Source organism: Podarcis gaigeae (genome assembly GCF_964106915.1).
Source record: "Podarcis gaigeae genome assembly, chromosome: W".
Classification (NCBI taxonomy): domain Eukaryota; kingdom Metazoa; phylum Chordata; class Lepidosauria; order Squamata; family Lacertidae; genus Podarcis; species Podarcis gaigeae.
In genome coordinates, this window is record NC_139695.1 from 27,107,472 (window position 1) to 27,179,393 (window position 71,922).

Sequence of the window (71,922 nt, forward strand, 5' to 3'; positions counted from 1 at the left end):
TTCTTCGGATGCGAAGAGACGCTTGAGCTTCTGAAAGGACTGCTCCGCCTGCTCCGTCCAGATGAACCTCTTCTTCTTGGAGCTGAGGGTGTCGGTGATGGCCGCCGTCTGCATAGCAAAACCCTTGATAAACTTGCGATAAAAGTTGGCAAAGCCGACAAACTTCTGGACCTCCTTCCGATTGCGCGGGCTTTTCCAGTCCAGCACCGAGCGGACCTTGGCGCTGTCCATGGCGAGCCCCTTGTCGGACAGCTTGTAGCCCAGGAAATCCACCTCCGTCATGTCGAACTGGCACTTCTCCAGCTTGGCATAAAGCCTGTGCTCCCTCAGCCTTTGCAGGACTTCCTTGACATCTCTCTCGTGGGCCTCCAGCGACTCCGAGAAGATCAGGATGTCGTCCAGGAAGCAGACGCACTTCTTGTAGAGGAGACCCGCTAAGACGTGGTGCATGAAGGCTTGAAAACAGTGGGAACCATTTTGTAATCCAAAAGGCATAACTCTATATTCATAGGTGCCTAGCGGCGTAAACATGGCTGTCTTCCACTCGTCGCCCTCCCGCACGCGTATGAGATTGTACGCTCCGCGTAGATCCAACTTGGTAAAGATGCGACCCTTCCTCACCGTCGCCAGCAGGTCATCGATTTTGGGCATGGGGAAGGCTGTGGGCTTGGTTTTCGAATTCAAAATTCTGTAATCAACTACAAGCCTCTTTTTGGGCGTGTCCCGCTTCCTCACAAAAAACACGGGACTGCCCCCCACTGCCTTGGATTCTCGGATGAATCCCCGCTTCAAGTTGTGATCTATGAACTCCCTGAGTTCCTGCATTTCATCCTCAGACATGGAATACAGTTTCCCCGTCGGCAGCGTCGCCCCCGGCAGGAGGTCAATCTTGCAGTCGTAGGGCCTGTGGGGAGGCAGCTTGTCCGCTTCCTTCTCGCAGAAGACCTCCAAAAACGCCTTGTACTTGTCGGGTACTGCTTGCAGCATGCCTAGTCGCAGTTGTGGAGCATCCTCTTGCCCCTCATCCTCCTGGTTAGTCAGGATGCAGCGTTCTGCGCAGTAGGAGGAGCCGAAAGTCAATTGGCGCTGGTACCATGCTAATGCCGGACTGTGCCGGTCCAGCCAGCTCATGCCCAACACTATGGGAGTGTCTGACAGTTGGGTGACGTTGAAGCTGATGATTTCGCGGTGATTCCCAATTTGCATCACCATTGGCGGCGTTTGCTGTACCACTTGTCCCCCTAGCAGCTCCCTGCCGTCGACTGTTACCACTTTCAGAGGCATCGTGGCAGGCAGGAGCACTATGCCATGTTGAGTGACGAAATCCACTCCTATAAAGTCTGCATTGCTGCCAGAGTCAATGGTAATAGGGACTTCCATGGTGAGTCCAGTGGGCAGCTGAAGCGATGCCGTGAGTTGCACCACTGGTTTGGGTGGGAGGGGGTCTGTGGGCTGTAAGATCCCTGGGGACTGCTTCACTGACTCGTTTGGCTGGGCCCCAGTTCCTCTGATTCCAGCCAGACTCCGTCGTTTCCCTGCTGTGGTGCACTCTGCTGAACTACTTCTGTTACTGTCGCTGAGGCTGCAGTGTGCTTGTGAATCCTCTGGGGACACTCTTTCACCATGTGCTGAGCACTGTCGCAGATGTAACACTTCCTGTTCCCTCTAGGAGGCTTCGGTTTGACTGCTCCCGGCGTTAGGGCTCTGGCTGCTGACTGAGCCTTGGCACCACCTAACTCCATCGGCTCCTCTCCCCCTCCCAATGGTGGCGTGGATTGAGCGTGCGCTGTCTCCCTGGGAAAGAAAGGAGGTGCTCTTGCTGGTGTGCGTCCCCAACGCCCTTCGTCCTTGCTCCAGAAACGTTCCTCCAGCCTCACCCCAATCGTCAGCGCTCTCTGGATCACGTCTTTAGTGGTCTGGGGTCGCTCCCCCCTCGCAATTTCGTCTTTCACAGCCCCGTTCAACCCCTCCCAGAACAGGTCCCTGACGGCAGCTGACTCTTTTTCCCATCCCAGCGCGTTGACCAAAGCAAAAAAGCGGGAGTGATATTGCCTTACAGTGGCTCTGCCTTGCTTCAATCCATGTATCTCTTTCCTGGCGATATCTACATCTATCTCCGATAAAAAGCACACATCCATCGCCTTAAGGAAGGCTTTCGCATTTTGGAGGGCTGGGTCTTTATCTCGGTACAGATTCCGCAGCCACGCTTTAGCGTCTCCGTGGAGATGCGTTAGTATGAAGCCTACTTTCTCCTGCTCATCTCTAAAGTCCTTCTCCAGCAACTCTAGGGCGAAAACCACGTCTGCTCTGAAGTTAGGATACTGCTGCAGATTCCCATCGAAATGCGACACAAGGCTGCCTCCTCTCTTTCCCAGCCCAATCCCCTCTGGTCTGGTTCCCGGCGCCCCCTGTTTAGCCAATATTTCCAACCTGATTTGCAGATCCTTGCAGACAGCAGCGGATTCTTCTTCCCTTTTCCTGAATGCCAGTACTTCCGAGTTAAGTTGTGCCACCGCGTTTTGCAGGGCTGTTATTTGTTGTTCGGTATTCATCTTGTCCTGCCTTCGTGAGCTCGCGAAGCACCAATCTTCGCCCCTCGCTGCGTCCACTCATGTTGCGAGGTTTTATTTTTTTTGGCAGATGGAGCTTACTGTCAGAGTTGCCTCTAGGTCCCAGCTCACAGAGGACCAACGCTAGTCAGTAATAACGTATAAAAGTCTTTATTGAAGATTAGTTTCCATTTCCAAACCGCAGCGTGCAACTCTACGTCTTAGAACCTAGACCGGCGAAGCTCCATCTGAGTCTCCGCCTCCTAGACACCAGTTTAAGACTCTAGCCTTACTCCACCTCTTCCGTTGTTCTTTCCTCCTCTGGGTCCTTCTGCCCCCTGGGGTTTCCTCCTTTCTGGACTCTTCTGACGCTGACCCCCCTGAGTCTTGCCCCTCCTTCCGGCGGGCTTTAGGACCTGGCTCCCTATCCGGGCTACCTGCTGTGCCGCTCGCCTGTACATTTGAACTTGGCGCGCGCGCCCAGCCGGTAACTTTCCTCTTGACCGTTTCCCCGCTCTCCGATGGAGGCGTGGTCAATCCTGACTCATCTCCTCTCGCTGGTAGTGAGAACACTGGTCCCGATTCCTGGGACTCCTCCCCCCCACTGCGCTCTGGTGGGGAAGCTGGTCCTGATTTCCAACTGCTGCTCTGGGAGTCCCCGCTGGCCCCTTCCTTCTGGGGTTTCCCCCTTGGCACCCCCCTTGCCCTGGCCATCGACGCTCCCTTCTGTGAATCTTCCGATTCGCTGGAGAGGCTCATGGAATCCCTCTGACCACTGTCACCGCCTACGCTCCCCTCGGATTCCTCCCCCTCGCTCTCCATTTCCTCCCTCTCCTGTGCCTCTGCTCCTGAGCCCCTGACAGCGACATATTTTTAACTAATAGTTTTGTCTTGTTTAAATTCATTTTGAACCCCACAACTTTACCGTAGCCATATATTATTTCCAACGCCTTTCTTAAACTCTGTTTTGGTTGCTCCGTAGTTATAATTAAATCGTCAGCAAATGCCCTCATTTTGTAACTTCTATTTCCTAGCATAATCCCTTTTATTTCTTTTTCTTCCCTAATTTGTTTACATAAAACTTCCAATGTTAATATGAAAATTAAGGGGGATAGTGGGCAAACGGAGACGGAATGCCACATTGGAGACCTGGTCCACGATAGGAAACGGGCCGGTGAAACGGGCGTCCAGCTTCCGCGAAGGTCGAGAGGGGTGGAGGTGGCGAGTGGAGAGCCATACCAGGTCACTGACATGGAGTTCCGGCCCCACCTGGCGGTGGCGGTCGGCCTGGGCCTTGTACGCCTCCTTGGCCTGGTGCAGTTGCTCCATCAATAGCTGTTGCTGGGACTGGAGCTCCTGAAGTCACTCCGTCACAGCAGGGACCGCGGATGCCGGCAGCACATCCGGAAACGGCTGTGGATGATAACCGTAACTGGCCTGGAACGGGGTCTGCTGGGTGGACGCATTCACCGCGTTGTTGTAGGCGAACTCCGCCAATGCTAGGTGGTCGACCCAGTCATCCTGCTGGTAGCTGCAGTAACACCGGAGGTACTGCTCCAGCACCGCGTTCACCCGTTCCGTCTGGCCATCGGTCTGTGGGTTGGAACACAGCGGGCGCGTTGCACAATCCGAAGGGCATAACCAGGTATTCGAACTGCCCGTACCGGGTCCCGAATGCTGTCTTCCACTCATCCCCGGCTCGGATCCGAATTAAATTGTAGGCCCCCCGGGGGTTTAGCTTGGTGAACACCTGCGCCCCTTGCACCCGCTCCAGCAACTCCGAAATAAGGGGCAAGGGGTACCGGTCTGGGATGGTAATATTGTTCAGGGCCCGGTAATCATGGCAAAGGCGAAGCTCCCCACATTTCTTCTTAACGAAGAGCACTGGTGCAGCGGTGGGCGAGGTAGAAGGCCTAATGAAACCACGCTCCAGGTTCTTGCGCAGGAAGTCCTGCAAAGCTTCGCGCTCTGGCTCTGTTAGAGAGTATAAGCGACTCACCGGCAGGGGCGCTCCGGGCTGGAGGTCTATGCTGCAGTCAAAAGACCGATGCGGCGGCAGCTGGTCTGCCCCCCGTTCCTCGAACACGTCGTGATAGTCCCGGTACTCGGCGGGGAGCGTTGATGCAGCCCCCTCAGTGGGCGCAGCTGCTAGCATCTCGGACTGAGCATGGGAACATGGGTCTGGGAAGTGCACAGTCCGTTTGACCCAGTCAATCGAACATTGTGAGCCTCCAGCCAGTCCATCCCGAGCACCAGGGGAAACCGGGGCATGGAGGCAATGTCCAAAGTTCGCATCTCCCGGTGCTGCTGGAGACACAGGACCAAGGGCTGGGTCTCCTGAGTAATGGCACCTGAACGCAGGAGCCGTCCGTCAATTGCCTCCACCTGTACCGGTTCTTAAGGCGAGCACTCCTCCTGGGAGAAACCAGTTCCCTCCGCCTCTCTGCCCTAAGCCTCTGCAGTTCAGGAGAGGCTGGGGAGTTACTGGACCCAGGGGGAGACTCTCCTTCCTCTGGCAGGGCCGGGAGAGGCGCACCTGTAGGCACTGTGTCCTTAATCACCTCTGGAGCTAGAGTGGAATCACCTGGTGCCTGCTCCTGATGATCCGGCACAGGTGCAGGCTCTTCAGATCCAAGGCCCTGCCCCAGTTCAGCCGGCCCTGGAGGCAGGGACTCCGGTGCTGGCTGGAATTCCTCCGGTTCAGCCTCTAAATCGGATTCCCAGGCCATCACAGCTATAAATGTGCCTCCCGGCAAAAAGCCAGCTTGGTCATTGTGTATCATCACCTGGAAGACTTTTTTTGATCTTTCGGCTAAAATATTTGCATATAATTTATAATCGTTATTTAGAAGTGCGATAGGCCTATAGTTGTTAATAAGTAGATTGTCCATTCCCTGTTTTGGAATTAATGCAATAAGGCTGTCTTTCCAAGAATCCGGCATGGTTCCGTCTTTTAAGATACTTCTTAATGGGTCAGACAGTAAGTCCTCAATTTTTTATAATATATTGCCGGTAGGCCGTCTGGCCCTGGTGGCATTCCTATCTTTGTTTCCTTAATTGCTCTTTGAATTTCGTACGATGTGATAGGGTCATTCAACAGTTCTTTTTGTTCTTTAGTAAGTTTCGGAAGACAGTTCTGTTCTAAATGTTCTTTAACTTCTGTTTCCAACTTCGATTTTTCCACCTGGAAGCCAATTTTCCTGTCCGAATTATAGGCCTCTCTTACTTGGAAATAGTGTAACCAATCCTGCACCTTATCTTTAAGTTTCTCATAACTCTGCAATTTCAGTTTGTCCCCATCCTGTTCCAAAATTTCCCAATATTTTGGCCAGTTCGATCTCATGTTAAGTTTTTTCAAGGCCTTAGCTTCCATTGGTGAAAGCCACCTTGGGGTTTTATTCTCCAAAAAATCTTAATATCTGACCCAGACATTGAACAATGCTTTTCTGACAATATGGTTTTTAAACGCCATATGAGCTTTGTCCTTACCATACCATAAGTATGCATGCCATCCAAAAACATTATCATGTCCTTCCAAATCAAGAATTTCTGTATTCTCAAGAAGTAGCCATTCCTTTAACCAGCAAAAGGCTGCCGCCTCGTAGTATAGTTTAAAGTCCGGCAGGGCAAACCCCCCTCTATCCTTTGCATCAGTAAGAATTTTATATTTAATTCTGGGCTTTTTGCCCTGCCAGACAAATCTAGAAATTTCTTTTTGCCACTTCTTGAAACAGTCCATCTTGTCAATTATTTGTAAGGTTTGAAACAGAAACAACAGTTTTGGCAATACATTCATTTTAATAACTGCAATTCTACCCAGTAAGGAAAGCTTTAGGTTTGTCCATATTTCAAGATCTTTTTTCACTTCAGACCAACACTTTTCATAATTGTCTTTAAATAAGTTAGCATTCTTCGAAGTCATGTTCACCCCTAGGTATTTTACTTTTTTCGTTACTATTAAACCTGTTTCTCCCTGAAACCTTTCCTTCTCTATTGGTGTCAAGTTTTTTTCCAAAACCGTAGTTTTTAATTTATTAAGTTTAAACCCTGCCACCTGACCAAATTCTTGTATTATTTCCAAAGCTCTTCTAGTACTAGGGATTGGCTCCTGTAATGTCAAAACTAGGTCATCTGCATAGGCTTTCAATTTATAATGTTTGGCTCCGACCTGTATACCTTGAATCTGTTGGTCCCTTCTAATCATGTTCAGCAAGACCTCCAGGACTGAAATAAAAAGCAGAGGGGAAATTGGGCAGCCTTGTCGTGTCCCTTTCTCTACCTTAAATTCTTCTGTAACTGCGTTATTCACTATCAATTTTGCCTTTTGTTCTGAATAAATCGCCCCTATACCGTTTCCAAACCTTTCTCCCACCCCCATCCCTTGCAGGTTTTTCTTCATAAAACTCCAAGAAATGTTGTCAAAGGCTTTCTCTGCGTCGATGAATATCAATACTGCTTTTGTATTAATATCAACTTGTAATTTTTCCAAGATGTCAATTAAGTTCCTTGTGTTGTTTGTCATATGTCTGCCTGGGAGAAAGCCTGCTTGGTCTTTATGTATGATTCCCGCTAGGACTTTTTTTAATCTTTTAGCTAAAATGTCAGCAAAAATTTTATAATCCACATTAAGTAGGGATATGGGGCGGTAGTTCTTAAGTTGTGTCTTTTCTGACTCATTTTTCGGTATAAGCGTGATATAGGCATCTTTCCACGACTCTGGCGCTCTTTTCCCCTCCATAATTTCATTGCAGACCTCCATTAATGGCTGAATTAAATAGTTCTTCATTACTTTGTAATATTTGGAGGAAAGCCCATCTGGGCCTGGAGACTTGCCAAGCTGTAAATTCTTAATGGCACCTTCAACCTCCTGTTCAGAAATTCTGTCATTCAATATTAATTTGCTCTCCTGAGATATATTTTGTAATCCATTTGTTTTTAAGAATTTCTCAATTTTGGTCTCATTCTGTGGTCCTTGTGCATACAATTGTTTGAAGTATCTCTGGAAACAGTCTTTGATCTCCTGTGGGTTTTGTATAATCCTTCCATTTACTTCAAGATTGGTCACTGTATTTAATTTTTGTCTTTTCTTCAGCTGCCAAGCTAGCAGCTTTCCACACTTATTATCTGATTCAAAAGTTTTTTGTCTCATTTGTTTAATCTTCCATTCTATGTCCTGATTAACCAATTTCAAATACTGTGCCTGATATGACTTAATTTCTCGCAGGATCTCCTGTGATTTTGGTTTAGACCTTAATCTCTTTTCTCCTTCTCTGATTTTCTCCAAAATCTTTCCTTTTCTTTCCTCTTGAAGTCTCCTCTTTATAGCATTTTGTTGAATCAGAAAACCTCTAATAACGGCTTTACTTGCGTCCCAGATTACTCTTTTTTCCACAGTTGTCTTTAAATTTATTTCAAAATAGTCTTTCATAATTTTTTGGGCCTTCTTAATAATTTCAGGATCTCTAAACAAGGTGTCATTCATTCTCCACCTAAAGGAACCAATCGGTGTTAATTTCATGTCCATTCTCACAGGGTTATGGTCGGAGCAGATTTTTGGGCAGATTTCCACCTTCTGAGTCTTGGGTGCCATCCCTCTTGTAATCCAAATTTGGTCAATTCTTGTCCAAGTCATGTTAGCTTCAGAGAAGAAAGTTCCCTCCCTTCCTAGGGGGTTTTTAGTTCTCCAAATGTCAATCAAGTCCATATTGTCTGTCATTTCAAAAAAAGTCTTTGGTAGTCTTCCATCTTTTGTAACTACCTGTCTTTCAGATTTGTCCATATGTGTTGACACAACTCCATTCATATCTCCCATCAAAATAATGTTCTGGTCCATATGATCCAACAACGTCTCATGCAGTTTCTTGTAAAACTCTGATTTCCCCTCATTAGGTGCGTAGACTCCAATTATTAATACTTTCTCTCCTTGTATTTGTATTTCAATTGCTACAAATCGTCCATGTTCATCCTTGAAAAGAAATTTTGGTGACAACTTCTCTTTTGCATATATCACAACTCCTCTTTTTTTAACTTTGTCCGATGAGATAAATTCTTGACCTAGTCTCTTGTTTACCAATAATTTCCTGTGGAGTCTTGTTATATGTGTTTTTTGTAAGCAAATCAAATCCAATTGTTCCTTTTTTAACATATGAAAAATTCTCTTCCTCTTGCTAGGGGAATTAAGACCCCGGATGTTCCAAGTTAACATCTGCAGAGACATGTTGTAGTTATTGTAAAGTTCCTCCAACTGCTCCCAAAAGTTGTTCTTCTTCTGATGGTTGTGTCTCTTTCTCTAGTCGGTTCGACCCCAAGGGGTGTCTGTCTAGATCAGGTGGTCCCAATCCTAGTATCTCCAAATCTCTTGTCCTTGCCTCCCTTCTTAGTTCTTCCCAAAGTCCTCCAGGAAACTCACTTTATCTTCCTTTGATCTTATCTTTATTTTCTTTCCTTTAAATGTAAACGAGAGGCCTTGCGGAAATTCCCACCTGAACAAGATATTGTTCTTCCTTAGTAGGTCAACCAAGTCACTGTAGTTAGTTCTGAGGTCTAGTAGGTATTTTGGGATATCTTTGAAAATCTCGATTCTCTCACTTCCAATCTCCAGTGCTTTCTTGTAATGCAGGCCCAGTATTTTGTCTCTTTCTTCTTTCGATCTTAGTGAAATCAGGCAGTCCCTCGCTCTGTTCTTCCTTTTGACTCTTCCCAGCCGAAAGGCACTCACTATCTCAAATTCTTCTGAATCTAGACCCCAAAAGGTCTCAAATTCCAATGCGAGAAACTCTACTAGTTCTCCTTCCTCTGTTTCTGGAACTGATCTTAATCTCAAATTGGCCTGTTTTTCCTTAAGTTCAATCAGAGAGAATTGTGCCTTGTAATCATCCAGTTTTCTGTTTATTGGCGGTATTTTTTCCTCTACCGCCAAAACCCTCTCCCTGGCTTCCTCTGCTGTCTGTCTGGTCTCCTTGGATTCCTGCAGTAACCTGTCAATTGCCTGGGTATTGGAATTCACTTTCTGTCCTACGTCATTCACTTTTTGTCCAAGGTCTTGGATAGTTGAGGTGTTTAAATCTATCTTAGCTGTCAGATTCTGTAAAGCTGAAAGGATCTTGTCCAGTGTTGTAGATTCTGGTCCTGCTGGTCTTGCTCCCTTAAATTCTTCTCTTTCTGTAGCTTGTGAAGCAGAAAGACCTGTTACAGATGCTCTTCTAGAGTGTTGTTGTTGCTGTGTCTGCAGTTGCGACTGTTGTCTGGTTTTATATTTTATTACTTTCTCTTTCTCTTGTGCCTTCTCCTGTGGCTTATCTTGTGGAATGTCTTGATCCATTCCTGTGTCTCAGAAAAGTCAAGGTCACTTACACAGTTCTCACAGCTCCCAGGTTTATTTCTCAGCAGTGAACAAAAATAACAGCTGCAGCGGAAAATCCCCAGCTATAACAAAGAGTTCCTCTAGGAGAGCAGAGTAGCAAAATGTATCCTGGATGAATAGTTTTAAAACAGTTTTAAAACAGTTTTAAAACTGGCATGTCAATGTTACTCAAAAAGCAACAGTTACAGGCTCAAAATTTCTCTTAAAAGAGTAGGTATTTGTCAGAGCCACCCGAGGTCCCAGCTCACAAGAGACCAAAGTCCAGTCCAAGTTATATACAAAAGGTTTTATTGAAGAACATTGTTGTCGTTACATCCAAGCTCCGTGGCTCCGCATCTGTTACCCTTAGATGTTAGAAGTCCCCTCTGAGTCAGTCCCGCCCCTGCACCAGCTTAAGAGGCTTGTACTGCTCCACCTTTTCCTCTCCTTCCTTTTCCGCAGGGTCTTCCTGCCCCCCTGTGCTCCCTCCCTCCGGGACTCCCCCGAGGCTGAGTCTTCTGCCGCCTGCTCCCCCCTCCTTCGTGCTTTGGGACCAGGCTCCTCCTCAGGGCTCTCCTCATTTCCGCGCGCCTCCACATTTGAACTTGGCGCGCGTACGTTGCCTCTGACCTTCCTTTCGACCGTTACGCTACTCTCGGTACTACACTCCTCCCCTTCCGGCAGGACGTTCTGCTCCGAACTCCTTCCCCTCTCTGCTTCCTGTTCTGCTCTTTCTGACACACTGGCAACTCCACCCCCTTCACTCCGTTCCGACGGAGAGACCGGTCCCGATCTCCAACCCCCACTGGGGATTCCCCCTTCGTTCCCCTGCTTCTGACTGCCTCCCTCTCTACTGCCCCTTGGCCTGACCAGGGGGGCTCCCTTTTGGGAATCCTCCGATTCACTTGACGGACTCACTGACAACCTCGGGTCGTCGTCGTCCTCTTCCTCGTCGCCCTGGAACCCCTCCCCCTCGCTCTCTGTCCCTGAAACCCTGACATCCATCCCCCCTCGAAGCCCCCCCTCCCCCCCTCCCGCCCATCGGGTGTAGGTTGTAGGAGCTGCAGCTCTTCGGAGGTGGATGCAGGATAAAGGTTGTGTACCTCCATATCCTCTGCTTGCAGTTCGGTGTATGAGTGTTCGAATTCGGGTTCTCGACCCAAAGTGTTCTCTTCTCCCTCCTCCATTGGTACCTCGTCTGGTGCTGCCGGCCAAGGTCCCGTCAGCCATTTCCTGCGCCAGTCCTCCTCTGGTTGCTCGTCCCACCAATAAGAGGGTTCTGTGTCCACCCCTGAGCACGATCCCCTGGGCGGGCTAGATTCTGGCGTTCTCTCCTCGGCTGAAGAAAAACCCCGGAAAGTACTGTCTGAGAGTGTGGGCGTAAAGAGCCAGTCATCAAAGTACTCGGCTGGCATGGGACTATGCGGGAAGAGGGCATGGAACTCCTCTTTTAGAAGAGGTTCGTCTAAAGCGTAGTCCGGCACCCAACCGTTGGCACTGGCTGGAGTGCCCTCTGTGGCTAGAAAGTATTCTACCCCCTCTTCCCCCCATCTCGAGTCCAGGATTTCTGTGACCTCGTTGAGTGGTTCGGCCCTAGGCGCCCTCTCCCTCTCCTGTGACTTAGTGTGTGGGTGCGGGACTGTTTCAGACTCCTGAAACCTGTGCGGTGCCTTGTAGGGAGTGAGCACCGACCTATGAAAGACCGGGTGCACTCTGGAACCTTCGGGGAGGGCTAGTCGAAAGGCTACAGGGTTGATTTTAGCCTCCACCTGGTACGGCCCTAACTGCCTGTGCCCTAGTTTCTTCTTGGCCAACGACTTGGCCGGCATCGCTTGGGCCGCTAACCACACCCAGTCCCCCACCTGGATGTCCTCCCCCACTCTCCTGTTTTTGTCTGCCTGCACCTTATATGCTTGTTTGGCGAGCTCCAAATGTCTCCGCAGCTCTTCGTGCACCTCCTGCAGCTCCGCTGCAAACTGGTCGGCCTCTTGCGGCACCCCCTCTCCCGGTGCTACGAACCCCGGGAAGGTTCTGGGATGACGACCGTTGTTGGCGAAGAACGGCGTCACCCCTGTGGACGCGTGCTTCATGTTGTTATAGGCAAATTCTGCCATCGGCAGGTAGTCCACCCAGGCTGCGGGTCGCTGATTGGCGTAGCATCTCAGGTACTGCTGCATGATCGCGTTGACCCTCTCAGCTTGGCCGTTGGTCTGTGGGTGTCTCGCCGACGTTAGGTTGATCTTGACGTTCAGGATACCTAAAAGCTTCTGCCAAAAATTGGAAACAAACTGGCGCCCCCTGTCGGACAGGACGGACTGCGGCAGCCCATGCACCTTGAACACGTGATCGATGAAGAGTTTGGCAGTCTGTTCCGCCGTCGCCACCTTTGCGCATGGAATGAAGTGCGCCATCTTGGTGAACAGGTCCACAACCACCAGTACCGCCGTCTTCCCTCTGGAGCTGGGCAGGTCAGTAACGAAGTCCAGGGCTACCCTCTCCCACGGTTGCTGTGGCGTTTCCAGCGGTTCCAGCAGCCCCGCTGGCTTCTGGTGTACTGGCTTGGACCTTTGACAAGTGTCACACCTGGCGACGTAATCCGCTACCTCTCCACGCATCCGAGGCCACCAAAAGTCCCTTGCCACCAGTTCTATTGTCTTCTCCTTGCCGAAGTGGCCCGCACTGGGGGCGTCGTGCAACTGCTGCAGAACCTTTGCACGAAGCTCGTCGCTTGGCACGTAGAGGGCACCTTTGCGAGTTAGCAGCCCGTCGCGTAGTTGGAAATCTTCGCCACTCTGCACACCTCTGCGCAACTCCTCCATCTTGGACTGTGCGAACTGATCCACTTGCAACGCGCGTCGCACCGCGTCCAGATCTACTGTGATGGCAGCGCACGACCACGCCTGCGGTGCGAAAATGTGCCTGGCTGTTACTGGTGTCGCTTCATCGAGATATTGCGGTTTCCTGGATAGCGCATCGGCTATAACGTTGGAATGTCCGGGGATGTACTCTATCCGAAAGTCGAAATCCGCGAAGAATTCCGCCCAGCGCATGTGTCTCTGGCTTTGGAGCTTCGCCGTGCGCCAATACTCTAGGTTCTTGTGATCCGTGCGGACCTGTACTGTGTGCTTGGCTCCTATGAGGAAGTGTCGCCACGCTTTGAACGCTGCGTGAATGGCCAACAGCTCTCTGTCCCATATGGTGTAGTTTTGCTCCGCCTTGCTGAGCTTTCGGGAGTAAAAGGCACCGGGTCTCCAGTTCCCATGTGGATCTTCTTGCAGGAGCACGGCTCCAACCGCCCTGTCTGACGCGTCGGTCTCTACTCGCATGGGCCTGCCTGGATTCACGTGCAGCAGCTGCTCCTCGGAGGCGAAAAGGCTTTTAAGCTTCCGAAAAGAGCGCTCCGCCTGTTCCGTCCACACGAACCTCTTCTTCTTGGAACTCAGAGTGTCCGTGATCGCTGCCGTTTCCTTTGCAAAACCTCTGATGAATTTGCGGTAGAAGTTGGCGAAGCCGACGAATCTCTGGACTTCCTTCCGATTGCGTGGGCTCTTCCAGTCCAACACCGCGCGGACCTTGACGCTGTCCATGGCCAGCCCCTTGACGGACAGCTTGTAGCCCAGGAAATCCACCTCCGTCACATCAAACTGGCACTTCTCTAACTTGGCGTAGAGCCTGTTCTCCCGTAGTCTTTGCAGGACTTCCTTTACGTCCCTCTCGTGGGCCTCTTCCGTCTCCGAAAAGATCAGGATGTCGTCGAGGAAACACACACATTTCTTGTAGAGGAGTCCCGCTAGCACGTGATGCATAAAGGCTTGGAAGATGTGAGATCCATTTTGGAGACCAAACGGCATAACTCTGTATTCATACGTGCCCAGAGGCGTGAACATGGCCGTTTTCCACTCATCGCCCTCCCGGATGCGTATGAGGTTATACGCTCCACGCAGATCCAATTTGGTGAAGATCTTCCCCTTCCTCACGGTTGCTAGGAGATCATCAATCTTAGGCATGGGGAAGGCCTTGGGTTTGGTCATACTGTTTATGGTTCTATAGTCCACAATGAGTCTCTTTTGGGGCGTGTCCTTCTTCTTCACAAAGAACACAGGACTGCCCCCCACTGCTTTCGATTCCCGGATGAATCCACGCTTCAAATTGTGCTCTATGAACTCCCTGAGCTCTTGCATTTCGTCCTCAGACATGGAATACAGCTTTGCAGTCGGCAACTGTGCCCCCGGCACCAGATCGATGGCACAATCATAAGGTCTGTGGGGCGGCAACTGGTCAGCTTCCTTCTCGCAGAAAACCTCCAGGAACCCTTCGTACTTGCTAGGTACTGCCTGCACCATGCCAAGTCGCAGCTGCTGCTCAGCCCCCTCCTCCTGGCAGGACTGGATGCAATTTTGAGCACAGTACGATGAACAAAAGGTGATCTGGCGTTGGTACCACGCTACAGCAGGACTGTGTCTCTCCAGCCAACTCATGCCTAATACTATAGGCGTGTCAGACAGGTGGGTGACATTGAAGCTAATGACTTCTCGGTGATCTCCAATCCGCATCACCATGGGAGGTGTCTGTTGCACAACTTGCCCTCCTAGCAATTTCCTGCCATCCACCGTGACTACGTTCAGAGGCGTTGTGGCGGGCAGAAGCGCTATGCGATGCTGCTTGACGAATTGCATCCCCACGAAATCGGCGTTGCTCCCCGAATCGATCGTGAGGGGCACTTCTAGGGTGGTCCCATTTGGCAACTGAAGTGTTGCAGTGAGCTGCACCGCTGGCTTGGGTGGTAAAGGGTCTGTGGGTTGCAAAGACGCTGGGGACTGTTCTACAGATTCGCCTGGCTGAGCCCCAGCAATTCTGCTTCCAGCCAGGCATTGTCGTTTCCCTGAGGTTCCTCTTCCTGGATCACTTCTGCAGCTACCGTCGCTAAAGCTGCAGTGTGTTTCTGGAGCCTCTGGGGGCACTCTTTCGCCATGTGCAGTGCACTGTCGCAGATGTAACACTTCCTGGTCCCTCTAGGAGGCTTCGCCTTTACTGCACCGGAAGCTGGGGCTCTGGCTGTTGCTTGAGCCTTAGCACCACCAAGTTCCATCGGCTCCTCCCCCTGCCTCCCCAGCGGCGAGGGATGTGACTGACTGAACTCCCTGGGGATGAAAGAAGACGTCCTCGCTGGTGGACGCACCTGACGTTCTTCCTCATTGTGCCAAGGACGTCCCTCGTGACGTATCCCAATCGCCAGAGCCCTCTGCACCACCTCCTCCAGGGTCTGAGGTCTGTCTCCCCTGGCAAGTTCGTCCTTTATGGGACCGCTGAGACCCTCCCAGAACAAATCCCTCACAGGTGTGCAGTCTTTCTCCCAGCGTAACGCAGTCAGTAAAGCAAAAAATCTGGAATGGTACTGACGCACAGTGGCTTTGCCTTGCCGCAGTCCAAATATCTCCCTGCGTGCAAGATCCAAATCTACGGTTGACTGGAAGCAGGCATCCATCGCTTTAATGAATTCATCAGAATCGCGGCGGGCAGGGCCATCTTCACGCCACAAATTGCGCAACCAGTCTCTGGCCGGCCCATGCAAGTGAGAAACAATAAACCCCACTTTCTCCTCCTCATCTTTAAAGTCATGACGAAGCAAGTGCAATGCATACAAAACGTCTGCTCTGAAACTGGGGTAGTGCTTCAGGTTCCCATCGAAGTGGGTGACTAGGCTGCCCCCCCGCCTTCCAAGTCCAATGCCCTCTGATCTGGACCCTGGGAACCCTTCCCTGTTTGCACGCTTCCACCTTGTTTGCAGGTCCTGGCAGCGCTTCTCCATTTCATCATGCTTCTTCTGAGATGCAAGGACTGCAGCGGTGAGTTCGGAAACTGTAGTTCGCAGTGCTGTCAGCTGATCCTCCGCACTCATGGCTGTCACCGTTTGTGAGCTTTGCAAAAAAAAATTTTTGCGTTCTTTGGGAGGGGACTTACTGTCAGAGCCACCCGAGGTCCCAGCTCACAAGAGACCAAAGTCCAGTCCAAGTTATATACAAAAGGTTTTATTGAAGAACATTGTTGTCGTTACATCCAAGCTCCGTGGCTCCGCATCTGTTACCCTTAGATGTTAGAAGTCCCCTCTGAGTCAGTCCCGCCCCTGCACCAGCTTAAGAGGCTTGTACTGCTCCACCTTTTCCTCTCCTTCCTTTTCCGCAGGGTCTTCCTGCCCCCCTGTGCTCCCTCCCTCCGGGACTCCCCCGAGGCTGAGTCTTCTGCCGCCTGCTCCCCCCTCCTTCGTGCTTTGGGACCAGGCTCCTCCTCAGGGCTCTCCTCATTTCCGCGCGCCTCCACATTTGAACTTGGCGCGCGTACGTTGCCTCTGACCTTCCTTTCGACCGTTACGCTACTCTCGGTACTACACTCCTCCCCTTCCGGCAGGACGTTCTGCTCCGAACTCCTTCCCCTCTCTGCTTCCTGTTCTGCTCTTTCTGACACACTGGCAACTCCACCCCCTTCACTCCGTTCCGACGGAGAGACCGGTCCCGATCTCCAACCCCCACTGGGGATTCCCCCTTCGTTCCCCTGCTTCTGACTGCCTCCCTCTCTACTGCCCCTTGGCCTGACCAGGGGGGCTCCCTTTTGGGAATCCTCCGATTCACTTGACGGACTCACTGACAACCTCGGGTCGTCGTCGTCCTCTTCCTCGTCGCCCTGAAACCCTGACAGTATTCTTTTGCAGAAGTCTGCAGTAATGCTTACAATGTAATGCTTACAATGTCTCTTAAGCGGTGCAATCAGGGTGGCCGTTCAATTACTTGAGGCAGTCCGGGATCAAAGATTGAGTGGTGGGTTCTATCTGTTAGGGTGTGAAACCTAAGACGCTGGCAAGTTAGCAATGTCATGTGACTTTAAGTAGTCAAGCTCGTTAAGTTGTTAAGTTGCTCAGTATATAAAGAGTGTTTGTTTTCTCTGCCTGCGGGGCGTGAAGCAAAAATGTCTGAAAGCTCCGGAGGCGTTTCTGTTATCTGTCTGCAATAAACCTGTCTTTGGAAAGACAGGCTTCCCTGTGTTGTTATTTCTTTGCTGCTGAGACTCTGAAGCTTGTACTGCAACAAGAATCTCTGCACTGGATTTAATTAATGCTCTGCAAAGAGAACTGTTGCTGGTTGCGCAGCGGAAGCATTTACTGGACCAGTACACAGACTCTCTTAGGTTATGGCTCCTTCTATGTTTCTACAGCTGTATTGTGTGCAGAGAAAGTGAAAGCAGCTTTCGGATGAGAGAAGACCGGCTTGGTCGTAAATCCAGCTCTTAAAGGAACTGAGAGGCTGCAGAAAGTTGAGAGAGCTGCGTAAGTGAAGATTTACAGCTTCATTAGCTGCAAAAGGCTAGCTTGACCTCCCGTTGTGTTTTTGTTTTGTTAATAAAAACAGAGGACGGTGGTAGGTTGCTAGTGAAGAGACGGAGGGAAAAAAGGTTTAAAAGGCTTCAGAGGAGGCTGGAGGCGTCTGAAAAGTGAGTAAAACAAATCCCAAGGGGAAAGAGAAGCAAGGGCACACAGAGGGAGTAGCAGCCGACCCCAAGAATGGCAGTGGAAAATTTCCAGGTTCCCTTTACAAAGTTGAACTCTGCTAATTACGTGCAGTGGTCTAAGAGGGCTCAAGTCTGGTTGGAAGCCAAAGAAGTGTGGGCTGACTATGTCCAGAAGCGAAAGCCGTTTGTGGCTGTTGCAGCAGATGCCACAGCAGAGCAAGAGGCTGCTGCACATGCTCAGAACAGGGAACATGAAAAAATGGACACTAAAGCTAGATGCATGTTGATGGTATCGATAGACCATTCCCAATTACCTCATGTGGAAAATTTAAGGTCTGCATTTGAAATTTGGGAAGCTCTTAGGCGAATTCACCATAGAGCCACGCCTGGAGAGAAGGTGAACATTATACGTGCTTTGTATGAGTTGAAACTGAAGCCAGGGGATAGTGTGGTTGAACACACGTCACAGATGACTGAGTATTTCAACCGACTGTCATCTCTAGGTGTGAATTTTCCTGAAAATATTAAAGTTTATACTCTGCTTAGCAGCCTGCATGCAGGGTTTGAAAACTTAGTACTAACTTTACAAGTTTTGCCAGAGGAGCAACTGAATATGAATTATGTGACTGGTAGATTGTGTGAGCAAGAATATCAACATCATCGAAAACGTATTGATAATTCAAATACCCCAAGGGTTGGATGTTCAGATAATTCCCAGCGTGGGGGAACTAGCAGGCAGAGCTGTAAGGAAGCCTCACAAGTGTCTGCTATGGCCAGCAAGTCATGTTTTCGATGTGGCAGCAGGTTTCATTTGATAGCAAAGTGTCCTGAAAAGCAACAGGAATTTCAACAGTCCAAGGTCAGTTTCCGGAGCTACAGGGGAAGACGACGTGAGAGCTACAAGAATCAACGATCCAGAGGGGGAGCAGGTGCTGATAAGGGACTATCTGCAATGGCAGCACAACAGAGTCCTAAAAGGAGCCAACAAACCTTGAAGTGGATAATTGACAGTGGAGCCAGTCACAGTTTAGTTCCAGCGACATCTAGTGGCAGCTTGAAGAACTGCAAGACATTGCCAGTTGCAAAAACTGTGACTATAGCAGACAATAGTAAACGAGAAATGAGCCTTAAAGGCACAATTTATGTTAATTGTTTGCAAACTAACCTTCCTGTTTTTGTTCTTCCAGGAATGAAGAATGGACTTTTGAGTGTGTCATGCCTGGTAAAAAGTGGTTTTAAGGTTGAGTTTGAAAATGATGTGTGCACCATTTCGAAACAGGGGAAGGAGCTAGTTAAAATTCCCTGTGAGGATGGGCTTTTTGTTTTGGATGAAGAGCAGTTAGCAGCAGGTAGATGTTCAACAGGTGAAGCGCAAGCTAAGGGTGTAAATAAGGCTCCTCATACAGGTTGTGCACATCTACTACACAGAAGATTAGCTCATATATGCTTTAAGTATGTAAGCAAGATGCCAGATTTAGCTGAGGAGTGTAACATTAAACCCTGTCCAAATTTTCTGGATTGTTGTGCTTGTAAACATGCTAAGGTTAAGACATGTAACTATCCTAGATCTGATAGAGTAAGCAAGAAACCCTTTGAACTTGTGCACACAGACGTGTGTGGCCCTATGCCAGTCAAATCGCTTGGAGGTGCGAGATTTATGCAAATTTTGGTGGATGATTTTTCAAGGGCTAGTTGGGTTTTCTTTCTGAAAGAAAAATCGCAAGCAGCTTCCATCCTGATGGATTGGATTGAAGAAGTCGAATGTAAATTTGACACCAGGGTGCGTAAAATACAATCAGATCGTGGTGGGGAATATGTGAACCACACGCTGGAGATGTGGTTAAAAAGGAAAGGTATAGTTCATAGACTTACCAATCCCTATTCACCACAGGAGAATGCAGTTGCTGAAAGAAAATTTCGAACATTACAGGAAGCCATTACTGCTTTGCTGTTTGATTCTGGACTTCCACAGCAGTTTTGGGCTGAGGCTGCACTGTATGCGAATTATACTTTTAACGGAGTGTACAATAGCACAGTAGGCAACACTCCTTACTTCATGCTATTTGGGGAAAAACCAAAAATTGATCATCTAAGAGTTTTTGGATGTCGTGCTTATGTGCTGGTGCCTAGGGCACAACGTAGGAAAGGCGATCCTAGATCTAAAGAAATGTTTTTCTGTGGTTATCAAGCAAACACAAAAGGTTGGAGATTTGTGAATGTAGAAGGCAATCAAACGAAAATCACAATCAGCAGAAGTGCAGAATTTTGTGAACAGGATGGTTGGAATAAAATTCATGGAAATCCTGACATACTATTTGACGTGGTGAACAGTAACAACGAAACTCAGGCCCCAGGGCAGGTATTAGTTCCAGAACAGGCTGAGGAATTTGAGTTTGAGGACAAGGGTGAGAAATCATTTAGTTCACCCAAGTCTGTAAAGTCAGAATCTTCTAGCTCTAAAAGTTCACCTGTACAGCAAGAGAGTGTAAAGTCAGAATCAGAAAGTTCTTCAACTACTAGTGACAAACAGGTGACGACTAGTGATTCTGGGTCAGAGGGGGAAACTGAAGGAACACCACAGGAACTGTTAAGGCGTTCCAAGCGTGCCAACAAAGGTATACCTCCTGAAAGGTACCAAGCTATTAGTGTTTGGGCTGGTTTGGCAAATTGCGAACCTGAAAGTTTTGAGGAGATTGAGCAATTACCCCAGGAGGAGGCCAGTAGGTGGCGTGAGGCCATGCAAAAAGAGTTGAATTCTATGAAAGAACTGGGTGTGTTTTCCATCACCAAACTGCCAGAAGGTACCAAGGCAGTAAGTTGTAGGTGGGTGTACAGGATAAAGACAACAGCGATGGGGAAACCAGAGTACAAAGCAAGGCTTGTAGCTCGAGGTTTTACGCAAAGAAAGGGGTTACATTATTCTGAAGTCTATGCGCCCACTTCAAGGAGTGAAACCCTACGGGCACTATTAGCAGTTGCTGCTCAGAAAGGGTTCAAAGTGAATCAATTTGATGTCTCTACAGCTTATCTTCATTCAGACTTGGCTGAAGAGCTCTATATGGAGCTACCGCCAGGGTTGAAAGTTGGTAAATCAAATCAGGTATGGAAACTACATAAATCTATTTATGGACTCAAGCAATCTGCTCATAATTGGAATGAGTGTTTGAATGATGTTTTGGTAGGCATTGGTTTTAGCAGGAGCAAGGCTGACAATTGCTTATATTTCAGAGGTTCAGGAGATGCTCAAGAATCTTTGCTTGTCTATGTAGATGACCTGATTTATACTTCAAAGACACAAGAACAAGTAAAAAAACTAGCCAAAGAGTTAAATAAACACTTCAAAGTTAAGAATCTTGGTGATGTAAAGGTCTATCTTGGTGTTCAGATAGATAGGACCAAAAATGGCAGTTTTCTACTGAATCAAAAAGGCAAGATATTGCAAATGTTGAAAAAGTTTGGCATGACAGAGTGTGCAGGTGTTAGAACACCAATGGAAATGGGTTTTGTAAAAGACAATGAGTTCAAGGATAGTGCTGAATTCAAGAGTGCTGAAATCTTTCAGTCAGCACTGGGAAGCTTACTTCATCTTTCGCAATGGAGTAGACCAGATATTGCTTACGCTATTAACTTACTCAGCAGAGAAGCTTCAAGACCTAGTGTAAATGCATGGAAAGGAATTCAAAGAGTGTTAAGATATTTACAATACACCAAAGATTTTTGCCTTGAATTATCTGCTGAAGGACAAGCACAGATTACTTGTTGGGCAGATAGTGATTGGGGAAATTTAAAGGATAGAAAATCAGTGTCTGGCTGTGTAATAAAATTTGGTAACTCTCTGATTGGGTGGAGATCCAAGAAACAGAACCTGATTGCTTTGTCGTCAACGGAAGCTGAGTTCTGTGCCTTATCTGAGTTATGTAGAGATCTAGAATTTTACAAATGCTTGGCACAAGAGATGTATGAAAAGGCCATCACTCCAATCACTGTATGGGGTGATAATCAACCGTGTCTTAAGTTAGCACAAAATGGGCAGTTTAAAGGTCGTACAAAACTTTTGGATATCCGCTTTCAAAATGTTTGTCAAACGGTAAAAGCAGGAATTGTTAAATTAAATTACTGTCCCAGTCATGAAAATCAAGCTGATGGTTTTACAAAACCGCTTGGGTTTCAGCGGCATGAAAACTTTTGTGAAGAAATGGGTCTGAAGTAATTTTGTTTTTGTATTGCCAGCGAGAGGGGGTGTTAGGGTGTGAAACCTAAGACGCTGGCAAGTTAGCAATGTCATGTGACTTTAAGTAGTCAAGCTCGTTAAGTTGTTAAGTTGCTCAGTATATAAAGAATGTTTGTTTTCCCTGCCTGTGGGGCGTGAAGCAAAAATGTCTGAAAGCTCCGGAGGTGTTTCTGTTATCTGTCTGCAATAAACCTGTCTTTGGAAAGACAGGCTTCCCTGTGTCGTTATTTCTTTGCTACTGAGACTCTGAAGCTTGTACTGCAACAAGAATCTCTGCACTGGATTTAATTAATGCTCTGCAAAGAGAACTGTTGCTGGTTGCGCAGCGGAAGCATTTACTGGACCAGTACACAGACTCTCTTATATCTCCCCCTTTCTCTTTTAAGGGGGGGGGTCTCCTGTCACGCAATGCAATTTAGCTCTTTATAACAAAGTCCATTTCTTTGGTTCCAAGCTTCTTTATCCCTTGCTTTCAAACTGTCTACAGATCGGCAAAGCGGGCTTCCTGTTTAGACTCTGCCGATTTCAGGTTCAAATTCAAGATCAAAATCCCGGATCAAAGTATCAAAGTCAAGTTCAGGTTCACTTCTATTGGGTCTTATTCTTTGATCCTTCCAGATTTCCCCAGATCTTACTCACGGGTAGATGTTTCAGATCGATGTTTCACAGGAAAAAGGTCAGCGCTCTCCAGGCAATTGCTGTGCAGCTTCGCTCCGTAGAAGTAGCGATCGACTCCCAGCACAGCGCCAAACCCCCGCTCCGCTCCGGAGCTCTTTTCAGGGCTTCTTTGACAGTTCGGGGGGCGCGCGATGTGCCCACTGAGTCCCACGGCCCCAGGCTTCTCCCGCCTGCGGGTTTTTTAAGGGTCCTCCGCTTCGCTGCAGCGGTGGACCCGATTTCCACGGAGCTTCTCCCTCCTGTCAGAGGGAATCCGCCATTACCGATAGGTTAGAACCTAGTGCTAAGATACTGTCGAGAATGTATAACCTGCTGTTGAAATGGAAAACTGAGGATGAAACGGTTAAATCTGCTATGATAAAATGGGCACAAGATATTGGTCATAACATCATGTTTGCTGACTGGGAACGGTTGTGGACCACCGGTATGAAATTTACGGCATTTACAGGTGGTACATGACCCCAGTCAAGCTAGCAAAAATTTACCACTTGCCCGATAATAAATGTTGGAAATGTAAAGGAACGGAAGGAACATTCTTTCACCTTTGGTGGGCCTGCCCAAAGATTAAGGCTTTCTGGGAAATGATTTATAATGAACTGAAAAAAGTATTTAGGTATACTTTCCTGAAGAAACCAGAGGCCTTTCTCCTGGGCATGGTCGGCCAATTGGTGCCAAAGAAGGATAGAACCTTTTTTATGTATGCCACAGCAGCAGCAAGAATACTTATCGCAAAGCACTGGAAGACACAAGACTTACCCACCCTGGAAGAATGGCAGATGCAAGTCATAGACTATATGGAACTGGCAGAAATGACCGGCAGAATCCGAGATCAAGGAGAAGAGCAGGTGGAAGAGGACTGGAAGAAGTTTAAAGTTTATCTACAAAAACATTGTAAAACTTATGAATGTTAAGGGCATTGTAAATGAAATGAAGGGGTTCCAGTGATTAAGATAAATAAGAGTATAAAGGTAAAGATAAAAAATGAATTTGAATAATATGATAATTGCTGAACTAATTTTAAATTGGAATACATGAAAGGAAAGCGGGTGGAAGCAAGGAAAATAAGATCTGGAAGGTTATTAATTCGAAACAGAGTTTGTTTTTAATCTTGAATTGTCTTTGTTATGTTTTTTATTGTCGTTTTTTTTTTTGTCTTTTGTTGGTATTTTTTGTTGTATGCGTTTGTTGGGTTTTTGTGATTTGGGTTGTTTTTACTGTTGTTAATTTCTGTGAAATTTAATAAAATATCATTTAAAAAAATAAATAAAGAAATGTTCTTTAACTTCTTCTGTTGTTTCATTTCCTTATAGATTTCTCTAAAGAATTCGAGAAATCATTTCTCTATTTCTTTAGGGTTGTTTATTATTTTGCCTTCGCACTTAACTCTATTTATAAGCCTTTCTGCCTCTCTCTTCTTTAATTGCCATGCTAATAACCAGGCTCAGGTTCTGTTTCAGGCTGTGTCTCTGTTTCAGGCTCCGGCGCTGTATCAACCACTGTTGCAGACTCAGGCTGTGGCGCTATGGCTGTAGCTGTGGCTCTGGTTCTGTTTCAGGCTCTGGAACTGTATCAAGCACTGTTTCAGGCTCAGGCTTCTGCTCTTTATTGGGCTTTGTCTCAGTCTCCGACGCTGTTTCAAGCCCTGTATCTGCCTCTGTTTCAGGCTCTGGCACTCTATCAAGCACTGTTTCTGGCTCTGGCTCTCTTTCAGGCTCTGGTTCTGAATTAGGGTTTTGTTCTGGCTCTGGCTGTGTCTCTGGCTCCGGCACTGTATCAACTACTGTTGCAGACTCAGGCTGTGGCTCTAGGCTGTGGCTGCAGCTATGTTTTGCGCTCCGGCTTTGTATCAAGCCCTATTTCTGGCTCTGGCTCTGGCTCTGGCTCTGGCTCTGGCTCTGGCTCTGGCTCTGGCTCTGGCTCTGGCTCTGGCTCTGGCTCTGGCTCTGGCTCTGGCTCTGGCTCTGGCTCTGGCTCTGGCTCTGGCTCTGGCTCTGGCTCTGGCTCTGGCTCTGGCTCTGGCTCTGGCTCTGGCTCTGGCTCTGGCTCTGGCTCTGGCTCTGGCTCTGGCTCTGGCTCTGGCTCTGGCTCTGGCTCTGGCTCATGGTCTCACTCTGACTCTGCTCTTAGATTACTTCGTAGTCTAAAAGAAGTCTATACATTTTTGCGATTATTTTGGTTTTACTATTCAGTAGTTCTCTTTCAAATCTTGAAGGCTCCTTTTCAAAACCTATCTGCTTATCCTGTCTGAACACTTCATTCACCTGGAAGTAATCTAGTCAACAAGAAAGTGATCTTTTATTTTCTCATAACTTATCAATATTAGTTGACCCTCCTCCTCCCCCCTTAATATTGTGTTTAATGGTTATATGGGGTTGCTCGTGCGTAGGTTGCCGCCACTCCTGGCTAGGTAGCCTAGTTAAACCTTTCCTGGCTGGACAGCCCTTCACTTCGTGGCTGTTCAGTCGCTAGCAGAATCCGTCAGTGGGCGTTTCTTGAACTTCTTCCAGCAAAGAAGTTCTTTGACGCCAAGTCTCCGCCTACTTTCCCTGCGCGGAAGTCTTCTGCGCAGGGTGGGTGTGGGTAGCAGAGGACCTGTGCTCTCCCCGCTGGTCTCCAGCGAAGAGTCCTGGAGCCCTCTCTCCGATTCCCCCATCCGCCCCCCTTTATCCCTGGTGTTACGCTGATTTCCTTCCCCAGCTGCTGAGTCCCCTCTCTCCCTGCTTGTCCCTTCTCCTGCATCGCTTGGGAGCCCTGCCTCCACTTCTGGCTCCGATGTCAGTTCACTGACATCCACCCCCCCCCCAGGACCCCCTCCACCCCCGGCCCGACCTTTTGACCCAACTTCGTCCTTTTCCTCAGCCGACGATGCGGGGAATCCCCGGAAGGAGCTGTCGCCCTGAGTATTCAAACTCCGCTTCCCACCCGCTCCGATCTCTTTCCGCGGGGTGGCCCTCCCAGTCCGATTCCTCTTCCTCTGACGCCTCTCCTCCCTCCTCTTCGGAGGCAGGAAAACCCCAAAATCCTCTTCAAGATTGTCTTTTCAGGGCTCTACCATCGCCATCGATCCCCGGCATTGAATGTGTTGGCCTAGTGTGGGGCTCCGAGGAGAGCTTGGCTGTTTGGCTGGTGTACCGGCCACCTAGCGCACCAGCAGCCACCCTGTCAGGCCTATTGGAGGCGGTGGCTGGCTGGGCCTTGGAGTTCCCTAACCTATTGGTATTGGGGGACTTCAACATCCATGCTGATGCCACTCCCTCCTCACAGGCTCTGGACCTGGTGTCTTCCATGGCGACACTAGGGTTCTCCCAGTTTGTTTCGGGCCCCACACATCAAGCAGGCCACACGCTGGATTTGATCTTTGGCGTAGGTATAGATGTGATCATGTCTCCTTCGATGAAAGTGCCATGGTCTGATCACTACGCTCTGAAAGCCAGGATTGACATTCCACCCCCACCCTGCTTAGGTGGCGAGCCAATTTGGGCTCGCCCACAGAGGCTGATGGACCCTGATAGATTCCGTCAAGCCTTGCGGGACCTTGCTCCCCCTGGCGACTCATTGACTGAGCTTGTTGAGGGCTGGAATATCCAGCTCCTGGCAGCCATCGTAGAGATCGCACCTAAGCGCCCTCTGCGACCCCGCAGAAACAGGGCTCCCTGGTTTACCGAAGAGCTCTGGAAAATGAAGCGGGACCTCAGACGGCTAGAGCAAGTATGGCGGGGTGCCCGTGACGGAGCCTCAAGAACATCTTATAGGGCTTTTATGGAAACCTACGAGATGGCGGTGAAGGCTGCTAAGAAGTCTTACTTCTCGGCCTCCATTGCATCCGCTAGCTCTCGCCCGGCACAATTATTTAGTATAATCAGGTCTTTAATGTCCCTTGAGGGACAGCCAAATTTAAATAATAATTTGGCACATAGCTGTGAGGCATTTGCGAGCTTTTTTTGCGGAGAAGGTCTTGTTGCTCCGCCATGACCTCCCTGCCAATTTGGATACAATAAAGGAACTGGAGGCCCCTCGACTGTCCTCGGGTCCAGTATTGGACCACTTCGACCGGATATCCCCAGCCGATGTGGACAGACTCCTCCGAGCTGGAAAGCCCACCACCTGTCCTCTCGACCCGTGCCCGTCTTGGCTGATTAGAGCGTGTCCAGACGAGGTGCGGGCCCTCCTGGGGGATATCATCAATTTGTCCCTTGGCACGGGGACATTCCCTGCAGAACTGAAGGAGGCAGTGGTGCGCCCGCTCTTAAAGAAAACATCATTAGATCCTTTAGATCTATCCAATTACCGCCCGGTTTCGAATCTTCCGTTCCTGGGTAAGGTGATTGAGAGAGCGGTTGCCGAACAGCTTGGTAGGTTTCTGGATGAAACATCGGCTCTGGATCCATTCCAGTCCGGCTTCCGCGCGGGTCATGGGACCGAGACGGCTCTGGTTGCCCTAACAGATGATCTTCGTAGACAGCTGGATCGAGGCGGGTCGGGGCTGCTGATTCTTCTAGATCTGTCAGCAGCTTTCGACATGGTCGATCACGAACTCCTGGACCACCGCCTTGCCGACGTGGGGATTCAGGGCACAGTCCTTCAATGGCTGCGCTCGTTTCTCTCTGGTCGGGGACAGAGGGTGGTGCTTGGGGGGGAATTGTCATCGCGCCACTCCTTGGTGTGTGGAGTACCTCAGGGTGCGATACTCTCCCCGATGCTTTTCATCATCTTTATGCGCCCCCTCGCCCAGCTTGTCCGGAGTTTTGGGCTGGGTTGCCATCAGTATGCTGATGACACCCAACTCTATCTGTTGATGGATGGCCATCCTGACTCGGCCCCAGACACACTGACCAGATGTTTGGAAGCTGTGGCTGGATGGTTACGAGGGAGCCGGTTGAAGCTAAATCCTTCGAAGACAGAGGTCCTGTGGCTGGGACAGGACGATATGGGATTGGGGGGGCAACTCCCATCTCTTGCGGGGGTGCAATTAGTGCCAGCACCATCCGTTAAGAGTTTGGGTGTAATCTTCGACACCTCCCTTTCCATGGAGGCGCAGACTGCAGCTATAACAAAGGCAGCATTTTTTCATCTCCGCCAAGCTAAGCAGTTGGCTCCTTACCTCTCTCGCCCTGACCTAGCCACTGTGATCCATGCGACGGTCACCTCCAGCCTGGATTATTGTAACTCGCTCTACGTGGGGCTGCCCTTGAGACTGACCCAGAAACTCCAGCGGGTGCAGAATGCTGCAGCGAGACTCCTTACGGGGTCTTCGCTGCGAGACCACATTCACCCGGTGCTATACCAGCTGCACTGGCTCCTGGTGGAGTACAGGATCAGGTTTAAGGTGCTGGTTTTAACCTTTAAAGCCCTATACGGCCTAGGACCCTCGTACCTACGGGACCGCCTCTCCTGGTATGCCCCACAGAGAAACTTACGGTCTTCAAATAAAAACAACTTGAAGGTCCCAGGCCACAGAGAAGTTAGGCTGGCCTCAACTAGAGCCAGGGCTTTTTCGGCTGTGGCTCCGATCTGGTGGAACGCTCTGTCACTAAGAGACTAGGGCCCTGCGGGACTTGACATCTTTCCGCAGGGCCTGCAAGACAGAGCTGTTCCACCAGGCCTTTGGCCAGGGCACAGCCTGACTCCCTCCCTTGGCAATCTTCATGGAGCTCTGGCACAATGGTTGCCAGTGGCTTGATTTGAACCAATTTTATAATGAATGATTTTAGAGTGTTGTTTGTGCTGTACTTTTGTACTGTTTTATTGTTGTTAGCTGCCCTGAGCCCGGCTTCGGCTGGGGAGGGCGGGATATAAATAAAATTTATTATTATTATTATTATTATTATTATTTTATTAATCTGTGGTTCCAAATTGCTCCTCCCAGAATCTCGCTGGTGGTTTAGGTTTATCTGGGAACAGGCTGTGGAACTCCTCCGCAAGATACCCATCATTGATAGCCTCCGCTGGAACCCACGTGTTTTCTGACTCGGGTTCTCCCTCCCAAGCTACGAAGTACTCCACCTGGCGCCCTCACCATCTTGAATCTTGAATTGAGTATTTCCGTGGCTTGGTTGTGGTGTTCCCAAGTTCATCTTAAGTTGCTGGTGCAAGGCCTCCATTTATTCCACAAACTGCTCTGCCACAGGTACGCTCCCCCCTTCCTCCCCCCTCCCCGGGAAGGCCCTGGGGTGACACCCATAATTGGCCATGAACGGGCTCATTCCCGTGGAAGCCCGCCTCGACCTGTAGCAAGCCCATGAGCTTCCTCCAGAACCGGGAAGTAAATTGTTTCCCGCTGTCAGAGCTGCCCAAGGTCCCAGCTCACAGAGGACCAACGCCAGGTCGTTGTTATATACAAAAGTCTTTATTGAAGTTCAGTTTCTATTTCGAAGCCGTGGCGCGCAGCTCTACGTCTTAAACCCTAGACCGCCGAAGCTCCGTCTGAATCTCCTCCCCCCAGACACCAGTTTAAGACTCTAGCCTTGCTCCACCTCTTCCTTTGCTCCTTTCTCCTCTGGGTCCGCCTGTCCGCTGGGGTCTCGCCCTTTCTGGACTCTTCTGATGCTGAGTCCCCTGAGTCATCCCCCACCCTCCGGCGGGCTTTAGGACCTGGTTCCTCATCCGGGCTACCTGCTGTGCCGCGCGTCTGTACATTTGAACTTGGCGCACGCGCCCAGCCGGCAACCCTCCTCCTGACCGTTCCCTCACTCCCCGATGGAGGCGTGGTCAGCCCTAACTCATCTTGTCTCCCTCATGGAGGAGACGCTGGCCCTGATACCTGGGATTCTTCCCCCCCACTACGCTCTGGTGGGGAAGCTGGTCCTGATCTCCAGCCGCTGCTCTGGGAGTCCCCGCTGGCCCCTTGCTTCTGGTGCGTCCCCCCTGGGACCCCCCTTGCCCTGGCCATCGGCGCCCCCCTCTGGGAATCTTCTGATTCGCTGGAGAGGCTCATGGAATCTCTCGGGCCACTGTCATCTTCTCCCACGCTGCCCTCAGATTCTTCCCCTTCGCTCTCCATTCCCTCTCTTCCCTGTGCCTCTGCTCCTGAGCCCCTGACATCCATCCCCCCCTCGAAGCCCCCCCTTCCCCCCTCCCCCTCTTCTGGTGTGGGTTCTGGGTGCTCCAGTGCTGTGGGGGTGAGTGCAGGATACAGTTCTTCCCCCCTGGTGTGCAGCTGGCCGGCTGGATCCGGCCAGTCCGTAATGGGCTCGTCTACGTCGATCTCCTCTGCTTCCATCTCTCTGCAGGTGTGCTCGAACCCAGGATCCTCCCCCAACACGTCCATGTCCCTCTCTCCCCCTGTTGCCTCGGGTGACGCTGCGTGCAAGGACCCTCCCGGCAGTTCCCTGCTCCACCCCACCTCCGGTTGATTGTCCCACCAATAAGAGCGGTCTGTGCCAAACCCCGAGAGTGATCCCTCTGGGGAGCTTGTTTCTGGCGCCGTTTCCTCAGCTGAAGAGAACCCCTGGAACGTGCTGGTTGAAAGTGTGGGTGTGAAAAGATATTCATCGAAATAATCTGCCGGCATGGGTCTGTGTGGGAAGAGTGCATGGAACTCGTCCTTGAGGTAGTGTTCCTCCACAGCATAGTACGGCACCCACCTGTTGGCGCTGGCCGGGGTACCTTCCCTGGCGAGGAGATATTCAACCCCCTCTTCCCCCCATCTGGAGTCTAAAATCTCCGTGACCTCGTTGAGTGGCGCCCCCCTCGGTGACCTCCCCTTCGTGGGCGATTCGCTGAGTGGGTCTGGTGCGTTCCCTGGCGTCTGAAACCTGTGGGGTTCCTTGTAGGGTGTGAGCACTGATCTATGAAAGACCGGGTGCATTCTGGAACCCTCCGGGAGTGTCAACCGGAAGGCCACTGGATTGATTTGTGCCTCAACTTGGTAAGGCCCTAGCTGCTTGTGTCCGAGCTTCTTCTTAGCTAACGTTCTGGCCGGCACTGCCTGGGCTGCCAACCAGACCCAGTCCCCCACCTGGATGTCTTCCCCAACCCTCCTGTGTCTGTCTGCCTGCATCTTGTAGGCGTGTTTTGCTAGCTCCAAGTGCCTTCGGAGTTGCTCATGGACCTCCTGTAACTCCGCTGCCCAAGGCCTCTGCTCCCTGTGGCTCCCCCTCCCCCACTCTCTCTAATCCCGGGAAGGTTCTGGGATGCCGCCCATTGTTGGCGAAGAACGGTGTCACCCCCGTAGACACGTGCTTCGTGTTGTTATAGGCAAACTCGGCCAACGGTAGGTAGTCCACCCAGGTCGAGGGCTGTTGATTCGCGTAGCATCTCAGGTACTGCTGCATGATGGCGTTGACCCTCTCCGCTTGGCCGTTGGTCTGCAGGTGCCGTGCCGACGCTAAATTGATCTTGAAGTTCAGGATGCCCAGCAGCTTCTGCCAGAAGCTCGAGATGAATTGGCGACCGCGGTCGGACAGGATGGACCGCGGCAAGCCGTGAACCTTGAATACGTGGTCTATGAACAGCTTGGCGGTCTGTTCCGCTGTGGCCACCTTCGCGCAAGGAATGAAGTGCGCCATCTTGGTGAACATGTCTACGACCACGAGCACCGCTGTTTTGCCTCGCGAGCTGGGCAGATCTGTGACAAAGTCCAGGGCCACTTTCTCCCACGGCTCCAGCGGCGTCTGTAGCGGTTCCAGCAGTCCCGCCGGCGGCCTGTGTACTGGTTTGGCCCTTTGGCATGTGTCACACCTAGTGACGTAATCTGCGACTTCTCCCCTCATCTTGGGCCACCAAAAGTCTCTGGCTACTAATTCCGCCGTCTTGTCCTTGCCGAAGTGCCCGGCGCTGGGTGCGTCGTGTAACTGCTGCAGTACTTTCGCGTGGAGGTCGTCTCCCGGCATGTAGAGGGCTCCTTTGCGGATGAGCAGTCCGTCGCGTATCTGGAACTCGGCGTCCTTCGCAGTGCCTCTTCGCACCTCCTCCATCTTGGATTGTGCAAACGAATCCGTCTGCAGCGCGCGACGTACCGCGTCCAGGTCCACGGTGGCTGAAGCGCACGCCCACGCCTTCGGTGCGAAAATGTGTTTGGCCGCCACCGGTGCCGCTTCCTCGAGATACTGCGGCTTCCTGGATAGCGCATCCGCCATGACGTTGTTGTCTCCCGGGATGTATTCTATCCGGAAGTCGAAATCCGCAAAGAACTCCGCCCAGCGGATGTGTCTCTGGTTCAGGAACCGCGCCGTGCGCCAATACTCCAGGTTCTTATGGTCCGTGCGGACCTGCACTGTGTGTTTGGCTCCGATGAGGAAGTGCCGCCACGCTTTGAAGGCTGCATGAATGGCCAGCAACTCCCTGTCCCAGATGGTGTAGTTCTGCTCCGACTTGCTGAGTTTCCTGGAGTAGAATGCGCACGGCCTCCAGTCCCCTTGCGGATCTTGCTGCAACAGGACCGTCCCCACCGCTCTGTCTGAGGCGTCCGTTTCAACCCTCAGTGGTTTGCTGGGGTTGACGTGTAGCAGCTGTTCTTCGGACGCGAAGAGACGCTTGAGTCTCCGAAAGGACTGCTCCGCCTGGTCCGTCCAGGTGAACTTCTTCTTCTTGGAGCTGAGGGTGTCCGTGATGGCCGCCGTCTCCATCGCGAACCCCTTGATGAACTTGCGATAAAAGTTGGCGAAGTCGACAAACTTCTGGACCTCCTTCCGATTGCGCGGGCTCTTCCAGTCCAACACCGAGCGGACCTTGGTGCTGTCCATGGCGAGTCCCTTGTCGGACAGCTTGTAGCCCAGGAAATCCACCTCCGTCATGTCGAACTGGCACTTCTCCAGTTTGGCGTAAAGTCTGTGCTCCCGTAGTCTCTGCAGGACCTCCTTGACGTCTCTGTCGTGAGCCTCCTGCGATTCCGAGAAAATCAGGATGTCGTCTAGGAAGCAGACGCACTTCTTGTAGAGGAGTCCCGCTAACACGTGGTGCATGAAGGCTTGGAAACAGTGGGAACCATTTTGCAAACCAAATGGCATAACTCGGTATTCATAGGTGCCCAAAGGCGTAAACATGGCTGTCTTCCACTCATCGCCCTCCCGCATGCGTATAAGGTTGTACGCCCCTCGAAGATCCAGCTTGGTGAAGATGCGTCCCTTCCTCACCGTCGCGAGCAGGTCGTCGATCTTGGGCATGGGGAATGCCGTGGGCTTCGTCCTGGAATTGATAATTCTGTAATCAACTATCAACCTCCGTTGGGGCGTGTCTTTTTTCTTCACAAAAAACACGGGACTGCCCCCCGCTGCTTTGGATTCTTGGATGAATCCCCGCTTCAAGTTGTGATCTATGAACTCCCTGAGTTCTTGCAGTTCGTCTTCAGACATGGAATACAGTTTCCCAGTCGGCAGCGTCGCCCCCGGCAGGAGGTCAATCTTGCAGTCGTAGGGCCTGTGGGGAGGCAGCTTGTCCGCTTCCTTCTCGCAGAAAACCTCCAAAAACGCCTTGTACGTGTTGGGTACCGCTTGCAGCATGCCTAAGTGTAGCTGTGGTTCATCCTCTTGCCCCTCATCTTCCTGGCTAGTCAGGATGCAGTGTTCTGCGCAGTAGGAGGAGCAGAAGGTCAATTGACGCTGGTACCACGCTAATGCCAGGCTGTGCCTGTCCAGCCAACTCATGCCCAATACTATGGGCGTGTCTGACAGGTGGGTGACGTTGAAGCTGATGACTTCGCGGTGATTTCCAATTTGCATCACCATTGGCGGTGTTTGCTGTACCACCTGTCCTCCCAGTAGCTCTCTTCCATCAACCGTGACGACGTTTAGGGGCATCGTGGCTGGTAAAAGCGCTATGCGATGTTGCTTGATGAAATCCACTCCTATAAAGTCTGCATTACTACCACAGTCAATGGTAATAGGGACTTCCATGGTGAGTCCATTGGGCAGCTGGAGTGATGCGGTGAGTTGCACCACTGGTTTGGGCGGGAGGGGGTCTGTGGGCTGTAAAATCTCTGGGGACTGCTTCACTGACTCGCCTGGCTGGGCCCCAGTGCCTCTGCCTCCAACCAGACTTCGTCGTTTCCCTGTAGCTGTTCCCCCTGCTGAACTGCTCCTTTTACTGTTGCCGAGGCTGCAGTGTGCTTGTGGAGCCTCTGGGGACACTCTTTGGCCATGTGCTGTGCACTGTCGCAGATGTAACACTTCCTGCTCCCTCTAGGAGTCTTCGCCTTGACTGCTCCTGGTGTTTGGGCTCTGGTAGCTGTCTGAGCCCTGGCACCACCTATCTCCATCGGCTCTTCTCCCCCTCCCAGTGGAGGCGTGGACTGGGCACGCGCTGTCTCTCTGGGTAGGAAGGGAGGCATTCTGGCTGGTGTGCGTGTCATACGTCCCTCATCCCTGCTCCAAGGGCGTTCTTCCAGGCGCACCCCAACTGCCAGCGCTCTTTGCACAACTTCTGTGGTGCTGTGGGGCCTCTCCCCCCTCGCCAGTTCATCTTTCACGGCCCCATTCAGCCCCTCCCAGAACAGATCTCTGACGGCAGCGGAGTCCTTCTCCCAGCCCAGCGCATTCACCAAGGCAAAAAAGCGGGCGTGATATTGTCTCACCGTGGCTTTGCCCTGCTTCAACCCATGCATTTCCCTCCTGGCCACATCCACATCAACCGTTGATTTAAAACAAGCGTCCATAGCTTTAATAAAGGCTGTTGAATCTTTGAGGGCAGGGTCATCTTCGCGCCATAAATTGCGCAGCCACAATTTAGCTTCCCCATGCAGATGAGTTATTATGAAGCCTACTTTCTCCTCCTCATCTCTAAAGTCTTTCCGAAGCAAATTGAGCGCGAACACTATGTCTGCTCTGAAGTTAGGATACTGCTGCAGGTTCCCGTCGAAGTGGGATACGATGCTGCCCCCCCTTTTCCCGAGGCCAACTCCCTCTGGCTTAGGTCCTGGCAGTCCCTCCTTGCCCAAACGTTCCCACCTGGTCTGCAGATCCTGGCAGAGCGCTAGTGCTTCTTCCTCTCTCTTCCTGGATGCTGCTATCTCCACGGAAAGCCTTGTGACTGCGTCTTGCAGCTGTTTTACCTTCTCCTCTGTAGTCATCTTTGCCAATCTTCGTGAGCTCGCAAAACACCGAGTTTTGCCCCCCGCTGCGCCAACTCACGCTGCGAGGGTAAATTTTCTTTTGGGGATGGAGCTTACTGTCAGAGCTGCCCAAGGTCCCAGCTCACAGAGGACCAATGCCAGGTCGTTGTTATATACAAAAGTCTTTATTGAAGTTCAGTTTCTATTTCAAAGCCGTGGCGCGCAGCTCTACGTCTTAAACCCTAGACCGCCGAAGCTCCGTCTGAATCTCCTCCCCCCCAGACACCAGTTTAAGACTCTAGCCTTGCTCCACCTCTTCCTTTGCTCCTTTCTCTTCTGGGTCCGCCTGTCCACTGGGGTCTCGCCCTTTCTGGACTCTTCTGATGCTGAGTCCCCTGAGTCATCCCCCACCCTCCGGCGGGCTTTAGGACCTGGTTCCTCATCCGGGCTACCTGCTGTGCCGCGCGTCTGTACATTTGAACTTGGCGCGCGCGCCCAGCCGGCAACCCTCCTCCTGACCGTTCCCTCGCTCCCCGATGGAGGCGTGGTCAGCCCTAACTCATCTTGTCTCCCTCCTGGAGGAGACGCTGGCCCTGATACCTGGGATTCTTAACCCCCACTACGCTCTGGTGGGGAAGCTGGTCCTGATCTCCAGCCGCTGCTCTGGGAGTCCCCGCTGGCCCCTTGCTTCTGGTGCGTCCCCCCCTGGGACCCCCCTTGCCCTGGCCATCGGCGCCCCCCTCTGGGAATCTTCTGATTCGCTGGAGAGGCTCATGGAATCTCTCGGGCCACTGTCATCTTCTCCCACGCTGCCCTCAGATTCTTCCCCTTCGCTCTCCATTCCCTCTCTTCCCTGTGCCTCTGCTCCTGAGCCCCTGACACCCGCGATCCGAGATGACCCTCGAGGGAGTCTCATGCAGCCTGAAGATGTGATCTACAAACAACCTGGCTGTTTCCTCTGCCGTTTCCGCATGCGAGCAAGCTACGAAATGGCACATTTTTGTTAGCAGATCGACTACTACCATGACTGCTGTCTTCCCCCTTGATTTGGGCAAATCTGTCATAAAATCTATGGATACCACCTCCCAGGGTCTTCCCGGCATGGGTAAGGGTTCCAGTAACCTTGCGGGTGCAGCCCTCTCCCCCTTTGCCCTCTGGCAGCGGTCGCACCCCCGTACATATTCCCGTACATCTTCCCTTACCCTTGGCCACCAGAACTGCCTGGTGACAAGCAACATGGTTTTGTGTTGACCCGGCTAGTTCTCGTTTCCCAACCAACACTCCCCCACACACCCATCGGTTCTCAGGGAACACGTGTCTGACTTCCGGCGGTCTCTCTCCTTCCATGTACTCCGGCTTCCGGGAGAGAGCATCTGCTCTTATGTTCTCCTCCCCCGGCACGTACCGGATCTCGAAGAAAAACTTGGAGAACTCCTGTGCCCATCGAATCTGTCTCTGGTTGAGTACTCGCGCAGTCCTCCAGTATTCCAAGTTCTTGTGATCCGTACACACCTGGATCTTGTGCTGCGCCCCTATTAGCAGATGTCTCCATCGTCGAAATGCTGCATAAATTGCAAGCAGTTCGCGGTCATACACCGTGTAGTTTTGCTCCGACTTGCTCAGCTTCCTCGAGAAAAAGGCGCAAATATTAGCATATAATTTATGCTAAAATATGCTAAAATATTAGCATATAATTTATAATCGTTATTTAGAAGTGCGATAGGCCTATAGTTGTTAATAAGTAGATTGTCCGTTCCCTGTTTTGGAATTAATGCAATAAGGCTGTCTTTCCAAGAATCCGGCATGGTTCCGTCTTTTAATATACTTCTTAATGGGTCAGTCAGTAAGTCCTAAATTTTTTTATAATATATTGCCGGTAGGCCGTCTGGCCCTGGTGGCTTTCCTATCTTTGCTTCCTTAATTACTCTTTGAATTTTGTACGATGTGATAGGGTCATTCAACAGTTCTTTTTGTTCTTTAGTACGTTTCGGAAGACAGTTGTGTTCTAAATGTTCTTTAACTTCTTGTGTTGTTTCATTTCCTTCCTTATAGATTTCTCTAAAGAATTCGAGAAATCGTTTCTCTATTTCTTTAGGGTTGTTTATTATTTTGCCTTCGCACTTAACTCTATTTATAAGCCTTTCTGCCTCTCTCTTCTTTAATTGCCATGCTAATAACCAGGCTCAGGTTCTGTTTCAGGCTGTGTCTCTGTTTCAGGCTCCGGCGCTGTATCAACCATTGTTGCAGACTCAGGCTGTGGCGCTATGGCTGTAGCTGTGGCTCTGGTTCTGTTTCAGGCTCTGGCATTGTATCAAGCACTGTTTCAGGCTCAGGCTCAGGCTTCTGCTCTTTATTAGGCTTTGTCTCAGTCTCCGACGCTGTTTCAAGCCCTGTATCAGCCTCTGCTTCAGGCTCTGGCACTCTATCAAGCACTGTTTCTGGCTCTGGCTCTCTTTCAGGCTCTGGTTTTGAATTAGGGTTTTGTTCTGGCTCTGGCTCCAGCTCCGGCACTGTATCAAGTAGTGTTGCAGTCTCAGGCTGTGCCTCTAGGCTGTGGCTGCAGCTATGTTTTGCGCTCCGGCCCTGTATCAAGCCCTATTTTGGGCTCGGACACCCCCAAGCCCCTGTATTACTCGGAGAACTCCTCCGGAGTTTCTCCACACTCCCTTTCAGTTCAGCGACGGAAACCGGAAGCTCTGATTCAGGGTCTCGCTCTGGCTCTGGCACTCTATCAAGGACTGTTTCAGACTCAGGCTCTGGCTGTGGCTCTGCCTCTGTTTCAGGCTCCGGCACTGTATCAAGTACTGTTGTAGACTCAGGCTGTGGCTCTAGGCTGTGGCTGTGGCTGTTGCTCTGGTTCGGGCTGTGGCTCTTTTTCAGGCTCTGGTTCTGAATGAGGGCTTGGTTATGGCACTGATTCAGGGTCTCGCTCTGTCTCTGGCTGTGTCTCTGTTGCACCTCAAACGGTGGTTTGTTGTTGTTGTTGTTATTTTCTTTCTGGGGTGGGACTGTTCGTGTGAATATAAATCCTGCGTCCAGCCAGGCTTCCCTGCGCAGCCTCTGTGTCTCCGAAGCTGGCCTAGCAGGATAGCAGAGTAGCAGCGGTCCTGCGTCCATGTGAGAAAAAGGGATAAATCAAGTCCAGAGACAGTTCGGTTCTTATCTCTAGTAGCGTTTATTTACAAGCCATAAATCAGTCTCTTTCCATCAGAGCTTTCCGGCATTTCTCTGTGCCAAAAGCACACACAGCCTGCAGCCTCGGAGCTGAGCTGTGTCTCTCAGGCAGAAGCGAAAGCAAGTCTGCTCACAGACTGTGACGCACTTCTCTGCGTCAAGCTCCTCCCAGATACAGGACACCACGGAGTTTTAACCCTGTCTGTTCCAAACTCCACACCCCTCTTGTCCTGCATCTGGGGACAATAGCCAACAATGCTTTCCCCATACACAGACCCTCACAGAACTCCTCGTGCTTCCGGAAGGTTAATGGTTTTGTGAAACCATCAGCGAGGTTCTTTGTTGAGGGACAGTATTTCAGAGCAACTAGCCCCTCACGAACGCTCTGACACACATTTTGAAAACGTATGTCCAAATGTTTGGTCCTCGCCTTAAATTGCCCCGTCTCAGCCAATTTAAGGCACGGTTGATTGTCTTCATGCACCACAACGGGCAGACAATTCTCTCCACAGATTTCCTCGACCAAACACACATAGAACTCCAGCTCTCTGCAAGCATCTGATAGCGCACTGAACTCAGCTTCAGTAGATGAAAGCGCTATGAGATTTTGCTTCCGGGACCTCCACCCAATCACTGAGTCCCCAAACTTCACCACTAGGCCTGACACTGATCTGCGGTCCTCAGAGTTACCCCAATCTGCGTCCACAAAGCAAGTCAGTTTGACTTCTCCTTGGGCTGGCAACCTAAGACAAAAAATCTTTGGTATCTTGCAGGTAACGCAGCACCCGCTTTATACCGTTCCAGACCTGCACACTAGGACTTGAAGCCTCTCTACTGAGCAGATTGACAGCAAATGCAATGTCTGGCCTGCTCCACTGTGACAGATACAACAGACTACCCAGAGCTGACTGAAAGAGTTCAGTATTTTCGAACACCACGCGTTCTACTTGCTGACACTCCTTCACGTATCCAGTCTCCATGGGTGATCTGGCACCTGCATAATCAGACATTCTGAACTTCTCAAGCAACTGTTCAATCTTACCTTTCTGGCAAAGCAAGAAGCTTCCATCACTTGCTTTTGTGATCTGCACGCCTAAATAGGACTTGACATCTCCAAGCTGCTTTAGCTTGAACCGCTTTCCAAGCTCTTTAGCAAACTTCTCCACCTGTTCACCTGTCTGTGTCATGACTAAGATATCATCAACAAACACCTGCACCACTTGCTGTTTTACGCCTGAACCTCTAATGTAAAGACAACTGTCTGCAAGAGATCTCTTAAAACCTAGCTCTTCTTTTTTTTTTAACATACATACATATCACAAGCATAGTTACACAGCCAAGAAAAAAGGAAAAGAAAAAAAAAGAAAAACGAAACATGTAATACATAAAAACATAGACAACTCAACTTACATTGACAAACACTCATCGACTTCCCTTTATCTCGATTTCGGAATAAAGTTATCATATTTTTTATCCGCAGTGTCTCATTTTTCAAGCAATTTTTACGTAGTAAGCGTTATCTCATACCTACTGTGATTTTTCAAATATGTATTTGTTTTTTATCAACATTTTTATTTTCCTTGTATTTCTGTTTCCATATATAACTTAAATTTATCCCATTCATTATTAAATTTTGTACTTTTTTGATTTCTTATTTTCTGTGTCAATTTTGCCAGTTCTAAATAGTCAAATAGTTTAGATTGCCACTCTATTATCGTTGGGATTTTAGACGTTTTCCAATACTGTGCTATGAGGGTTCTGGCAGCCACTGTTGCGTATTGAAAAAATGTTTTATCTTCCTTTTTGATTTCTTCACCAATTATCCCCAGGAGGAAAGCTTCGGGATTTTTGCTAAAGGTGTATTTGAGGACTTTTTTTAATTCATTATAGATAGATTCCCAAAAAATTTTAAGTGTCTCACATGACCACCACATATGTATAAAGTCGCCCTCCTTACTCTTGCATTTCTAACACATTTTATCACCTGTTTTATAAATTTTATCCAATTTTACCGGCGTCATGTACCATCTGTACATCATCTTATACATGTTCTCCTTGAGTGTTGTACATGCCGTGAAGTTCATACCTTTACACCATAAAGCCTTCCATTTGTCAAACTCTATATTATAACCCAAGTCCACTGCCCACTTCACCATCACCTCCTTCACTTCCTCATCTTTGGTTATACATAACTGGTTATACATTTTTGATAGTAATTTTGTTCTTCCTTCTATTATTTCAATCTGAAATCTAGATTTCTTCTCATTTATCCCAATCTTTTTATCTTCCGTCCACATGGAGTTAATTTGGTGATATTGAATCCAGCCAGTCAACTTATTTTTTATTTCTTCTTATGGTCTGATTCTCCACCCGGATTCATTTCTAACTAATAGATCTTCATATGTCCATCTTTCCCCTTCAGTGTTTATTTTCCTTTTTGTCAGTATATCGATTGGTGATAACCACCAGGGGGTTTTCTGTTCCAATAATTTTTTATTCCTTTCCCACACTTCTAACAGTGGCCCTCTAATAATATGGTTAGAAAAATCTTTATGTTTCTTTCCTTTATCCCACCACAGATAGTCATGCCATCCAAATCTTAAGTTGAAACCCTCTAGATCTAACAAATCTTTATTTTTAATGACAATCCATTCTTTTACCCAGCAAAGGCATGCTGCTTCATAATATAACTGTAAATTTGGGACCGCAAATCCCCCCCTGTCTTTTTGATCCGTGAGCAATTTGAATTTAATCCTTGGTCTTTTTCCTTGCCAAATAAATTTAGAAAGTAGTCTCTGCCAATCTTTAAATAGTGAAATTCCCCTAATTATCGGTAAATTTTGGAATAAAAAGAGTAATTTTGGTAATAGATTCATTTTGATCGCAGCCATTCTCCCCAACCAAGAGAGGTGTATTCTGTTCCAAGTATCCAAGTCCTTTGTTATTTCTTTCCTTGTGTTCTTGTAATTATTTTCAATCAGATTTATGTTCTTCATGGTTAACCAGATTCCGAGATATTTTACTTTTTTGGCAATTTTAATCCCTGTTTGAGTTTCGAGATCATTTTTTGTCTTTTCTTCCAGATTTTTGGTCATTATTTTGGTTTTTGCTCTGTTCAATTTAAAACCGGATAGTTTTCCAAATTCCTCTAGTAGTTCCCATACTTTCCCAACACTCTTTTTTGGGTCTTCCAGCGACAACATAAGATCATCAGCATATGATTTCAATTTGTGTTCTTTCACTCCTATTTTTATACCCCAAATATCTTGAGTTTTCCTTATCTTATTTGTAATTATCTCTAGCACCATAATGAACAGTAACGGGGACAGAGGGCACCCCTGTCGGGTACCTTTCGCTATCTTAAAAGGATCTGTCAAATTGTTATTTATGATTAGTCTAGCACTTTGTTGTGTATAAATCGCTTTCATTCCTTCCAGGAATGTGCCCTCTATCCCCGACCTTTCCAAACATTTTATCATGAAAACCCAAGACACATTATCAAATGCCTTTTCGGCGTCAACGAACATTAAAACTGCTGGAATTTCATTATGGCATTCTAGATATTCAATGATGTCTATTGTATGTCTTATGTTGTCTTTAATTTGTCTATTGGGTAGAAAACCGGCCTGGTCAGTATGGATAAGATTACTCAGACACTTTTTAAGTCGGTGTGCCATTATATCGGCAAAGATCTTATAATCATTATTCAGTAATGAGATCGGTCTGTAGTTCTTGATGTTAAGTTTGTCTGAATCTGGTTTCGGAATCAACGTGATGTATGCTTCTTTCCAAGATATTGGTGTTTTTCCTCCTCTTAATATCTCATTCATTACATCACATAATACCGGTGTTATATATTCTTCTAGGGTCTTGTAATACTTAGCAGATAACCCATCTGGGCCTGGGCCTTTCCTCAGTTTCATCCTCTTTTTTTTTTTTTTTATTAAGTTTCATATACCATACACATACAACGAAACGAAAAAACAAAACATTCAAAAAGGAAAAAAAAGAAGAAAAAAAAGAACGAAAACTAAATAAAAATAACAATTAACATACAAAGCCTGACTTCCTTCCCTACTGATTTCAGATTTCTGATTTTCATAAATTCATTTTACAGCTGGTATTGGTTATTAGTTAATACATCGGAAGTTTTATAACAGACCTGCTATAGTTGGTAGGTTTCTAAAGTTACCTTCGATATAGACCATAAATTTGTTCCAGTCGTCCTTTAACTTTGTATTTTTTTGGTTTCTAATTCTTTGCGTCATTTTTGCCAATTCAACAAAGTCATATAATTTTATTTGCCAATCGCTCACCGTTGGTATGTTTGTACTTTTCCAATTTTGGGCGATTAGCATTCTGGCCGCTGCTGTTGAGTATGGAAACAGGGTTTTATCTTCTCTCCTAATTTCTTCTCCAATAACACCTAATAGGAAGGCCTCTGGTTTTTTGGGGAATGTGTATCTAAATATTTTTTTTAATTCATTATATATCTGATCCCAGAACTTTTTCGTTTCCTCACATGCCCACCACATATGTATAAAATTACCTTCTTTTGTTTTGCACCTCCAGCAGGCCTTATTTCCGGTCTTATACATCCTACTTAATTTTTCTGGTGTTATATACCATCTGTATATCATCTTCTCTAGGTTTTCTCTAATTGCAGCGCTTGCCGTGAATTTTATCCCCTCATTCCACAATTTTGACCATTTCTCATATTCTATGTTATGCCCCAGATCTATCGCCCACTTGACCATAACTTCCTTAATTTCCTCGTCTTTTGTATCCCATTCCAAAAGTATGTTGTACATTTTAGACAATAGCCTAGACTTACTCTCAATTATTTCGATCTGGAATTTGGATTTCTTTTCATTCATTCCGATTTTTTTGTCTTCTGTCCCTATTGCATTGATTTGATGGTACTGTATCCAGCCTGTCAGCTTTCCCTTCAATTCCTCATACGGTCTTAGTTTCCAACTGTCTTGAGATCTCACCAATAAGTCTTCATATGTCAATCTTTGCTCTTCCATGTTTGTTTTTTTAATTATTAGGATATCTGTTGGGGACAGCCACCAAGGTGTTTTCCGCTCTAACAGTTTTTAATTTTTTTCCCAAACTTCGTACAATGAGCCCCTGATAGTGTGGCTCGAAAATCCTTTATGGGCCTTCTCTTTGTTTGACCACAGGTAGGCATGCCAGCCAAACCTGTTGTCTGCCCCCTCTAAATCTAGTAGGTCGGTATTCTCCAAGGTTATCCAATCTTTAACCCAACAAAGGCAGGCAGCCTCGCAGTACAATTTTAAGTTGGGGACTGCAAACCCTCCTCTCTCCTTTCTGTCCGTAAGCAATTTAAATCTAATCCTTGGCCTTCTTCCCTGCCATATGAATCTTGACAGGGTTTTCTGCCAGTCTTTAAATATTTTGGTTCCTCTGATAACAGGAATATTTTGAAACAGAAACAACATCTTGGGGAGTACATTCATTTTTATTGCCTCCATCCTGCCCAACCACGAGAGGTTGATTCTATTCCAGACGTCCAAATCTTTTTAAATTTCTTTCCACTTTGTCGAATAGTTGTCTTCAATTAGGTTTATATTTTTTGGTGTAAGCCATATTCCTAAATATTTTATTTTTTTAGCCACCTTAATTCCATATTGTCTCTCTAATTTTCCTTTTTCATTGTTTCCCAGGTTCTTTATCAGCATTTTTGTTTTTAATTTGTTCAATTTGAAGCCAGATGTCTTACCAAATTCCTCTAGTGTCTCCAGCGCTTTGCCAATACTTTCTTGCGGCTCTTCCAAAGATAACATCAAGTCGTCCGCATAGGCTTTTAGTTTATACTCCTTTACTCCTATTTTGATCCCTTGTATCTCTGATATCGATCTTATTCTATTCGCCAATACTTCTAAGACCATGATAAATAAGAGCGGGGAGAGGGGGCATCCCTGTCTCGTTCCCTTCTCAATTTTAAATATATTTGTAAGATTATTATTTATTACCAATTTGGCAGATTGGGTTGAGTATATTGCCTGTATTCCTTTCATAAATTCGCCCTCTATCCCCGCCTTTTCCATAGATTTTAATAGAAACAGCCAAGAGACATTATCAAACGCCTTTTCCGCGTCTATAAAAATCAGTGCCGCAGGTATGTCGTTGTTGATCTCCAAATATTCTATTATATTTATGACATGTCTCACGTTGTCTTTCAAGAACCTATTTGGGAGGAAACCCGCCTGGTCCTTGTGGATTAGATTTGTTAAACACTTTTTCAATCTATCTGCCATAATATCGGCGTATATTTTATAATCGTTATTTAGTAAAGATATTAGTCTGTAATTCTTGATATTTAATTTGTCTGTATCTGGTTTAGGGATTAGCGTTATAAATGCTTCCCTCCAGGACTCAGGTATTTTCCCTCCTCTTAGGATATTATTCATGGTGTCGCAAAGCGCTGGTGACAGTTGATTTTCCAGAGCCTTATAGTACTTAGCTGATAAGCCATCCGGCCCTGGTGCCTTTCCCGATTTCATTTTTTTTATCGCATTTTGAATCTCTTCTATGTTTATGGGTCTGTTTAATTGAAGTCTTTCTTCTTCTGTTACGATCTTCCCTTTGCAATTCTCTAAGTATCTTTCTATTTGGGTTGGGTCTTCTTCTCCTTTCTTATATAACTCCTCATAGAATTTAAGGAAGTTTTTTTGTATTTTTTTGGGGTCTACTATCAGTTCTTCCTCTACCATTATTTTATTTATCACATTTTGTTTTTGTCTTTTTCTCAGTTGCCAAGCTAAGAATTTTCCCGTTTAATTTTCCATTCAATTTCTTGGTTCGTTAACATCGAGTATTGTGTTTGTAATATTTTTATTGTTTGTATACTTTGCTCATCTTTCGGGTGCTCTATTAATTTTTTCTCATACTCTCTTAGCTGTCTGAGAATTTCTTCCTTCTTCTGCTGTCTTATTTTCTTCTTGTAATTGTTTTGTTGAATGAAAAGACCTCTTAGGACCGCCTTACTGGCGTCCCATACCACATCTATATTTGTTCCTGTGTTAAGATTCAATTCAAAGTACTCTTTTAGAGTGGCTTTAGCTTTTTCAGTAACCTCATCATTATCCAATAAATATTCATTCAGTCTCCATCTATAGCCCCCCTGCGTTGCACCTTTTATTTCCAATGTTATTGAATTATGGTCGGAGAGGGTTCTCGGTTGGATTTCGCATTTTGTGGTTCTTAAGGTAAATTCCCTCGAAGTCCAAATTTGATCTATTCTGCCCCAGCTTTTATGTACCTCTGAGAAAAAGGTAAACTGCTTTTCTGTTGGGTGCTTATGTCTCCAAATATCTATCAACTCCATGTTTTCTTCCAAGTCCTGGAATGCTTTTGGTAATTTTCCTTGATTTCGTTTTTTCTTTTCTGTTTGTCTGTCAATTTCTGGTATAGGCACTGCATTGAGATCTCCCAAAAGTATCGTCCTATTGTTTTCAAATTTTACTAACACTTCTTCTAATTTCTTGAAAAACTCTGGCTTATTTGAATTTGGGGCATATATATTTACCACATTAATCTTTTCCCCCTGGAAGCTGATCTGTACCCCCAATATCCTTCCTTCTTCGTCTTTATAGATCAATTTGGGTTCCCATTTTTCATTGACATATGTTACTACTCCTTTTTTTTCCTCTGCCGTGGAATTTATAAATTCTGTACCCAGATTTTTGTTTGACAAAACATGTTTATGCTTTTTGGCTACATGAGTCTCTTGTATACAGATTACATCCAGTTTTTTCTTTTTCAGCACATTTACAATTTTATTCCTTTTAGTTTTTTCGTTCAGGCCATTTACATTCCATGTTAAAATTTTAAGATTCATTGTCACTTTTATCTACTGATAAGTCAGAAATTTACCGATTTGGGTTTTTGTCGATTCAAATTCGGGTGGTTTTACTCTCTGTTTCTTCTTCCTCCTCCCCCACTTCTTCCCCCCTGTCTCTCCCCCCTCCTCCTCCTCTTCACCCCCTCCCCCCTCCCCCCAATCCCGCACCACCCCTCTCCTCCCCCTCTCCACTCCTCCCTGCATATCTCTCCTCCAACCCTCCAAGATCTTTTTCATATCTACGTAGAAATTTACTGACTTCCTGATTTTCCATTATCTTAAATCTTTCCCAGTTTCATCCTCTTAATTGCCTCTCTAATTTCCTCTACTTTTATAGGTTTATTTAAACCGTTTCTTTCCTCTTCCGATATGTTATTTGGGCTGTTTTCTTCGAAATATTTTTCTATACCTGTTAAGTCTTCTTCCTCTATTTTATATAACTTTTCATAGAATTTAAGGAAGTTCTTTTTTATTTCGTTAGGGTCCTCTAGCACTTGTTCTTCCACTTTTATTTTGTTGATAAGACTGAGTTTTCTCCTTTTTCTCAATTGCCACGCCAGGAACTTTCCAGTTTTGTTTGCAGATTCAAAAAACTTTTGTTTCATTAACTTGATTCCCCATTCCACTTCTTGATTTATTAATATTGAGTATTGTGTTTGGAGCATCTTATATTCTTGTTTATAACCATTGTTGTTCGAATTTTTTATCATGTTTTTCTCACATATTCTCATTTTATTAATTACTTCTTCTTTTTTCTGTTCTTTGGCCTTTTTTCTTTGAATATTTTGCTGTATCAGGAGGCCTCTTAACACTGCCTTGCTAGCGTCCCACACTACATCTATGTCTGTCCCCTTATTCATATTTAGGTCAAAATAGTCTTTTATAGTAGTTTTTGCTTTTTCAATCACTTCTTCTGTTTCAAATAAGTAGTCATTCATTCTCCATCTGTATAGCCCCTGGGTGTTCCACTTTAGTTGTAGTGTTATTGGGTTATGGTCCGACAGAGTTCTGGGTTGGATCTCGCAATTCACCACTCTTGTTGTTAATTCTCTTGAGATCCAAATCTGATCCAACCTACTCCAGCTCTGGTGTGGTTCAGAGAAGTGGGTGAATTGTTTTGTCGTAGGGTTTTTGTATCTCCATATATCTATTAGATCTAAATTTTCCTCAAGGTCATTGAAGGATTTCGGTAATTTCCCTTGGTTTAACTTCTTTTTTCTTACACTTCTATCTAGTTCTGGTGTCGGTACTCCATTTAAATCTCCAAGTAAGACCAATTTGTTATTATCTAAGTCTAATAAAAATTGCTCCAATTTTTTAAAAAAACTCCAGTCTATTTGAGTTTGGGGAATAAACTGTTACCACATTTATTTTTTCTCCCTGGTATTTAATTTGTACTCCTAGGATTCTTCCTTCCTCATCCTTACATATTTGCTTGGGTTCTAATTTTTCTTTCACATAAATTACTACCCCTCTTTTCTTTTTTGAGTCTGAGTTGATAAATTCTGTTCCCAGCTTCTTATTTATTAAAATATGCTTGTGTTTTTTGGCAACATGAGTTTCTTGGCAACAAATGACATCGATATTTTTTTTCTTTATAATTTTTTCAAATTTATTCCTCTTGGACTTATCATTAAAGCCATTCACATTCCACGATATAAACTTAATGGTCATTTCAAGTTATGACTAAGTACACTTTATCCTACTTTCTGATTTAAAGTCTGGTGCTTCCCTTTCTGTTGAACTCTCTGTCTTCTCCCTCCTCCTCTTCCTCCGATCTAAAATCCTCCGTTTCCTCCTCTGACTCCCCCCCCTCCTCGACTCCCCCCCCTCCACTCCCCCCTGCGACTAAGTTGCCTCCTCGCTGTCCTACTTCTTCTTTACCCAGGTCTTTTTCGTATCTTCTCACGAACTTTTCTGCTTCATGAATATCTGTCAGCTTGAATTTTTTATTTTTATGATAGAAGGAAACCCCCTCTGGGAATTCCCATTTGTACTGTATTGCGTTCCTCTTCAAAACACTTGTTAACTGTCTGTATCCTTCCCTTTTGCGCAGGATCCTAATTGGAATTTCTTTAAAGATGGTGATTGGACGGTCTCCGATCATCAACTTTCTTTTAAAACTATTTCTTAATATTATATTTTTCATTTCAATGGAGTTGAATATTACTAAACAGTCTCCGGGGATTCTTTTGGACTTAAATTGTTGTGGTTTTCCTCTTATTCTAAACGCGTTCTCTATTGTATATGCTATTTGTTCTTCTTTCATCTCCAACCATTTTGCAAGTTCCTGAACTATTTTTCCTCTTATGTTTTCATTTGCTTCTTCGGCGATCCCTTTAAATTTTAAATTAAGATGTTTTTGACGCATTTCTGTCATAGCTAAATTGTCCAATAATTGGTCTTGTGTTTTATTTAATTTTTTTACTTCTTCCTTCAGCTTTTCTGTTTCCTTCTTTTGGTCCCTCAAATCTTTTTGTGTTTTTTTATTGGAGTCTTCAATTATTTTTGATTTAACTGTCAAATCTTGTATCTTTTTCGAGAGTTCGCCTACAGCACTTTCTATTTTCCTATCAATTTGCTCCTGTATTTCTCCTAGTTTGTTTTCCATGTGTGTTTCCCTTTGCTTAAATTCCTCTTTAATCTTAAAGCACAAAAAGTCTAAGTCTTTAATTTCCTCTTGTCGAGATGCTTTTCTTTCTCCCGGGGTCCCTCCAACTTTTTTACCATTTTCCCCCGACATCCTGTGGTTTATATTTCTCTCCCCTAAAGGGCTCACAATCTATTTTCCCCCCCCTTTTTTATGTTTTCCACACCATAAACACCTTAAACTGTATTAGTTTAAAACTCTTGCCCTCCTGACCTCCTATCCTCTTTTGTTTTCTTAGTATCAAGGGGGCTTTCAATACCTTATTTCAGTTTACTTACATCAATTATTCACACAATATTAACCAGTCCCGCTTATATTTCCAGAAACTTTTTGTTGTTAAATATTTGCTTTGTATTAGTATATTAGTATAATTGTTTCAGAGACAGAGGGGAGATGAGCAAAAAACAAAAAAGCGTAAACAAAAATTGGTGACATTCTGTTATATTCCAGGGGGGGGAAAGAAGAAGTTGTATAGTCTCTATATATTCAGTAGTTTCAGCCACTTGTATAATCCTGTAGTTTTCAGCCACTTATTTATTTAGTCCAGTTCGCTGGGGGCTGTGCAAAGTTTTATTGCACTTTGGAATTTCCAGTTCCAAATTCCAATGCGTCTCTTTTTTCGGTCTTAGGTGAGGTGTAGTTATATCCAGGAAACCACACTGGGTGCCTCAGATGTTCCGTTAGCTGTTATCCCATTGATTGTGTTTTCAGGAGATAAAGGATCGTCCTAAATTAAATGTTATGATTCCGATGATTTAGAGTTCCTCCAAAAATTGGTGAGTAGAAAGTAGGTTGGATAAGTTGTTACTTATGTTATTAAAATAAAGAGGAAAGAGAAACAGACAGTAAAACAGAGTTGGAGGGGAGGGAGGAGGGAGAGAGGGGACAGGAGAGGGGAAGGAAAAAAATATAGAGTAACCAATTTATTTTTTGACTTAACACAAAAATGTAAATGTCATGAATGGTATAACTGAATGTGGGGTAGAAGGGGGGGACCAGGGGAGGGGAAAAAAATGATAATCACGAACTTATGAGCATGGTATATGTACAGTTTTGACAGGGTGGGCTGGAGGAATATATTTTAGCTTCGTATGGTTTTTTGTTTCAGTCGTAGAGGCCTTGAGCAAACCTCCAGCGTGTCCACGAGAGCCAACAAGTTAGGGAGAGTTCTTTTTATTAATATTTCCGACGGTTTTCTCGAGCCGTTTTTTCCGTGCCCTTCTACATAGAGTTCCATAGGCAGCTCTTCTCTCCCGATCTGCAAAGCTCCATTTCAAACTGCTCTGCAGCCTTCCATTATTTACTCTCTCTCTTTTTAGATTTTCGATTTAAGCCGCTCCTCTCCAAAGAGGCTGGCTGTCCAGGATTGTGGAATGTTTCAAATTTTTACGTTCGTTACATTAGAAGTCCAAGACAGTTACTTAGTAACTCACACAGTCGGGCGGAAAGAAAAAACTTCCTGTCTCCTCCTTGCTACTTTGTAGCCAGCGCCATTTTAGTCCTCTATCGAGATAAATTCCCAGATTAAATCTTCTAACATCCGACGTTCTCTTAGTGTAACATTAAATTTTTCGGGATAAAAAAAGACTACTCACACTAAGGGTTCCGTTCTTATGGTTGAGGAGGTTCGTCGCATTCTTCAGAGGGAGCCAGAGGCATCGTAATACAGGGTCGCTGTTTCCCCTTTTGTGCTAGCAGGCTCTCCGCTTCGAGCTCCTTAACAAAAGAAACCCGGAAAAACGGGGAGCTGCATCCACACGGCTGGGGCTCTTTCCCTCAAGGGCTTCCCCCTTGAGCTTTCTGGGGGGGCGCAGTGCCTTTGCGACACCCCCAAGCCCCTGTATTACTCGGAGAACTCCTCCGGAGTTTCTCCACACTCCCTTTCAGTTCAGCGACGGAAACCGGAAGCTCTGATTCAGGGTCTCGCTCTGGCTCTGGCACTCTATCAAGGACTGTTTCAGACTCAGGCTCTGGCTGTGGCTCTGCCTCTGTTTCAGGCTCCGGCACTGTATCAAGTACTGTTGTAGACTCAGGCTGTGGCTCTAGGCTGTGGCTGTGGCTGTTGCTCTGGTTTGGGCTGTGGCTCTTTTTCAGGCTCTGGTTCTGAATGAGGGCTTGGTTATGGCACTGATTCAGGGTCTCGCTCTGTCTCTGGCTGTGTCTCTGTTGCACCTCAAACGGTGGTTTGTTGTTGTTGTTGTTATTTTCTTTCTGGGGTGGGACTGTTTGTGTGAATATAAATCCTGCGTCCAGCCAGGCTTCCCTGAGCAGCCTCTGTGTCTCCGAAGCTGGCCTAGCAGGATAGCAGAGTAGCAGCGGTCCTGCGTCCGTGTGAGAAAAAGGGATAAATCAAGTCCAGAGACAGTTCGGTTCTTATCTCTAGTAGCGTTTATTTACAAGCCATAAATCAATCTCTTTCCATCAGAGCTTTCCGGCATTTCTCTGTGCCAAAAGCACACACAGCCTGCAGCCTCGGAGCTGAGCTGTGTCTCTCAGGCAGAAGCGAAAGCAAATCTGCTCACAGACTGTGACGCACTTCTCTGCGTCAAGCTCCTCCCAGATACAGGACACCACGGAGTTTTAACCCTGTCTGTTCCAAACTCCACACCCCTCTTGTCCTGCATCTGGGGACAATAGCCAACAATGCTTTCCCCATACACAGACCCTCACAGAACTCCTCGTGCTTCTGGAAGGTTAATGGTTTTGTGAAACCATCAGCGAAGTTCTTTGTTGAGGGACAGTATTTCAGAGCAACTAGCCCCTCACGAACGCTCTGACACACATTTTGAAAACGTATGTCCAAATGTTTGGTCCTCGCCTTAAATTGCCCCGTCTCAGCCAATTTAAGGCACGGTTGATTGTCTTCATGCACCACAACGGGCAGACAATTCTCTCCACAGATTTCCTCGACCAAACACACATAGAACTCCAGCTCTCTGCAAGCATCTGATAGCGCACTGAACTCAGCTTCAGTAGATGAAAGCGCTATGAGATTTTGCTTCTGGGACCTCCACCCAATCACTGAGTCCCCAAACTTCACCACTAGGCCTGACACTGATCTGCGGTTCTCAGAGTTACCCCAATCTGCGTCCACAAAGCATGTCAGTTTGACTTCTCCTTGGGCTGGCAACCTAAGACAAAAATCTTTGGTATCTTGCAGGTAAAGCCACTCCCGATCTCAGGAGGGGGGGGGGTTGCGGGCTCACGACCCCGCCCACAATCTAGCGGGGCTAGCAAAGCCCCGCGGGAACTAGATTTCATTATTATTCAGTGGCAGCGTCGCTAGCCAATGGGACGGCTTCAGGGGCGGGCCTTCCTGAGGGCACTTAAGGTCAGGCTGGCCTGGGCTCGCCCCTTTTCGTCCGGTCTTTCGGTAGGGGTGCCTTTATGGCAAAATGTGATATTGAGTCGGCATTCCACCTTCTCCCAGTCCACCCACAGGACCACCGATGGTTAGGCTTCAAATTTCAGGGCTATTACTTTATCGACAAAGCCATGCCGATGGGATGCTCGATCGCCTGTGCCGCCTTCGAGACATTTAGCACCTTTCTGGAATGGGCACTCAAGTTCAAGACTGGCTCCAGGGGGGTGGGGCATTACTTAGATGACTTTATTCTGGTAGCAAGTAATGCGGATCACTGCAAGGCCCTGCTACATGCCTTCGAGGCCTTGGCGGCGGAGCTGGGCGTCCCTCTGGCAAATGATAAGATGGAGGGCCCCGTCACCAAGATGACATATCTGGGCATAGAACTCGATACAATCGCTCAAACTTCTCGCCTTCCTATCGAGAAACTGGTGGCCCTAAAGGAGCTTATTTCGCAGATATTGCCCCTCAAAAAGGTCACTCTCAGACAGATTCAATCACTCTTGGGCCATCTCAATTTTGCATGCCGCGTAGTGTCCCCTGGTCGCCCCTTTTGTGGTCGTCTAGCAAAGCTATCAGCAGGGCTAAAATCGCCACATCATAGGGTCCGCCTCTCAAAGGCAGTGAAGGCAGATCTCCAAGTTTGGCTCCAATTCCTAGATTGTTATAACGGGATTTCGCTTTGGCAAGACAGCATGGCCTTGCTAGAGGATTTCCAGGTGCATTCGGACGCGGCGGGTTCTTTGGGTTTCGGGGTGTACTTCAGAGGTCAGTGGTGTGCTCAACGTTGGCCCTCAGCCTGGCAAGGAAAACCCATATTACGTGATCTAACGTTCTTAGAATTCTTCCCCATTGTAGTTGCAATCCACATCTGGGCAGAGCAATTTAGAAACCACAGGGTGTGCTTCTGGACAGACAACCAAGCAGTCGTGTCTGTCTTAAACAAACAATCTTCACATTCCCCCAGAGTGGCGGCACTCCTTCGGTATTTTGTCCTTTCTTGCCTCCAGCTAAACTTATATGCCTCAGCCAGATTTGTTCCGGGAGTCGATAATAACATCGCGGATGCTCTGTCTCGGTTTCAGATGGACCGCTTTCGCTTATTGGCGCCGGATGCGCAGCAGCTGCCGCAACCGTTTCCGGAGCACCTCTGGAGTATTGGCAACGAGAAGCTATAAAGGGAGTATTGTCGGCAGTGGCACCCTCAACCTTAAGATCATATAACAAGGCCTGGCTAGATTTTACATCATTCCGCCAACAAAAAGAGCGGTTTAAACTTGGCAGGCCCCCATCTAGTTCAGAGGTCATAGAGTATCTTGTTCGCCTCCGCGATCTGGGTCGGGCCCCCAAAACCCTCAACATTCATTCAGCAGCAATATCCTTCTTCTCTAAAGCCCTGTCCTCAGTAGACCCCTGTGCTCATTTCGTCGTGCGGAAAATGCTAGAGGGGTGGCACAGGTCGCGGCCTCCCAGCTCTGATAGCAGGAGGCCCATTACCTACGACATACTCACCCAGATTCGCAGGAAGCTCAGGGTCCTCTGCTGGTCCAAGTACGAGGCCAGGCTGTTTTCCGCAGCATTTTCCTTCGCCTTCTTCGGGGCCTTGCGCATAGGCGAGTTGGTCTGTGAGGGCCAGCTGTCTAGTAGCAACAGGGGGCTACTGTTGGAGGACATTACCTTGTCCAGCTCTGAGGTAATACTCAAAATACGCAGCTCTAAGACCGATCAGCTGGGTAGAGGGGCGCTAATCCGTCTGCAGGCAACTCAAAAGGCTGGCCCTTGCCCAGTAAAGGATGCTAGAAAGTTTCTGTGCGCAAGACCTAAGGCCAGCGGCCCTTTCTTCATTCATGCCGATGGCGCGCATCTGTCTAAACACCAGTTCACGAGGATTATGCGCAAGGCGATCGCGGCCATTGGTCTTCCACCCGAGGAGTATGCCACACACTCTTTCCGCATTGGAGCTGCGACCACTGCAGTCCACATGGGTTTACCGGCCGAGAGAATAATGGACATGGGGCGGTGGAAGTCTAGTGCATACAGGGGTTACATCCGCAACCCCCGTTAACTCCCCCTTACGTCACCAACCCCCCTGACCTGGTTTTCTCACACTCTTATTTCAGGTACCGGGTCGGTGCGGCTCTGGATCATTGGCCATAGTATCGTGCACTGGGCAAGATTGCGTGCGGCCTCCAGAGGCTGGTGTGGGGACCTGCAACTCCCTGGCTATGTTGAAGTGTCTTGGATTTCGCGGCGGGGAATGCGTTGGGAGGAGTTCCTCCCAGCGGTTATAAAAAGAGTTACAGTGCAAGGTCCACCTGATGCGCTGGTCATACAACTAGGCGAGAATGACCTGGCTTATAGAAAATGGGTGGACTTGAGGTGGAGCATTTTCAATGACCTGGAGGAGTTGCGGGCCCGGCATGCTAATTTGACAATAATCTGGTCTTCCTTGCTAGAGAGGCGCTTTTGGCGGGACGCAGCAAATCCCGTGGCAGTGAGCAGAGCAAGGAGGATCTTGGAACGCTCGGTGGCGCGGAGAGTGGCAGCCATGGGTGGCCTGGTTATCAAACATCCGCGCATTCAGTCCATGAATGAATCACTCTACCGCGGGGATGGCGTGCATCTTTCTGATGCGGGGAATGACATTTGGCTGTCAGACATTTTTCAGGGAATCAGGGATTGGTTGCAGGTTTGAGGGTATTGGCGGCGAGCCTGGCTCGTGTGGCGGTTAGGCATTGGCCGGGGTATTGTTATGCAAATGAGGTCGGGGGGGAGGATCGCCATCACCTCCCCCAATTCTTGAAGGGTGGTTCGTTAAAGGATTCCGAGGAGCGTCGCCTTGTCCGAAACCTACGGAGGCTAGGGCCTAAAGCGCGCTCCCGAGCGGTAACCCCTTGGGGAGCGCCTACGGATGTACATCTGGGGTGGCTCCCCCTGTTGGTGTTAACCCTTCCTGGTTAGTACCGGATAGTCTGTTAGGGCCAATGCCTAAGGCCAATACCGCTCTTACCTGTAATCAATAAAGTTGTGGCCATTTTCGCCCATTAACCTAAATTCTGTTGTCCGTGTCTTTATTTAACCATCTGTGGGAAGGGGGCGGGTATTGCCACGCAACGCAGCACCCGCTTTATACCGTTCCAGACCTGCACACTAGGACTTGAAGCCTCTCTACTGAGCAGATTGACAGCAAATGCAATGTCTGGCCTGCTCCACTGTGACAGATACAACAGACTACCCAGAGCTGACTGAAAGAGTTCAGTATTTTCGAACACCACGCGTTCTACTTGCTGACACTCCTTCACGTATCCAGTCTCCATGGGTGATCTGGCACCTGCACAATCAGACATTCTGAACTTCTCAAGCAACTGTTCAATCTTACCTTTCTGGCAAAGCAAGAAGCTTCCATCACTTGCTTTTGTGATCTGCACGCCTAAATAGGACTTGACATCTCCAAGCTGCTTTAGCTTGAACCGCTTTCCAAGCTCTTTAGCAAACTTCTCCACCTGTTCACCTGTCTGTGTCATGACTAAGATATCATCAACAAACACCTGCACCACTTGCTGTTTTACGCCTGAACCTCTAATGTAAAGACAACTGTCTGCAAGAGATCTCTTAAAACCTAGCTCTTCTAAGGCTTCATGTAGGCACATATTCCAATTCCTGGCAGATTGGCGTAATCCATAGATGGATTTGTGCAACCGCCACACGACGCCTGGCTCACTGACTTCAAACCCTGGAGGAGGAAGCATGTACAACTCCTCCTTGAGATCTGAGTTCAGGTAGGCGACATCTACATCAAAATGGTTCACCTTCCAACCTCTCTGTGCTGCTATCGCCAAAAGCGTTCTTAGAGTCTCCGCTCGTGACGTTGGCGAATACACCTCCGTGAAGTGGACACCCTTTTTCTGTGTGAATCCTCGGGCCACTAATCTCGCTTTATACTGTGGTTCTCCCGCTTCTGTGGGTTTCAAACGGTAAACCCACCTGCAACTAAGAGCTCTCTGGTTAGCCGGCAGCTGAGTGAGTGAGAACACACCAAGAGACTCCATTGAGTTCATCTCCTTCTGCATCGCCTCACGCCATTTGCTGGCTTCTTCCTGAGGCAACTTTTGAACATCCTCAAAGGATTCAGGTTCACATCTAGCCACACCAACCCAGACACTAGTGGCTTCATACCTTTCAGGTGGCTTTCCCTTGGTTGATCTTGCTGACCTCCTCAGCGTGAATTCTGGAACTGCACCTGATTCACCTGGATCAGCCCTACTATCCTCTGTGTCTGAAACATCCCCCTCTGACTTGCTGCGCCGTTTCGAGCGTACAGCTGGTTCTGCTGGCGAGGATGGTTCACTCCTTAGCTCAGACTTGACAGAAACCTGTGGAGGGGTCCTGGGACTCCCTTTTGGAGAGATACGGAGCCTCCCCCTTGGAGATCCCTGCTCTGGACTCTGTGGCTGTGGACCGTGCATCTCAGCAACAGGTTCAGCCTCGTCCTCCTCCTCTTTCTCACCTGAGTCTAACAGAACATCCGGGTTCCCATGAAGACGTTTCCACCCACTCTGCTCACAAAACTCAGCACTGCCGCTAATAAGCAGCTTAGACTGGTTGCCAGTAGGGTATGCAAAACGCCATGCCTTTGAACCCGGCTCATAGCCTACAAAGATCATATTCCTGGACCTTGGCTCACCCTTTCTGCGCATGGCCTTTGGAATGAGAACCCAAGCCTGAGAACCAAAGACATGAAAGTAGTGTACTTTCGGCTTCTTCTGATGCAACAAGAAATACGGTGTGTTGCCTACACTGGAATTGTTCACCCCGTTTTGCAAAAAACATGCTGTCTTATAACTCTCAGCCCAAAAGCGCTGTGGTAAACCCGAGTCTGCCAGCATAGCGTTTGCAGATTCCTGTAGTGTGCGAAACTTTCTCTCTGCAACCCCATTCTGTTGCGGAGAGTGGGGGGTCGTCAGTCGATGACTGATACCCTTCTGCCTGAAAAACAATTGCAGCGCAGAACCTGTGAACTCCCCCCCCCCCCCCCGATCAGATTGAAAGGAAATCACCCTGGTAGAGAACTGCAGCTCTATCGCTGTGATCCAATCCCTGATCAGCGCAGCTGCTTCTGACTTACATTTAAGCACAAAAACCCAAGAAAATTTTGAAAAATCGTCAATCAGAACCAGAATCCATTTTGACCCAGCTAAAGAAGGTGTTGGCACGGGACCTGACAAATCTGCATGCACAAGTTTAAAGGGTTTGCTGGTTCTCCTCTCTGACCTGGGATATGTGCATGTTGTGACCTTCGACTGCTTACAGGCTTGACAATCTAGGTATTTGTCACAAGCCTTGAACCTACAACCAATGGTGTTTTCTGCAGCTTTTCGCACAAGCGACCACCCAGCGTGCCCAAAATTTCGGTGCCACATGTGTATACAATAATTGTGTGGTGGGACGTTTGCACACTGCACATGGGCATCTTCAATGGACTCTCCACTAGCCCCATTTTCCACCAGCCCCATTTTTCCACCAGTCCCATTTTCAACAGGCATTTGCACCAGAAAGAGCCTGTTTTTTCGCTCAACACTGTAGACCTTCTTCCCATCCCTGTAAAAGGAGCACAAATTGTTAGAGAACAGAACATCGAACTCCTCATCATCTAGTGCTGGCACACTTAAAAGAGAGTGTGCAAGCTCTGGGACCACAAAAGCCTGCACCCAATGATCCAAGAAAAAAACAATATAAAAACCCAGATTCAGTCAATGGTCTCTGAGACCCATCTGCTAATTTGACATAGCGTTCAGTTTTAACTGTCTTGCAGTTCCTCAGGAACTCTCTAGATGGCACTAGACTGTGAGAAGCTCCAGAGTCGATAATAAGAGATAAAGTGTCTCTCTGGCTGTTTTCCAAAGCTGCCATGGCATTGCTCGCACCCCCACCGGTTGCCATGGACACAGCCTCCCCCCGACCAAGGCTTTTGCCTTTTCCCAGAGACGCCGTCGCAGCTGTGAGGTGATAAGACGCCTTGTCTTTGTTTTTCTCCTGGCCTGCCGTTTTCCCACGTCGCTGCTGAGAACCGGCCTTGGGAAACTGCTTTGTTAACATTCAACTCCAGCTGGTGTCCTTGGCAGCCTGGGCTTCAAGCGGATGCTTCCCAGCGCTGTTGGACGTCGCAGCAAAGCACAAACAACTTTCGGAGACTTTCGCTTTCTCAGAGCTCTTGGATCGGCCTGCACCCCCACTCTTGGGTGCACTGTTGCCTGAGGAACAGCTTGCCACTGCTTTCCTCTTTTCAGCTCTCAGCCTTTCTCCTGTACACAGTCCATCACACAGACGTGTTGAAGCATTGCAACAGCTTCCCAACACAGTGCCAGCCCCCACTGGGCTTTCTGGGCATCCTTCATCCCCTCCTGGGCTTCCATCCCCCTCTGGTCTGGCTCCCGCTGAGCTTTCACACAGACTCCTCAGCGCCTGCCAGGCGGCCTGGGCCAATTTAATGCCCTCCAGATGAGGCAACAGCAAAGCGTCCAGAGATGCTTGCAACATGCAAAGCTGCCTCTGCTCTCTCTCCCTCAGCAGAGCAGTAGCTTGCGTGGGTGGGGCCGGCTCCTTCTGGACTGGACTCCAGAGCCCTGTGGCCACAAACCACCCCCTGGCTCTTCTTGACCAGGCCTCCCAATTGGCCCCATTTAATCTTTCGAAGGGGATATTGAAACTCTCATGGCCCTGCTGTGCCTGAGCAGCCATCTTCCACCCACCGGGGCTTAAAGCGTACTCACTCTGCCAGCAAGCTGGACCTCCGAAGCAGCCGTCTCTCTTGGCTCTTGGCTCCGATCACCAGCATCTCCCACTGCCCTTCCTGGCAGGAGATCACAGCAACTCAAAGCTGGCGGTCTTCCTCCCTTCTCACACTTGTCAGGAAACGCGGAACTTCCATAACCTGTTCGTGTGAATATAAATCCTGCGTCCAGCCAGGCTTCCCTGCGCAGCCTCTGTGTCTCCGAAGCTGGCCTAGCAGGATAGCAGAGTAGCAGCGGTCCTGCGTCCGTGTGAGAAAAAGGGATAAATCAAGTCCAGAGACAGTTCGGTTCTTATCTCTAGTAGCGTTTATTTACAAGCCATAAATCAGTCTCTTTCCATCAGAGCTTTCCGGCATTTCTCTGTGCCAAAAGCACACACAGCCTGCAGCCTCGGAGCTGAGCTGTGTCTCTCAGGCAGAAGCGAAAGCAAGTCTGCTCACAGACTGTGACGCACTTCTCTGCGTCAAGCTCCTCGCAGATACAGGACACCACGGAGTTTTAACCTTGTCTGTTCCAAACTCCACAGGGACAAATGTTTAGTTGGGGCGGGGATTATTTTAAGTTTAGCATAATTGTTTCTTGCTTTCTTTTTCTTTTACTATTTTTTTTAGGTTATTGTATAATTTGTATTTTGCTTTTTAAGGGGAAAGGGTCAGGGCTGCCTGGGAGGGGGCCTCAGCCAACAGAATGGCTGGGGCAGGTTCCCTACGGGGGGATGTATTGGAACACCCAATCTCTGTTATCGCGGGTGGGAGGAGCAGTTGCGCTAAGACCAGACCATGTCTTTACCGAAGACCTGGTTCTGACTCTGATTCTGATTCTCTGATTCTGGCTCTTTATCAAGGGCTGTTTCAGACTCAGGCTGTGGCTATGGCTGTTGCTCTGGTTCTGGCTCTGGCTCTTTCTCAGGCTCTGGTTCTGAATGAGGGCTTGGTTATGGCACTGATTCAGGGTCTCGCTCTGGCTCTGGCTCTGGCTCTGGCACTCTATCAAGGACTGTTTCAGACTTAGGCTGTGGCTGTGGCTCTGGCTCTGTTTCCATTCTTACAATGGAATGTACACAAAACAATAATCCTCTCTTAGATTTTTGGGATCTCTTTATCTAAAATACTTTATAGAAATGCCTCCGTTTTTTTCGTAAAAGTTATCCCCATCATCTTTTTTAATTCATCGTATATCCCCCCCCCAAATCTTAATCTTTTCACATGTCCACAACATGTGGCTCATGTCACCGTCATTTCCTCCACATTTCGCCAAATTTTTATACATTCTTGATCATCTGGAAGGAGTGAGGTACCACCTACGAGCCATTTTCATCATGTTCTCTCTTATATTATAGCTGGCTGTAAATTTCAAATTTCCATTCCATCAGTTTTCCCCATCTTTTAGCATAATTGGACAGCCCACATCTTGGGCCCACTTTATCACTGAAGCCTTAACCTCCTCATCCATTACTTCGTAGTCTAAAAGAAGTCTATAGATTTTTGCAATTATTTTGGTTTTACTATTCAGTAGTTCTCTATCAAATCTTGAAGGCTCCTTTTCAAAACCTATCTGCTTATCCTGTCTGAACACTTCATTCACCTGGAAGTAATCTAGCCAACTAGAAAAAGTGATCTTTTATTTTCTCATAACTTATCAATATTAGTTGACCCTCCTCCTCCCCCCTTAATATTGTGTTATACGTTATCCAGTTCTCTTTGATGTTGTTCCTTTTTTTAACAGCGATTGCTTCTAGTGGAGAGTTCCATCTTGGGGTTTTCTGTTCCAAATATCTTTTGTATTTTCCCCATACCTTATATATAGCATTTCTTATTATATGATTTGAAAAACTGCTATGCGTCTTTATTTTCCCATAATTAAGATAGCCATGCCACCCAAAACGGGTGTCATGACCTTCTAGATCTAAAATATCCCAATTTTTTAATAAATACCAATCTTTCAACCGGAGAAGACATGAGGCTTCGTAATATAGCTTCAAATCTGGTAACCCGTAGCCACCTCTTTCTACAGTATCTATTAATATCTTATGCTTTACTCTTGGTCTTTTACCCTTCCACAAAAATTTAGAAATTTCTTTTTGCCACTTGTTGATACTGCTGGTCTTTCCTGTAATTGGAATCGTTTGGAATAGAAAGAGTAGCTTCGGTAAAACTATCATTTTAATTACCGAAATACGGCCCAGGAATGATAAATTTAACCTTGTCCATGTCTCCAACTGTCTTTTGATAATCTTTCCAACAATTGGTATAATTATCTTCATATAAGTTAATATTCTTTGGTGTTATCCATAATCCTAAATACTTGATTTGGGGGTAGATTTTAATGCGTATTATTTGTTCTAATTCTGCTTTTTCATCTGGCGACATATTTTTAACTAATAGTTTTGTCTTGTTTAAATTCATTTTGAACCCCACAACTTTACCGTAGCCATATATTATTTCCAACGCCTTTCTTAAACTCTGTTTTGGTTGCTCCATAGTTATAATTAAATCGTCAGCAAATGCCCTCATTTTGTAACTTCTATTTCCCAGCATAATCACTTTTATTTCTTTTTCTTCCCTAATTTGTTTACATAAAACTTCCAATGTTAATATGAAAATTAAGGGGGATAGTGGGCAACCTTGTCTGACCCCTTTACTGATTTCACACTCCTGTGATAAATTTCCATTATGATTTTAGCTTTTTGTTTTGATTATATTGCTTCAGTCCCTTTTATATACTGTACACCAAAATCCATATGGTGTAATAGACCTTTCATAAATTTCCAGGATACCCTGTCGAAAGCTTTTTCTGCATCTATAGCCATTAAGACTGCCTTCTTTTCTATTCTTAAGTCTAAATACGCTAATAGGTTTATAATGTTTCTAGTGTTGCTATTGTGCTGGTCCCGGGGGAAGGTTACCGTTGGCGTAGTCAAAGTCCGGTCCTGGGTCACTAGCCTGGAAACAGTTCACAAGGAGCGGGGCGAGGTCCGAAGCAGGAAGCCGGGCGGGGACAGGAACACTGGAGGGTCAGGTCTGGGTCCGGGCAGGAGCAGGTACTCAACAACGTTGCTCCCACAACCTGGGACCGGGCTGACTGGCCTTTATCTTCTCTGAGGCCAGGGGCAGCCCCAGCCCCCAGGAGACCCGCATCGCTTGGCCTTAAGGCGAGCACTCCTCCTGGGAGAAACTAGTTCCCTCCGCCTCTCTGTCCTAAGCCTCTGCAGTTCAGGAGAGGCTGGGGAGTTACTGGACCCAGGGGGAGACTCTCCTTCCTCTGGCAGGGCCGGGAGAGGCGCACCTGTAGGCACTGTGTCCTTAATCACCTCTGGAGCTAGAGTGGAATCACCTGGTGCCTGCTCCTGAGGATTCGGCACAGGTGCAGGCTCTTCAGATCCAAGGCCCTGCCCCAGTTCAGCCGGCCCTGGAGGCGGGGATTCCTGTGCAGGCTGGGATTCCTCCGGTTCAGCCTCTGAATCGGATTCCCAGGCCATCACAGCTATAAATGTGCCTCCCAGGCAAAAAGCCAGCTTGGTCATTGTGTATCATCATCTGGAAGACTTTTTTGGATCTTTCGGCTAAAATATTTGCATATAATTTATAATCGTTATTTAGAAGTGCGATAGGCCTATAGTTGTTAATAATTCTGTTTTGGAATTAATGCAATAAGGCTGTCTTTCCAAGAATCCGGCATGGTTCCGTCTTTTAAGATACTTCTTAATGGGTCAGACAGTAAGTCCTCAATTTTTTTATAATATATTGCCGGTAGGCCGTCTGGCCCTGGTGGCTTTCCTATCTTTGCTTCCTTAATTGGTCTTTGAATTTCGTACGATGTGATAGGGGCATTCAACAGTTCTTTTTGTTCTTTAGCAAGTTTCGGAAGACAGTTCTGTTCTAAATGTTCTTTAACTTCTTCTGTTGTTTCATTTCCTTCCTTATAGATTTCTCTAAAGAATTCGAGAAATCATTTCTCTATTTCTTTAGGGTTGTTTATTATTTTGCCTTCGCACTTAACTCTATTTATAAGCTTTTCTGCCTCTCTCTTCTTTAATTGCCATGCTAATAACCAGGCTCAGGTTCTGTTTCAGGCTGTGTCTCTGTTTCAGGCTCCGGCGCTGTATCAACCACTGTTGCAGACTCAGGCTGTGGCGCTATGGCTGTAGCTGTGGCTCTGGTTCTGTTTCAGGCTCTGGCACTGTATCAAGCTCTGCTTCAGGCTCAGGCTCAAGCTCAGGCTCAGGCTCAGGCTTCTGCTCTTTATTAGGCATTGTCTCAGTCTTTGGCTCTAGCACTTATTCTGGCTCTATTTCAGGCTCGGCCTGTGTCTCAGCCTTTGTCTCTGTTTCACGCTGTTTCTCTGTTTCAGGCTCCGATGCTGTTTCAAGCCCTGTATCTGCCTCTGCCTCTGTTTCAGGCTCTGGCACTCTATCAAGCACTGGCTTTGGCTCCGGCTCCGGCTCCGGCTCCGGCTCCGGCTCTGGCTCTGATTCATGGTCTCACTCTGCCTCTGATTCAGGGTCTCGCTCTGGCTCTGGTTCTGGCACTCTATCAAGGACTGTTTCAGACTCAGGCTGTGGCTGTGGCTCTGCCTCTGTTTCATGCTCAGGCTCTGTTTGAGGCTGTTTCTCTGTTTCAGGCTCCGGCACTCTATCAAGTACTGTTGCAGACTCAGGCTGTGGCTCTAGGCTGTGGCTGTTGCTGTTGCTCTGGTTCGGGCTGTGGCTCTTTTTCAGGCTCTGGTTCTGAATGAGGGCTTGGTTATGGCACTGATTCAGGTTCTCGCTCTGTCTCTGGCTGTGTCTCTGTTGCACCTCAAACGGTGGTTTGTTGTTGTTGTTGTTGTTGTTGTTATTTTCTTTCTGGGGTGGGACAAATGTTTAGTTGGGCCGGGGATTATTTTAAGTTTAGCATAATTGTTTCTTGCTTTGTTTTTCTTTTACATTTTATGGAATGTACACAAAACAATAATCCTTTCTATATAAATTTTCCAATACATTCTGAAAACATAATAAATCCTTAATTGTTGTCCACGTCCTTTTAGGTCCTTTATCACTCAAATGCTAGCACGGAGTCAAAACTATTATTGCATTTTTGAACATATCTTGGAGAGGAGGGGCCAACATGGCGCCGAGGTAAGACGCGCTTACCGGTGCTCTTCGGACTTCTTTTAATCTTTTATATTTTATCTTAACTGACCCAGTCAGTTTTTGAAGTATTTTATAATTGCTGCAGAAACTCTCTGAGAGATTTGGCCCTGCTGCAGACTGCTGCAGGCTGCTCTTTGTTTCTCTCTTAGCTGCTAAAAGAGTTGAGAATCGCCATTATCTTAATTGTGTGTCAAGTGCTATGTTATTTCAAGAATTGTATAATCCCTGGCCTGAGGAAAGTATGGGTCAGAAAAAACGCTTGAGAGACTTTGACGAGCCCCTATCATCCCCTAAACCAAAACTATCAAGGTTGGTGCCTCACCGGAATAGAGGAGGGAGTGACCATGCCGAGCAGTGCTTTGCAGTGGAAACCCAAAATCGCTTCCTACCTCTAATTGATTTAGAAGCTACTCCAATTTCGATGACTCAAAATGTTTCAAAAGTAAAGCCTGTAAAGGAGAATACGAAAGAAAAACTCTCAGCACAGGAAGATGGCTTGGCATCTGACACGGGGGAGCTCCCTGGTTGTGAGCAGTTACACTTAGTAATTAAGACCCTTCACTGTATTTTTAAAAGGCTGGACGAGATATCTTCACAATTATCCAATATCCTGCTGAAAATCGAAAAACTTGAATCAACAACACAATCCTCAGTTTGTGAGGTCAAAAACTTACTGCCTCACCCCAATTCAGATAAAATAAAGGAGACTAAAATTAAATATATCTTAAATTCCCAATTGAACAATCAGATATTAACTCTGCAACCCAAGAAAAGTTGCCTTTCTGTCAGGTCGGAAATAGGAAGATGGTCAACGCTAGAAGGGGCTAAAGACTGTTTAAGCAAACTTTTAAAAATTAAGAAACATCAGATTGACCTATATGCTGTGATGCCCCTTCCTCGGCAGTCCAACTTCTTGAAGGTGATACTTGCGTTCCGCTCTGAAAAGATACCATCTATTATTGTTAGGAGGAAAACGCTTTTGTCCATGGCCGACATCGTAGCAACGAGGGTTTTTACAGACACCAAGATCAAACCCCTTCTAAATAGGTGCCCTGGCGGTGAGGACATTAGGACAAGAGACTCTGCCTTACTTCAAAATACTGTCAGGCCCCACCGCGATGACTCTGCAGCGTGCCATCCTCGACCAAACTCGATACCCTCTCAAACAGCCATATATGAGGACGATAATCTGCAGACTGCCCTTGACGAAAGGGAACTTATTGATTCGTTCAGAGCCCTCCCTCCGAAAGAACAGTCGGTGATGATGCAAAGATTTGACACGCTTAAATCTCAGCTTTTGCAAGTCCAACATAGAGGGGAAGATACTAACGATGTCTCAAATAATCCCACTTGGGCTCACCGGACAGAAGTGGTTGACCTTCTTCAGCTCAGCCCCACTCTGAAAACAAAAACCATCCGACAAGACTCAAATCTTCAAGTTGCTTCTGCCCCGTGCGCTACATCACGAGACGACCAGGCTCTGCCATCCTCACTGAACCTTCATCTATATTCATCGACCAACATACCCAAGGACGAAATTCTGATTTCCCTGCTTGACTCAAATCCCCCTTTAACTCACTCATCTATGCCAGAGCTAGAATCTTCTCCAGTTTCGACCAGATATAGAAGTAGTCCACAAGTGATGCCCCTGAGAGAGCCTTCCACAATTCCTGCCCCCGTGATGCCCCCTCAATTACCTTCCTCAAAGGAAACTGCAAATGTTACACCTCGGGACCCGCCGTCGGAAACGATTGAAGACCCGATGGGACGCATCAATAAAATCATCCGAATGTCGGATGATAAATCTGCGAGAGGGTTTCCTCCGACGGACTCAATTTCTCCCTCCCTGGGTATTTCGCTGTCAAGTTGTACCAAGAATCTCGAAATGAAGAGATTTCCTGTTCAGGGATCTACTTTCAGTGGATCATCCACAGTGTGCCAACAGACGAACCAAATTGTTAAAAACTTTAATTTGGAGGGCTCCTCACAGTTACCATCTTCCCAAAGTAAAATAACTGACTTTTTTGTTACATCTTCTGTCTCTAACAGAGAGTCTGACCCCCCCCCTCCGTTTTGACTGTTAAAAGAACAACACAGAAGTCCCCAGCTAGCAGTCCTAAGTTGGAACATTGCTGGCTGGAAAAGGAAAAGATTAGATCCCGAATTTCTGTCCTATATAAACTCTTTTCAGATAATCCTTTTGCAAGAAACATGGGAAGAAGATAAAATAGATATAAATGGCTTTGAACTGATATCACTTCCAGCTGTCCCCTCCCAGAAAGGTGGCCGGTCCAGAGGCGGTCTTGCAATCGCCATATCGCTTAAAATGAGAGCTAAACTCTCGCTAGTTCAGACTTTTCCTCCTTTTGCTTTTACTGGTCTGATCTCAAGTGAAAAATTCTCACTATTAATCACCAATGTTTATCTTCCTCCAAGTGGTCTTATATCAGACCTCCATTATAGATGGGATTCTCTGGAAGATCATTTATTGGCATGCTATGTTATGTACCCTAATATTCCATCAATAATGGGTGGTGACTTTAATGCACGTACAGCCGCCAACTGGAATGGGATAATTAAGGCCAAGTGGTGGGTATCTCCCCCCTACCCAAAATCTGATCTAATCTCTTTTACCTCAAGAAGATCTAAGGACATCAGAGTGAATGAGGCGGGAGTCCTTCTTTATCAATTGGCCATCCGTATGAATTTGAACATTTTAAATGGCAACTGCCCTCCGGACGTGCCAGGTGAATTCACTCACTTGGGCACATCATCAAATAGTGTCCTAGACTATCTTCTAGTTTCAGAAGACCTATTTTCAAACTTCTTTTATTTCAAAGTAGATAATGTACATTCCAGTGACCACCTACCTCTAGCGGCCAAGCTAACGCTTGACTGGCACCCGGTTAGCGGTACACACCCAATTCATGTAGGTTTAAATGCCACAGCTCAAGTAAGAGGCATTAAATGGTCTATGAAACAGGCCCAAAAATATGCAGAATTCTTCCAGAGGAATATCTTCGAATCCCTTATTGTTTCATTGGCGGAGTTGTCTGAAGCAAATAAGATACTGGAGTGGTTCTCCCACTTCTCTGCAGATTTAACTAGCTTCTTTACGATGCCGGCTCACCTGGTTAACCGAGATCAACCCAGGTTCGGTGCACCTTGGTTTGATGCCAAATGTAAGCAAGCTAGACTCTCTCTCTGTTGTATCTACAACAGATATAAATCTTCTGGAGCTGAAACTCTCCCCCCAGAGTACTTGCAGGCCAAAATTGCTTACAAACAGGCACAGAAGTCAGCCAAGCACGAGTGGCAGCTAGGACGTTGGCAAGCGTTGATTGCTGCCTCTAAGCCTCGCAGCTCTCGCGCTTTTTGGAATTTAATCAACAAAAGATCGAGGAAATACCCATTGACGGTTATCCCAGCCCCGACATGGGAACAATTTCTAAGAAAATATTTCTCCCAGACAGATATCTCTAACACTCAATCTGATACTCTTTCAAGTCACTTGCCCATATGGCCAGATACTGACCCGGAGGAAATAGTAGATTTAATTGCTAAACTGAAAACTGATAAAGCCCCAGGGCCCGATCTGATCCCGGCAGAAGCTATTAAACAACACCCAACATGGTGGGCTAAAATTCTTGCAAAAATCTTTGATGCAATCAATGCCACGGGCCAGATACCTAGATCATGGAAGGAGTCCATCATAATTCCTATATATAAAAAAGGACCACCAGAGGACCCAGGAAACTATCGTAACATCAGTTTATTATCAATCATCGGGAAAATCTATACTCGCTTCCTGCTAACCAGACTAACCCAATGGGCCGAAGATTCCAATCTGATAGGTCATGAACAGGTTGGGTTTAGACCAAATCGCGCTTCTATTGACCATGCTATAATTCTATATCATTTGGCGCGGAAGTATTCTTCCCCTACTCATGGTCTTCTGTGTGCCGCTTTTATAGACCTGAAGGCGGCTTTTGACAGTATCTCTAGAGAGCTGTTATGGGAAAAACTGGCAAAGTGGGGCATAGATAAAAGGCTGTTGTGGCTTATGATTAAATTACATGAAGGTACGGCCGCTAGGGTGAGGTTAACACCTGAGGGCGATCTCACAAACCCTGTACCAATAAATAAGGGGGTACGACAAGGGTGCATCCTTGCCCCCTATCTTTTTAACCTCTATATTAGTGACATGAGAACGCCCCTAGCTGAGGCCCAAACCTCCATTCATGCACCCAGGCTTGCAGACTATCGCTGCCCCTTATTATTGTACGCTGACGATGCGGTGATCCTCTCTTATTCTCGAATCGGTTTGAGGAGGGCCCTTAAGATTTTTGCGTTATACTGCCAAACAAATTTACTTACTATTAACCATTCCAAATCTAAAGTCCTAATTTTTTCCAGGAGTCGTAAACTGTATAGATGGGAACTCGAGGGGAAGCCAATTGAACAAGTTTACAAATTTCAATATCTAGGAATTTACTTCCAGTATAATATGGGATGGAAAGCGCATATCACATATTTACAAAATAAGGTTAAAGCCCTTATCTATGCTCTATTACGCTTCTTCTTTACGGAGGGGGCTATGCATGTTCCATCTGCCTTAAAAGTTTATAGTGCGAAAGTGGTTGCAACTATGGCCTATGCGGTCCCTTTATGGGGCGCCTTTGTAAACCTCTTGCCTCTGGTGACATTGCAAAATCTTTTTCTAAGACGCCTTTTGAAACTACCCTCCTGTGTAAGCAACTCTGCCATTCGCCTAGATCTTAAGATCCCCTCCCTAGAGATTCTGATGTGGAGACATGACTTTAATTATTGGCTGTCCCTTTGGCATAAATTGCCAAACTACCATCTTATTCAGTGCCTTTGGAGAGATGAATTCACCAGCCCATGGGCAACAAAAATCCATTCCAAACTGTTGTCTTATGGAATCTCTCCTTCCGATATACTTAATTTAGATCTAATTACTGCTAAAAAGGTCATCAAACAAAGATTGGAGGAGGTAGATTTGCAACAAAATCTTACTACAGGTGGAGGTACATGTTCCCCGATAAATCAGGGCATTACATCTATGTCCCAGATACCTCGATATCTGTCTACTTTATCGGCTGCGTCGCATAGACTCGCATTTGTTAGAGCCAGATTTAATGTGTTCCCCTCAAATGTGCTGAGCAATAGATTTTCTAACGGTAAAACCTCTGTTTTATGCGCATGTGACAACAAATCAATAGAATCCCTCTATCATATCTGTCAGGGAACTGCCATCAGAGCAGGTGGTGGAAGGGCTCCAGGAGGTTAGGAGAGACTCAACAGCAGAGGAAGGAACCAGCAGGGGGAGAGAAGGAGCTCCGAGGGAAAGGGAGTCGGAAAGGGGGCTCTGGGACACTTCAAGCGAAAACAGTGAGGAGGTTTCAGGACCTCCTATAGGGACACCCACACCTCGCCGGAAACTGTCACGCCGAGAGTCCAGAAGACGCGTTTCCGTTAAGGAGCTTTTATGTTGGAAGAGATTCCGCAAACGCCCACTGTCGGATTCTGCCAGCGACTGAGGGAGCCATGCTTAAGGGCTCCGCTAAGGACAGAGTTTTGCTAAGCTGAGCAAACCCTGAGGGACTAAGCTTTTACGCACAAGCAGCTCATCATCCCATCACAGCAATCCAACAGTCTCTGAAAGCAGCTTGTGCAAGGAGAGGCATCATGAGCAACCCAGCAGGAGCCGGAGCAGCGGGAGGAGCTGGAGAGGGTCCAAGCCTGGAAGAAAGGTACAGGATGTTGGAGGTCCAGCTAGCTCTGCAAACGGCTAGGCTCGAGGAAAGGAGGGCTCAGGATGCAGAAAAGGGAAAAACCACCCCACTCACGAGGAAGGTGCCAGGATTGGTGCAGAAGTTTGGGGGGGATCCCAAGAACTATCAAGACTTTAGAACAGAGATGCAATATGCCCTCAATCTGCAGTTTGATGACTTTCCTGATGAGGAATCGAGAGTTGCGTTTGTGATTGGGCACCTCGAGGGAGGGGCGAAAGACTGGGTGAGGCCCCTGATGGCAGCGAATAATGACGCCTTAAAGGACTCGAGAAAGTTTTTTCGCGCCATGGATCTGATGTTTTCCAGCGAGATTGAGCAGGGAGTGGTGCGCAGACAATTAATGGCGTGTAAACAGGGGAGCCGATCTGTCCGTGAGTACTGGACTGAGTTCACCATGTTGATCCATAAATTGGGGTGGGATTTATCGGCGGAACCGATACAAATGCTGTTCGAAGAAGGACTATCTTCGGCAGTGAAGGACGAACTTTCCCGGGCGCCCAGGGCGGGGTCTATGGACCAGCTGACTAAATCAGCGCTGGCCATAGGAGCACGCCAGGAGGCGAGAGCTTTGGAGAAGCGGGAAGGGAAGGGGGAACGTTGGAGGGATTTTCACATTCCAGAGATTCCTGAGCAGCATTCCCCGCCAGCAGAGCCGATGGAAATTGGCACAGCGCGCACAGTTTCAAACCCCAGCGAAGGGCGGAAGAAGGAGGGAAAGAGCGCCAAGAAATGTTTTCTCTGCCAACAGCCAGGTCACTTTGCCAGAGTCTGCCCGCAAAGAAAGGAATGGCAAGGGATGGCGGGAGCTGTTGGAGGGGAGGAGGAGGGGGTTAAGGAGCAAGTAAAAGCCAACGCCTGGCTGCCACCATCGGGGCACAGCAGCCAGGCCAAAGAGCAGTGAATGTGCCCACGCCGGAACCCCCAAGGCCAGCGCTTGTAATAGAGGTGTTGCTTGAGCTGCCAAACGGACACCCATTAAAGATGAAGGCGCTATTGGACTCAGGCAGCTCCTGCAATTTTATGAGTAAGGAGTTTGCAGCCGAACACCAGATACAGACTACCCCTTTGAGCAACCCGTTGCAGGTGACCACGATTGATGGGAGGGAGCTGTTGGGGGGAGAAGTTAACCAACAGACTGTCCCAATGATAATGAGGGTGGCAAGACACACCAAACTGATAGCGTTTAATGTGGCCACCTTGGGAGGAGCGCCCATTATTTTGGGGATGAGCTGGCTGGCACTGCATGATCCGCTAGTGGGATGGCTTTGATTTTTTGCTTTGAGATTCCTCTGAGTTTGCTCGTCAGTTGAGCCGTCTCCACCAATTCCTGTACGGTAATCTTTTCTTGATCATATATTATATATGTTATGTTATATAAATTATATATTATTATATAGATTATATAGATTATACATCTGGAAGACTTTTTTTATCTTTCGGCTAAAATATTTGCATATAATTTATAATCGTAATTTAGAAGTGCGATAGGCCTATAGTTGTTAATAAGTAGATTGTCCGTTCCCTGTTTTGGAATTAATGCAATAAGGCTGTCTTTCCAAGAATCCGGCATGGTTCCATCTTTTAAGATACTTCTTAATGGGTTAGACAGTAAGTCCTCAATTTTTTAATAATATATTACCGGTAGGCCGTCTGGCCCTGGTGGCTTTCCTATCTTTCCTATCTTTGCTTCCTTAATTGCTGTGCTGATCCCGGGGGGCAGGTTACCATAGGCGTAGTCAAAGTCCGGTCCTGAGTCAATAGCCTGGAAATCAGTCCACAAGGAGCGGGGCGAGGTCCGAAACAGGAAGCTGGGCGGGGAACAGGAGCACTGGAGAGTCAGGTCTGGGTCCGGGCAGGAACAGGAACTCAACAACGATGTTGCTCCCACAACCTGGGACCGGGCCGATTAGCCTTTATCTATTCTGAGGCTAGGGGCGGTCCCGGCCCCCAGGAGACCCGCCTCTCTTGGCCTTAAGGCGAGCACTCCTCCTGGGAGCAACCAGTTCCCTTCGCCTCTCTGCCCTGAGTCTCTGCAGATCAGGAGAGGCTAAAGGGTTACTGGGCCCAGGGGGAGACTCACCTGCAGGCACTGAGTCCTCAACCACTCCTGGAGCCAGAGTGGGATCACCTGATGCCTGCTCCTGAGGATCTAACACAGGTGCAGGTGCTTCAGAATCCAAGCCCTGCCCCAATTCAGCCGGCCCTGGAGGCGGGGACTCCTGTGCAGGCTGGGATTCCTCTGGTTCAGCCTCTGAATCGGAATCCCAGGCCATCACACCATCCCCCCTCCCAAGCCCCCCCCTCAATCGAGGGTCTGGACCCGGCTTGCTGGGGTACGCCGCATGGAAATCTCGGAGGCAAGCAGGCGCGTGGACGTTGGCTGCTGGTTCCCAGGAACGGTCCTCCGGTCCATATCCCTTCCAGTCTATGAGATACTGCAGCTTTCCCCTGCGGTATTGGGAGTCCAGAATGCGTTCCACCTCGTACTCAGGCTCCCCCTGAACCAAAACTGGCTGCGGTCGGGGACGGTCCGGGTGGAACTCATCGGGTGGGGCCACCGGACTCAGAAGGGACCTGTGGAATACCGGGTGAACCTTCAGGGTTGCGGGCAACCGGAGACGGAATGCCACAGGCGAGACCTGGTCCACGATAGGAAACGGGCTGGTGAAACGGGCGTCCAGCTTCCGGGAAGGTCGAGAGGGGTGGAGGTGGCGAGTGGAGAGCCATACCAGGTCACCGACATGGAGTTCCGGCCCCACCTGGCGGTGGCGGTCGGCCTGGGCCTTGTACGCCTCCTTGGCCTGGCGCAGTTGCTCCATCAATAGCTGTTGTTGGGACTG